A 60,948-nucleotide genomic window follows, 5' to 3' on the forward strand; every position below is an offset into this window, starting at 1 on the left:
ACAGTATTCAGTTCTGGGGACCATAGGATAACTTCTCATCCAGGCCTCTGCCCAATGTCCATTTGTGTGAATGAAAAATTGCAAGCACATTCTTGCACCCACCCTTTAACATACTTGCCAGTGTGCTGTAAAAATGCCAACATTCAGTACAGTAGGTCTGTATGTTTACAGGTGTTACAATTGGCACTTTCAACCCTAACCAGGTTTTTGTGGTTGCAAATTCTGACTCTTGGGCATATGCAGGTGTTAGTCTATTCAAAATTAGTCTTTTAGTGTGCAAATGTGTTTGCTCTGGGCAAGTGAGAACACAAGTATGTTCCAGCATAGTTTTACATGTGCACAAATGAAACTCGGAGTTTGAAAACTTACCCCTTAATAATGATAGCATTGATAAATATGACTGAGAGTGGACAGGCTAGCTATCCTCTAGTATTTTAAGGATGTAAAATGGGAGAGGAGTTAGTTAGGATGGTACTAAGCATGGGGGTATAACTGAGTCATGCTTACATGTTGCATTTGTTACTGTTTTTATTTTTTTTGCTTCCAGATATTCAAATGTGGGCAGATTTCAGACTACTTGTGTCTCTAGCTACCTGATTTGCCCTTGAATTTTAAACTGTGGGGGCAATATTTGCCAGAAATTCAAATGCAGCTACCAGTTGTACTAGCCAGCAGGTAGACTGGAACATTTGGCCCTAAACATGCGTAAACATACTTGAACATTGAAATCATTTTCAGCAACTAGACAATTAATTTCCTGGAAGGATGGTTAGTTTGTTAGTTTTTCCCCAAGATTGACAATATTGTTTTAGAAATGGTGTCGCCTATTGGAAGCTGGTCTTTACTGCAGGTTTCAATCAATAATAAATACTTGTTACTATCTCCATAATAAGGAGTAGTGTAAATTATCTCTCAATAACACTTTTACTGAGATGTTTTGGCAGGAGGCCAAATCTCATCATTGAAAGTATGGCCCAGGGAATGCAGTTTCAATTTGAATATCTGAGTAAATGGAATACGTTCAAAATTGTTGTGAATTTAGTTCTGTAGGATTTTGTTTAATTTAAAAATGCTATAGGTATTTCTAAATTAGCATTTACCTTACAATTCTGTAAGTCTTCTGTCTTGTAATGTAATCATTACATTATGTCTTAGCCTACTCTTCAGATGAAAGTTTCCCTTTGGTGTTTAATTATTTATTATTTCTATTTAAAATAGTTGAACTCTGACTTGTTCTTATAGTGATTACAATTAGCTGAAGTGATACCAATATCATATTACCCTACAGTTTTCCTTCAACATGTGTTATATGTAAGGCCCTTTTATTTTCAGTTTTTATTTTGTTTAAATTTATCAGTGTATATTACAAAAATTTTAAAAATGTGTGAAATCAGTGCAAAAAATTAATTTGAGTTTTCTAGGTAAATATCACTCTTCTGTTTTTTTTTTTAAATATTTAAAAAAAACATTCTGAAATGTAGTCACATACAGTTTTTCACGTTTGACCCATTTTAGCTTGAAAAGTAGTTCACTAACTTATTTGCTTTGAGTCAGTATCTGTAAAGCTGGTAATGTGTATGTGGTAGCATGGGATTGACAACAGTATGTACACCAATACAATTCAAACACTTCTGACACGGTTCCCCACTCCAAAAGGAGAGAAAGCATCTTGGTACTCTAGACAACCCAGGTTACTGGCCACCACCTCTCCTTTTGGAGAGGGGAGCTGGGTCTGGAGAGTTCTGCACTTCCAAAATGTGGGTGAAAATTGGTAAAAAAAAAAACAAACAAATAAAGGATTTTATAAAACGAGGGATATTTTTGGTAAAAACTGAAAATGAAGGGCCAAAGTTGTATCAGATTTACTCATTGCCAAATACCAATGTTTGGATCAAATTATTAACTTCTACTGATATTTCATCTGTCAGTTCATCTGTTTTTGTCAGTGTACTGAGTCTGAGTATTAGGATACTGTGCTATCACAGCCTCGTTCACGTATAATAATGAAAATCATGGGGGGAGAAGAATGCCAGACCACTTCTATCCCCATAATCTACCCCAACATACACCTCTAACAATCTAATAAACTTGTGCTGAAAATATACTTTCAGAGAAATAACCAAGTGCGCCGATAAATGTAACATTCAAACATGGCCAATCTTACCAAGTTTCACAATGAATCGTAAATGGGAACTGAAAAAAAATAAAGCTGTTGCCCATTGTTACCGTAAATGTAAAGGAAAAGAAACACTGTAGGTGGGGATAGTCGTTCTGAGCCTTTCCTTTGGTATCTTACATATAACTGTCCCAAAAACCCCAACCGGGCTTCACTGTCGGAAATCTCCCATTCTGTAGACTTCTTGCCATGTTAGCCACAACTCCTAACCAGCTCTGACGACAGAATAAGAATATAATTTGACGCATTTCACTTTTCCATGTCTGTTTACCAGATTTTCATTTCCCTGTCTGCGGTCACTTACTCTTGATCCAGTCATACAGGTGAAAAGCAGTGACATGTCTGCAGCTTTTTCTCTCTCTCTTTGTGTTGAGACATAAAGGTCTAATGTTGCCAAAAGGGTCAGAGATGGCCTCACAGTATATCAACATTGCGATTGAAGGAACGATGGCAGCTTGAGTAGACACAGCCTTAATCTAAAAATAGCAGTGAAGCCAAACCACTGTGGGCTTCAACAGGGGCTAAGAACATGAATACATACCTAAGGTACATAAGAGGGCTTGTAGAGTGTGCTGAAGGCTGTGCCGCTGCAGCTTCACTGCTATTTTTAGCCATGCTAGACAGCTGAAAGCAAGTGCGGATATATCTACCTGAGCTGCAATCACACTTTCAATTGCAGAATAGACACAACTTAGAGACCCAGAATCTAAAATTTGCCACTTTTCAAAATGATGTGTTGAATGGAGTCTAATTATGATGGTGTTTTCAACCATTCGCAAGTTGTTTGTCTTACCTGGTCGCCATTCAAAGAGTTGGTTGTTGGGTTTTCCTAAGGCTGAGGGACTTAATGAAGGGAGGCTGTTGGGGAAACACAAAGGCCTTCAACAAGCATCTGAAGTGATAGTAGAAATGACATACGGATGTGTCTGCTGTACGTTCTTGCTTTGTACACTTTTCACTTGCACATACATGTACATTCTCTCTTGCAAAGAAAAATCATAGTGAAGCAAAAAGAAGGGGTCGCATTCTTTCATGTTTTTGATAGCTTCGCCTGATGTTCCCATGACACAAGTTAGCTAGATTGCATGGGACAGCAGCAAATCAGCTTTCTTATTCCTCTCATTTCATATTTACCCAGAATATTATAATGTTTAGGGAACACAGAGTTGTATGGTTTCTCCACATATACAGAGATAGACAATGGTTAAACTGACCACTGTGTTCTCATTTGGTCACCACAACATTCAATGTGGCCTTGTTGGCCTTTGTAAGCAGTGATGGAAAGTTGTTTGCTATGTTTCAGGTCTGATAGTAAGATTTTTGTCCAGTATTTTAAGAGATGAGTCAATGGGTGCTGCTCGGCACTCAGGTGCCTAAGTGACTGGTTTTTGAAAGTAATAAGCGTCATGTGTAGCATGTCTCACTTTAGAGAGACAGTTTTGAAAATGTCAGCCTTTGTCCTTAGTGATCTTTTGATAAGATCAGTTACATGTATAATGCCACAAGTAATTCAAACAGGGATAGGAGAATTCTCATTTTTTAGAGGTGGGATGAACTCCTTTAAGCAGTACTACTAAATCCATAGATGTACAGGGACTTATGGGAAAGCTGACTACTTTTGTTTACTCTTGACACGTTATTTATCAAGGGCCATTCTCTAAGATGCTCTGTGTAATTAATGGAAGAACAGCACAAAGTCAATTGCAAGAATTGCAAAAGTGGCAATAGACCTTTCAGAATTTGATTGCACTGATTGACCAATGATGTGGCATTAGTGTCAATGCTCTTAAGTTGTTTGGTGAGGGTGATGGAAGTCACATAGTGCTGCATCAGCAAAAGGAATGAGCTGGGGTAAGAGCATAAGGAGTTTATGGCGAACTAAAGTATGGTGGGAGTGACTCATGTTCATAGATCATAGAATATCAGGGTTGGAAGGGACCTCAGAAGGTCATCTAGTCCAACCCCCGGCTCAAAGCAGGGCCAATCCCCAATTTTTGCCCCAGATCTCAAATGGCCCCCTCAAGGATTGAACTCACAACCCTGGGTTTAGCAGGCCAATGCTCAAACCTCATGTTGAGCAACAAATGTTCTTTAAAGTTGTATTTACTTTAATCTTTTATTTTGTTCTTTCAATCTTTGCAACATTTGCTTTTCATTCAAAGAAACAACTGTCAATTTATTTTTGGTTTTACTTCAGAAGTACCTGACTAGCATTCTCAGCTCCAGCTGGAGAAACATGCAGGAGTTCAGGTTATGTTTCCTGTTTAAAGTATAGGAGCACATATATTCAATATGAGAGATGATCAACACAGTGGTTCACTGAAGCTCAGAGTGACCAGTGCTATGTGAAGTCACCTAGTGACTTCAAATGGGTTCTGGCTGTCCACAATATTACCCTTTCTCTAGGTTATTGTTCAGCGAGTCCAGCTACATATTTATATCAACCAGGAATTTGGATCTTTAGTCATAAAGTTATTCTATAGAAACTGCCATTATGTTTTACTGCTGAAACAAATTCTAGCCCATAGCAAATAACAATGATCACATTGCTATTATCATTACTATGGTATCATAGTGTGCACAGCAATTTACAGCTACACGATTTACAGATACAGAGGATATTGCAATATAAGGCCTGTCTTCACATAGGAGTAGTGATGGGGAATGTGGTGTTAACGCAAGATAACCAAGTTGAGGTAAAATCTTAGTGATAACAAGGCAGGCTGTAGTTTTCACATGAGTTAGCAGGTTAAGTAAAGAACAGACTCCGAATATAGTCTTTAACTCTACCTGCTAACTTCTGTGAAAATTTCAACCTGCCTTCTCATCACTAGAATTTTACCTCAAACTAGCTAACGTGAGTTGAGAACACACCTTTTCCCCCATTTGAGACCAGGCCAAAGGGTGTGCATCTACAGCCCTTACTACATGAATAGTCTTTTTGATTATAATAGGTCTAATCACATGAGTAAGAGCTGCAAAACTTTTAGCTGAAGGACAACCAAAGTTGACAGACAAAAGAAGCTCATCCGAAAACTATCCTTAGCTGGGTCTTGTTTCCAGGGAATTTCCCTTCTCAAATATAATCCCTGACCACTTTATTTATTGGTCATTTGAATAATGTAACATTGTTTGAATAATGGGGGGAAACAGGTTTGTTTATAATACATTAGAGGCGCTGGTATTTGTAAATAACTTAATTCTGCCCCTCTTTAAATATTACATCTGTGTCTGTACATTTTTTTCTAATCCCAGACAAAGATGTGGAATGTCAGATAAGATTCATTTATGAAGGGGGCTATTTATCGTTGCTAAAGAACCTTCTTCCCCTCCCTGAACAATCTCTTTGAGGAAGAGATGTTTACTGGAACCTATTGTGTGTATCTATCTTTTAAAGGACTACTGGGGGATAATATGACACACACAGATGGGTGATGTCTGGAACGATAAACTCTAGAAACCTTTCTGGATATCCAAGGGGATGACCTGGATCTAGGGATTTGATAAGCAAGTCTATAGGAAATGGAAGAGGGGATCTTGGGGACAATATGGCAAAGGCTGACCAGAGTGGTCAGAGGTGGAAACACAGCTTTAAAGAGAGAGACAGTTTTCTATTCATTCTACTATAATTAACCTGAGAAGATCATATATAGCTTAATTTATGAGAAGTGTAAATCATAGAGTTATGAAGACACCCCCAAAATCCCAGTCAATGGGCCTGGGAAAGAGGTTTTCTCCCACTGATGTGTGTTACCTGGGGTTGCAGTCAGACCAAAGGAGAAAGATCTTGGAGTTGTCTGAAAGTGAAAAAACTTTATCCAAATTACTACGTTAAAAAGAAAAACAAGGAAACTAGATAACAGCTCAACAGACAATATTTGTTAAACACAAAATACGTAGCAAGTACTTCAACAGTTCTTCAGTTTCTTTTTTAAAAAGAAACTGATGTGGGTGGGTTTGTTTGTGGAGAGGTAGAAAACGTTTTACATTTAAAAAAACTAAGTGTTTTTAAAGTTACCTGGAGGAACCACCCTATGGATGAAAAATGGTAATCCATTTTCTGTGCCTGTGTTATCCTTAGCCTCTCTGCTGAGATTGCAGACTAGGGATAAGTAGTTTGAAAAGCCTTAACCAGGAAAACAGAGCTAGTTTTATGCAAATTTGGTAAAGAGCAGCTATGGAATGGAATGATCCTGTCTTTATTTAACAAAATACTGCAACATCTTAGAATCTGCAGAAGAAACTTTGACTTGCAATGGAGTCTGAAATCTTCCTAAAACAAACCCCACTCTCCTGACCTTGCCTCTGCAGCATAGAATGTTTCTCCAAGTTACTCAGCCTTAAAAGTTTGTATGTCAGTACAGAAGCGACATGCACACTCTTGAAAAGACAATAGTAAATAAAACTATTTGTTTATTGTTTAAAGAGAAAAGAACATGCATGTAGTGATGTACTTTTTGACGCAGTAAGCAATGGGATTACAAAGGAATCTTAAAACGTACGTTATTTGACCAAGTGCAGGTCTTACCTAATGTGTAGTACATCTGGTGGCTTGTTGTGGGGGCGCCTCTCTCTCTCTCTCTCTCTCTCTCTGAAAATGGACTGTGACTGACTAACACACACTCTCCTGTAGCACTACACATGTGATCAAACATATTTCACCCTTGCAAAAAAAGCTAAAATTAGAAAAAAGAGAGCCGTTCATCCATCATGCTAAGAACATAATTTTTAAAGATGATTTACAGTGAAATAAAAAACTTGTGTGGTTGGAACTTGCCATAGTCAATCACGAGTAGGGTTTTGCAGAATCAGGGCTATATTCTGCTTTTTCAACAGGATGATCCTGTATCCAAATTGCACTTTCATGGTGTTTTTGAAGAATTAGTAAGGAGTCCGGGGTACTCCCAGAGGAATTTTACTAAAATTCCTGTCCCTTTATTCAATGAGGTGCATTCCAAAAGGAAAAATGTTTGCTCTTCAGAAGATTTGTTATGAACATGAATTATAGGTCATGCAGGTAGTGATGCCTACAGTTGAAGTTGCCTGGCACTTTCCATTATAAGACCCTGTTTTCAGTTGCTTATAACTCTATCAAATTTTACTCGTTCTAGCAGAAGTTTACCATGCTGGGTGTCCGGCTCAGGCTATTGTGTTTATTGTTCTTTTTAAAGCTTCAGGTAGAATGGTTCTGCTGTTTCTGAGAATTAGATTAGGGGAAAATATATTGTTCTGACCATGTTTTTAAAGGGGAAAAAGAATTTATAACCACTTTTGCTGAGGCGCTCTAGTGCCTCCGTGCTCCAGAGAAGGAACATGAAATTTGGCAGGGGTTCACCAGGATCTCAGCAATGTGGCTTTAGCTGTCCCTATAAATTTTTTTCCAAATTTGGCTGTGTCATAAGTAAGACCCAGCAAAAAATGTTACTTTTATTTAATTAATGGTAGCATCATGGGTAAGTGTTGGAACTTCCATGGGATATGCATGGCTGCTGAGTCTACCCCGTTTCCTCAAAACTGCTGAGATTTTTCCAACCACAAGGAGGCAGAAGCACGGATAAGGCCATGGTTGCTCATAGGTGAGGGTGAGGAGATGGGATAGACCCGCACACATGCTCACGCTCCAAACAGTGGATCTGAGTCTTAGCTCCTCACTAGCTGGTACTGTGGTGTCTCCAGGTGCCATTGTGGGGCAGGCCAGGCCACAGATCCTAATTGCCACACTTTGTCAGAGCCACCCTCTCCCTTCTGGCTAGCCAAGAAGCAGCAGTAGTAGTCTGGGCCGGGGCTAAGCATGGAGTGAGCTGGGCCTTGATCCCTACCTCTGGGCTGGGCTGCGTGGTGAGATACCCCCTGTCCTGACATGCCCCCTCGTTTCCTGGGGTAGGACCAGCCTGCCATTTCCCTGTTCCACTACGGGATGGAAATGACCCACTAGCAGACAAATTATGCCTCCCCGCTGTTGGAAAAATCATGGTATTGGTCTAATTTCAGGATTTCCATGCAATCTGTGAAACTATAATTTACACAGGGCCCTAGTTACAAGTCTCTTAAAAATCTCAGTTCACACCTGCTCAAAAGACCTATTAGAGTTTGGCAGTTGAATTCTCAGATGAGTCCATCTGCAGCAAGCATGCTCTGTCCCAGGACTGCATGGGCTGAGCAGGACCTTCCCTGCAATTGCTCCTCCTGGCACTGGGCCTGCTGTGGCACCAGAGCTGAGAACAGTGAGATTCTCTGTCCTGTGCTCTCCATGCTTCCTTGAGGAAGCTGTCTCACTAGAAAGCAGAGGAATGAGGAGAAAAGAGGGGTACATCAGGAAAGAGTTGCAAGGCAAGGGAACTTGGGTAGAAGTTGGGGAGGGGACAGAGAAGGGAGGGAGTATAGGAGCCTGGCATGGAGGGGGTTAGTCACAGGAGTTGGGGACTGGAGAGGATAGGAGCTAAAGGGTGGGAGTTGGAAAGCAGGGACCAGCACTGGTGTGGGGTGAAGGATAAGAGCAGAGAGGCTATGGGGCAGGGGAAGAAGGATCTGTAGCCACTGGAGAACATTCCCCTATAGAGCTTGGAATTAAATCCATTATTCCAGAGTCAAAACATTCCTTTGCTGTCAGAAAATAGTTCTGAAACCCACTGGCAAAGTGTGCATCTCTGTCTCCTAATAGTGGCAACTCTACATAGGGGAAACAGCATTCTAGGGCCACCAGTTAATTTGTGAGCTCAAGTGATTTGTGTTAGCTTAGAGGATTCGTAATTTGTGCTGTGGACCTACACAGCCCAACTCAGCTGATGACCAGGTGGAGATGTGGTGAGAGAACTTTTAACAAGGAGCTCTCTTCTTTGGGACAAAAATGATCTTACTTGAAACCTATAAAGGTAAGCCATAACACAGTGAAATCTGTCACATCTGGGATAATTTGTATATTATTAAAGTTCTACTATCTTCTCCTAAGCCCTTAGAAGGAGGTCTGTCCCAAAGCCTCAAAATTCTTTCAATACTCCCCCCCCTTTTTAATTTTACTATTTCCACTCAAGACTCCATATCATGCCAACTCTCATTGTCGAGGGTGGCTGCATATTGCTTCCCACAGGTCTCATTAATGCCACTCTTCAGATGGTCAGTGGTCGTTACAAAGTAACATAAGGCAACATGTTGCCTCCCCAATACTCCCAGCCCTGCTAGCTGAAGAGCAAAATCCACCATACTATCTCAGCCACTGGTCCCCTGCATAGCAAAAGACCAAGATACTATTTTGCTGGTCATCCTGTTGTATGCTAAATAACAGAAGAAATCAGTATGAGCCCCTGTTAAAACAACTGTGATAGGCGTGGGTGATTCATGAATAATATCACAATGGCCTCAAGTCCTTTCAAACGGCAACTATTAAAGCAAAACTTCTAGAAATATCACCCCTTATTGATATAAAGGAATCTTAGTCTTAAAAATGAGTTAAGCTGAATCTATTCACACAAATATTGAAGATACTCTGTGTGGTAGTATGAATTTTCTTTATGTTCCTTCCATTGTATAAGAGTTAACAGGAATGGTGGCATATTCACATGCCTGTGTATATTTTGTATACACACATGCTCTTTTATTCCACTTAGCCTTCCACTGCTAATCTCCATTTGGCTACAGTCTCCTCCTTCTTTCATACCTGACCAAATATTATTTCTAAAAGTTAGGGATTGACAAGGTACACATGAAATAAACAATTCCATTATTTTATCGTTGAAACTTTCCTGCTTCTAATCCTCATTCTGCTATCCTCAGTACTTGCAGCGTTATGGCTAATTTGGCACCAGAGCGCCTTTGGTCCAGGATCTTGTCTTCCTACAAGTCTTTGAATCATCTGCAAAAATACGTTCTCGAGCTACATATTACTATTTAAAGTAAAATAACATATCACCACCAGAATGACATTTCTTAAAACGCTTTACTACAGCAACAAACCTCTCAATGAAAAGAACATCCGCTTTCAGATTATATTTGTTTTCAATGAGCCCTAACCGTTCAAGTGTTACAAGTTCTAAAATCATATATTCAAGGCTCAAATTCCTCCTTAATGTCACTCTGTTGCCTTCAGTGGAGTGACGCCAGGAATAAATTTGATCCAAAAATGTTATAAGTTTTTATCCAGAATTTAAAAAAATGTACAGAGCAGTGTGCAGTTTCAGCCAATAAATGTCAACAAATGTTCACTGGAAAATTATACAGAAAATTTGTACAGAAATAAACAAAGGAATATGAATATAAATAAGGTCACAGGAATGGCATGGTATGCATGCTATTAGCTCCAAGGTTTTTTTGTTTTAATTAATTACAACATACCTCCTTTATTCTGCTGGTGAAGATTTTATCAAGGGCCTCCATCTTTTGTTCATTAATAATATATGACAAAACAAAGGAAGTAAAGCACATGCATGGAAAATTTAAACTCAAAACCACATTATCCTGTGTGCCTGCAAACTTTACAAGATATCCAATGAGCTTCTGAGTCGGTAATGCCACAGATGTCACTTGCCTGGCTTAAAAAGGACTGAGGCTGCATGTCAGTATTTAAAAGGTCAAATGGAAAGCTTAAGAATTGAAATTCGTTTATCGTGTAAATCTGCACTGGTGGTCTGAATGAATAAACCAGATAATCACGCACAGCCCCCTATAGAGACTTCTAATTACACCAAGTTGAAAGGTGCATGATACAATACTAGTCTATTTTTTTAATACAGTATTATAAAATATATATTTACTCAAGCTGGGAATCACACCTCCCAGCTTCTGCATAGACATACCCTAAGGTTTAGTCTACACCACAAAGTTTTGTCAGAACAGCTGTGTCCAGAAGTATGGGGGGGGGGGAAATCACACCCCTTATCTGACAAAGTTATGCTGGCAAAAGCCCCAGTGTAAATGCAACTATGCCAACAGAAAAGTGCTTCTGTTGGCTTAGCTCATGTCATTTAGGGAGATGGGTTATCTAAGCTAGCAGGAAAACTCCTGTCAGCTTATTCTGTACCCACACTAGGGAGCTCTGCTGGCATAGCTGTACTGATAAAGAATTTGAGGGACATTTTCAAAAGCACCTAAGAGATTTATCAGTACCTCATCAGAGGTGTTTGTTTTGGGTCTGTGCCTATCGAGTGAACCAGTTGTGAGTGCGAGGGATGTGCTTAAATTTATAATGCCTTTTTTCCAAAGTGCATTTGTGTCATTGTATTGTTATGATTGGGGTTAAACCTCTTTGCAATTGCGGGTGTAACTGACGCTCTTAAATTAAGGCAGTTATAGGCAGCCAGTTCCTTCATGTAACTAGGTAGCTGAAACAATAGCAGCCACTGGCACATGTCACTGCCTTAAAAAAAGGCACATATGGGTAGCAGGCTTTTGCTGGATATTGTTTTGTGAAGGTTTGTGTGTCTGTAGCTATGTCCACGCTACAGGTGTTACAGTAGCGTAGCTCTGCTGTAATCCATAGTGTTGACCCAGCCTTGAGTGACAGAAGAGGTTTTTCCATCACTGCAGGAATTCCACCTCACCTAGTAATGGCAGTTAGGTCAATGGAAGCATTCTTTCTTTGACCTAGCTGCATCTACACTGGGAGTTAAGCTGTCATAGCTCAGGGGGGTGGATTTTTCATGTACCTGAGCTCTGTCATTTTAAGTGTAGACAAGGCCTGTGTGAGAAATAACAGGAGAATCTGAGAGAGAGAGAGAGAGAGAGAAGGTAGAAAGCCAAGGACACAGCCTGGACAAGCTCTGGGAGTGTGACCCTGGGGAAAAAAGCCTAGTGAGAGCTTTTGGGGCAGAGTACTGCTTCAAAGAGGCTTGGAGCAAAGAAACTCTCTCTTGTTGTTTTAATTCCTCATGTGCTCAGGGAAACAGGTTAAAACTGCACACAGTTAATTCCTTCTTTCAGAAACTCAACTAAAGCACCACTGTCCAGTCACCAAACAGTGTCTTTCTCTTGGACTCTCCTGCTCAGCACATGCTTCTCTTTTATTGCCTTAGTCCCTGGGCATTTCACCTTGAGAAGGGAATCCGTTAACACAAAACTGCTCATCTAGAGGACCATATGGTCTTGAAAGGTGTGCCTGTGCATTAATTCCCTTCTATAACAGCTGTTATGCAAGACAAAGGAACCTCAAAAAAGGTTTGATTGTCCATCCAGACAAAGGAGAGTGCTTTTACCCACATGTTGCTTTAATGTGTGTCTCAGTATGGTTCCTGCATGAACCTTTTCTTTTCTAACTTTTTCTATGGAAAGTTTCATACTGAGTGCTTATACATTGATGACTCATAACATGTATGACCTTAGCATCTTTTGCTATAATAATATAGATATACTTGCACACAGTGAGACAAAAGAGTAACAGATATACAGTCACTCCTCTTCCAGCACAGCTTATCTGACAGACACAGGCATGAGTACAGATTGCACATAAGGGCAAATCTCATAGACTTTAAAGCCAGAAGGGACCATTGTGTTCACCTAGTCTGACCTCCTGCACATTGTAGGCCACATAACCTCATCCACCCACTCTTGTAATAGACTCTGAACCTTTGTTCCTGTGTTTGCTTGGGAAGCAAAGAAACATTGTTGGGCCTTGCTTACACACAGAAATTATGCTGTTTTAACAAAACTATTTCATTAAACCAGCAGAAACCCCTGTGTGGACACTTCAGCATCAACTTAATACTGATTGTATCTATTGAGCTTGCACCCGTGCCTGTACTGACACAAACTAAACAGCTATAAACCAAGCTTAAAACAAATTGAGTGTTCATACAGGGCTTTGCATTAATTTAACTGACTCTGTCTAAAATAACACCTTTCATTAAACTGGTATAAATCTGTGTTTAGCAAAGAGGATGTGAAGGTGCAAAGAGAGTGGGAGGAGATGTAGGATGAGATGAAAGAAAAGTTGTGCAGATCAAGACTTGACTAGAGATTTGAATACAAAGTTATGCAAAGCCGGGGGACAAGCCAGCTTCAGAATTGGAATTTGGCCAGGATACCAAGATTTAACAGCTCAGAAGGTACTGTGGAATCCTTAGTGACCACAAGCAGGCAGGCTCTCTGACTTGTCCAATTGAAAATATTGCTATATTGACTACTACAGAAAGAAATTAATATAAACAATGTCATTCCAAAGGTGATAAGAAAATGAAGGTTGGAATTTTATTTCAGTAAACAGAGAGATGGGATAAGAATGGTCTAGTTCCAGAGGAGAAAAGATTTAGAAAACAAATATTTATATTCTTGAATAAAGCAACAGTAAAGTGTAGCCAATATATGATTTTGCTGTTGCTTTGTTCAATAATATAAATATTTGTTTACTGTTTACACAGTAAGGGAAGCAAACTGGCAGAGACCTGGGGAGGGAGCAGAGGGAAGAAGCTGGTCTATTTCATCCTCCCCACTGCTGTAAGAGACACACATAAAAACAAAACAAACAAACAAATCCCCCCCACACACACACACACGCACAACCAACTGGTGATAACAATGCTTCTCTGTAGTTGGCTAAAATGTTGTTCCACAGATCTGATTGCATGTTTTGTAGCAACTTATTGTAGCTGTATTTCAAAGCTTTTCTTCATGTTTGTATTTTGCTTTGACTCTCTTCATCATGCAAGGGGGCATCTCTTCCCAATACAAGATAGTTATGTTAGGAAGTTGGTATCCTAACTGGTAGTTGGTATAATGATTAAGAAGTATTTACAAGTTTTCATGACTGCTGTGTGACGTATCCGGTTAGACAGAGTTCTGTGGTTCATTGCGTTGTGCCATTACAAACCTGGTTGGTGAGGTACAAGAGGTACAGTAGAGTATATGACACAATGCAAAGTAGTAGTTTGTTTTCAATGTTATATTGTATCCATCCAAAATATTCAATAGATCAATTGTAGTTCAAGTACTCTCTAAAAGACTGGTTAATATTTATACATGATAGTTCAAATCCAAGGATAATTAAATAACGAGGTATCTCCTTGTGGATGTTTAGCTGTCAACTCAATCTCAACATTGCCAAAACAAAGCTCTTAATCAACTTTCCCCTACTTACTTTCTCAACATATTGCCAGACACTCAGACTCAAACTAGGTTCAAATTGAACAGGACACCTTTCTCTAGTCTTCACATCCAGGCTGAGTTTAAATCTTGCTGATTTGTTTTTTCCTGCACATCTGTAAGATAAGAGGATTTATCTGTCTACAAAACTAAAACTGTTGTCCAGAGTCTCATCTCAATTACTGCAATATCTTTTCCTCTGGCCTGACAAAAGCTATCTTGCCCCACTTATATCCATTCAGAATGCTGTTGCAAAGATCGTTCTTCTAGGCCATCACTTTGACCATGACAGCCCTCGCTTTTCATCCCTCCACTGGCTTTCCATTCTCTATTGCATCAAATATGAGCTACTTGTCTTCACTTTACAGGTCCTTCATGACCTATCCTCCCCCCACCTATCGTCTGTCCTTCACAATCAAGCAGTAGACTTCTGCCTCCACTTGACCAATGAATGGTGGGTTCTTCTATAGCCCACTTGTTAAATTTGTAAACAAGACCTTTGTGCTTCCCCCATGCTGACCCTCAAGTTTGGGAGGTGCTCCTCATAAATCTACAAAGCTACCTCCTTATCCACATTCAAAACTCTCCTTTTCATTGATGCCTACAAAATAACTTTACAACTATTAGGCCACTGGTGTGCCAAGACTAGAGCCTGTCACGCCGACCAATATTGTTTCCTTGTACTCCCCTATCTAGATGCAAATGTTGTCTCTTTTCTTGTATTTGGATGGTAAGGACTTTGGGGCAGTGGACCATCTTTTGGTTCAGTTTTTGTACAGCACTTCATCCTGGTCCATGACTAGGGCTCCTAGGTGCTGTGGCAATACTTAAATAAATAAATACATCTCTAGCCACACAATAAACATCATAACTTAAAGTTAGTGCGGAGAAAGTAGTCAGTTTTTTAAAGAGACAAATTACTGTGAACAAACCAAATGTGTCAGTGGAAACTGCTGAAATCATAACTAGTATGAAAAGATTTCATGTTTTGTCAAAACTTATGCAAAAGTTCAAAGTGGCTCCTATTTTCTTGCTGCCAGTACTGTCACAAGTGTCCTAGAAATTATTTTCCATTAAACAGATTGAAACTGAATCTATCACTGCTTCCATTCTTTCAAAAACATTTTGTTTTTGGAGCAGCTCCACAGAGGGCCAGCTATAAGCAGTGTGTGTGTGTGTGTGTGTACACAGAGCACATGAAAAGTTCTCAACAGTTGACAAGAGAGGGTGAATATCAAGAGAGGGAAAATTATTTTTGTAGTGACCCATCCACTCCCAGTCTTTATTCACGCCTAATCTGATGGTGTCCAGTTTCCAAATTAATTCCAGTTCTGCAGTTTCTTGTTGAAGTCTGTTTTTGAAGTTTTGGCTCCCTACAAAAAGTAATTTTCCCTCTGCTGATACTCAGACCTTCTTGTCAACTCTTGGAAATAGTGGACGTCCACTTTGATTGCATTGACCTCATTAGCACTACAAAAGTAATTTTCCCTCTCTTGATATTCACTCCCTCTTATCAACTGTTGAGAATAGGCAACTTCCACCTTAATTGAATTGGCCTCATTAGCACTGACCTCCCACTTGGTAAGGAAACTCCCATCTTTTCATGTGCACACACACACACTGCTTACTGTATTTTTCACTCCATGCATCTGATGAAGTGGGTTTTAGCCCATGAAAGCTTATACCCAAATAAATTTGATAGTCTCTAAGGTGCCACAAGGACTCCTTGTTGTTTTTGCTGATACAGACTAACATGGCTACCACTCTGAAATCTTTTCTTTTTGTTTAATCATTATAGTGTGTTCTTGCTTTCTGTCCTTCCTAGGAAAAGGACAAATAGGTAAACACATATCTTTGTGTAAAAGTCAGAGTTGTTGGCGGCCAGGCTCGTAATGAGAGGAAGAACCAGATCAATTAAACCCTGCTGGAGGCACAAGTGCAGCAGGTTAGCAAATAGGAATTAGATGCACTGAAGCAGGGCAAAAGCCAGAAACTTCAAGAGAAAAGTCGGGATAGCTAGGAAAGTTGTGTTTCAGAATTGGCTGGGAGTCTTTTTTGAGCCAAGTGTCATATACCATTCTTATATCCTTTGTTTTGGTTCTTTTCCCTGTAGTGAAGAGGACTAATAAATTCTATTTTTACCCTGACTATTTTGGAGCATCGTTCTCTGTAAAAGCTGACCAGGCCACTTGGCCTCTGAGACAGCCCTCAAAAAGCCAAGAGATACCAACCTCGCAGTGTTTCTGCAGCACTTCTGCAGTCTCTGGAGTGTGATGTTCCAATGGCTCCCTTCCCTCCCTCCTATAACTTTAGATTGTTAATTAGCCTTTCTACTCCTCCTCCTCCTCCCTTGCACAGTAGGGGGCTTTTTGGAGGCGATAAGAGGGACCTATAAGCTCTCTGGCAATGTCTTCAGTTACCTTCCCAGCTCAGAGCATGTACTTGTATATTTGCCATTTACATTACCTTGTAAAACATTGCAAACCTAAAGCGTTCAGATGTCATGAGCCAGGCACCAAATTATTAAATTGACTTAAAAATCACGATTTAAACAAATAAATCTGAACCTATAGAGTGCACTCCACATTTTAAAGCTTGTCTCTACAACCATGAGGGCTGCTGCTTCTTTTCTTTTTTACAACATATATAATGAATGTGGAGATTATCATGCAATTTCTTGATTTCAGGACCTCGGGCTTTAAGAAATACACTAAAAATCATCACACATGATAAAATTGTGAGACCTGGCAATACTGTGCTGTGTCTTCCAGTATCAAATCGTCAAAACTGTCATGTTACAAGTATTAGATCATAGTTTTAGCAATTTGAATATTAGTTGTTGAATTCATTACCTGATGAATTTACTTACCACCCTGCCCCTTTTTTAAATATAATTCAATTAATCAATTTGACCAGTTCTCATTATAGACCAGTTATTCAGGACATGGGGTTATTTTTTCCCCGCTGTACATAATATGAGTTTATAGTGAAATATAAAAGGTCACTTTCAGCACTGGAATATCTGTAGTCAAATCTACTCAAGCAGTTTGTAAAAAGTAATACCTCATTGAAACCTTAGAAATAAGCTTTATTTAGATAAATGTATAATTACAGCTCATACTTAATATGGGTATCTGCAGCAAAAGAGTAAATCTGTTTGTTCAGAGGAGGAATAATCTGCATGAGTAAAGTCCTAAATTTATCATAATCCTTCCCAGAGCAACAAATTGTGATGTCAAAAATAGTGTGGGGGGGTGATTCTCATCTCATTTAGGCTCAGATCCTGCAAAGGCTAATGTATGTGTTTAACTTTACGTGCTGTGAGTAAACTCATTTATTTCATCAATATCTTTTATTGGACTAGCTTCTGGTGATAGAGACAAGCTTTCAAACAACAGAGAACTTTTTTCTTCAGGGCTGGGGTCCTGCACCACAAGAAGCGTTGTGTGTAGCTCAAAAGCTTGTCTCTTTCACCAACAGAAGCTGGTCCAGTAACAGATACCGCCTCACCCACCTTCTCTCTCTTATATACTATGTTTATAATGTTAAGAATAGACCCCAGACAATAACAATCAGGCCCCAGATCCAAGTATTAGGTGTAGCACATGTAACTCTCAGGCTCAAATATCTGTCTTTAAAAAGTGCCCCTCAGACCTCTGTTGACAGCTGTTCAATTTAATAAAGGTACTCTTGCTGAACTCCCTCTGCGATGTTAGAACCCCTAGTGGGATGTACACTAGGAGTCTAGAACTGCTTGGATCTGGAAGATGGAAGCAGTACACTCTTATAAGTGGAAAGGTGCATAGACCTGGACTGAAGTATAGTTTTATGTTAATCCTACTACTTCATTCATTTTCTGAAAGAATCCTACGTACGCTGGCGGCAGGACTTGTGTGTGTGTGTAAATGAAATCACCCTTCAAGAAGCTTTAAAGTGCAGTACCTCTCTGAATGGTGATTAAAAGTGGCATCATGAGGCTCCATGTTTGTTATGTCTCAATGACTTTTAAATTGTGTTTGTGTTCAGTTTGCAAGTTAAAAAGAATTTTCCCCCGCTTTACTGTCAGCCCTGTAAACTAAACCTCAGATCTGCAAGGCAAATTGGGTGCTTTCCTTCTCTTGCCTCATTGCTGCAAAGGTTCTGCAGTCCTCGGTAGGCCACCAGAGACTCCTCTCCCATCCCTTTGCCTTCAATGGATTGCACAGATGTAACTGATTGAAACTAGTAAACAATTCTCTTGCTGCCATTTTTTAAAAAGGGAATAGTATCTAGCTAGCACAGTCAAGTGTGTTGGCTCTGCAAGACTAACAAGAATAAAAAGCAGTAAGCACTTTGTCACCAAAGTCATCAAGATATAACTATTTATACACAAAGGGCCTAGTTCTTCATTAATTCCCACCATTTTTACGCTGGTGTAGCTCCACTGACAGAAAGCGAAGGTCAGACAGAACTCCAACTTGTAATATAGCAATCTTCCTTTTAAGAAGACAAGGCTACCATCAGACTGCTGACCTCCATGCTCCATTGACTGCAATGGAATTACTCCTTATTTACGCCAGTCTGAGCAGAATCAGGCCCACGGTGCAGATATGTTAGTGCCATTTTTACGTTCTCCGTTTACAAAGTAGATGCATACCCTACCAGGTACAATCAACAATTCTTGAACAATCTGGCACGTTTTTTTCCTCCACCTTTGCTTCTAGCAAACGTAGTATATGGTCACTATCAGGAAGCTTCTATTTTCTTCTAACTTCTATAATATTTAGAGTTCTCCATTGTGCCTCCTACACTACAGTCTCTCAGTGTAGAGGGAAAAATTCAATTTAAAAAATATAGGTATTGTTTGAAAGGTTGACGGTCACTGTTGCTTCCCCTCCAAAACATACATTGTTAATTTATTCTCTAGAGTAGATTTGACACACTACTTCTCACCATGGCTTTGTCTACCAGCATTTGCAAATTTTCACTTATAACCTGGCAGTGATGGCCACCACTCCATTTTCTATTCCTAGTTGTAAGATGTAATGAACTTCCTAGCTGTTAGGCCTAGGACGTGTGAAAAGCCACAAGATCAGAAGATGTGAAAACTGGGATTCTGACTTGTTTGTTGGTGTTCACAGCATAACACTGTAAGTGAGCTAACTCCTCCATATGTGAATCAGACCAACCCCCAATAAGTTTTTTAAAATCTTTTTATCAACTTTTTTGTTTTGGTCTTAATTTTATCACAAATAAAGGAATAAACTAATCTTACTAGCGGGAGATACCCTTATTTGTTTGGAGAAACAAAAACATGATATTTTTGTATTAAAAAAATCTTTTATTCCTTTCAATATAGTCATTTCTGCAGAAACACAGTCAGAAATTTCTGTGTAGGAGTATGGATTTCTGGTAACAAGGCCACCTACACAAATTCACTGCAGGAAGTAGGAAGCCTATAAAGCTTCACTCACTAAGGACACAATTTTGCAAAAGACTAAGTACCCTCTACACCCGTTTAAGTCAATGATAACAGAAGGTACTGAGCCTTTAGCAGTAGGTGATCAGGATTGGACCACCCTAAATTTTGACTTGATGAGTTGCAGAGCTGCATATATTTGTGTTTCTCAATAAAATTCAAGTATCTACACAACCTCTCCCCAATCCCACCAGAATAAACAGGATCTTGTTTAATACATCTATAAAAGTTGTTTTGGTATTAGAAGGAATAATTTGTATTTAATTGTTTTATTTTTCTCCTAGAATAAGGGTGGGCAAACTTTTTGGCCCGAGGGCCACATCGGGGCGTGAAACTGTATGGAGGGCCGGCCGGGTAGGGAAGGCTGTGCCCCCCAAACAGCCTGGCCCGCACCCCCTCCCACTTCCTGCACCCTGACTGTCCCCCTCAGAACCCCTGACCCACCCAACCCCCCTGGTCCTTGTCCCCTGACCGTCCCCTCCTGGGACCCCCCCCGCCTCAACCCCTCCCCCACCCCCCCGGGATCCTACCTCCTATCCACCCCCGTCCCCTGACTGCCCTAACTTATACACACCCCCGCCCCCTGACAGGCCCCCCCGGGACTCCCATGCCCTATCCAACCCCTCCCTGTTCCCCGACCCCTGACCACCCCAGAACCTCCGCTCTATCCGACTGCCCCCCGGAACCCCCTACCCAACCCCCCTCACCACCACACGTGTGCCGCTGCCACCCCCTTACCATGCCGCACAGAGTGGCAAGAGCTCACAGACCTGCTGCCCGCAAGGCGGTGTGGCTGTGTGGGAGGGGCCGGGGGCGAACCTCCCAGACCAGGAGCTCTGGGGCCGGGCAAGACGGTCCCGCAGGCTGTAGTTTGCCCACCTCTGTCCTTGAAGCTGTTTCATTTCTGGGGAAGGTTCAATTAATAACTAGATAGGGAAAGATTTCTCAATTTATATTTTCTCTTCAAATTTTAATTTTACAAGTCAGACTATACTATCAGCAAATCTTATTGTAAGTAGTACCCAAGAGAGCACTTTGTCTTTGCAGCAATCCAGTGCAACATATATCAAGATGAGATTTCATAAAGAATATTTACCTTCTACACACCATTTTTTAACAGAGGAGTGTTGTTCAAAACTGTCAGCAATTTTGATAAATGTTCAGTTTAGTGGTTGTATGAAGGTGGAAGGAAAAAAGTTACCACTGAAAGCATATATTGAACTGAAAGATTTGACTACCATTTTTCTGCTAAAGAACTGCACACAGCCAGAAAATATTGTCAGTTTGTATCTTATTTGCTTTGGTTTCAAATACATTTTGAAAATAAAACTGTATGTTAATCAAAACTAGAATGTACCCAAGGTTAAAGGTACACTGTCAATTGGAAAAATCTCACTTCTGAATATTGTATCTACAATAATACCTTAGATTATTATAACTGAGAAGTTATTGGTCTTTCAGTTTGTTTACTTTGGTCATTTGGCAGAATTTTGTGCATAACTAGTTAACAATGGAGAAACTCACTAACTGAACAGAGCCTTACAAATGTCAACTGGTGAGGCGAAAAGCACTTAATTTTTTCAAGGAAATTAATTTAAATTTAATGATAAATTATATATGCTATTCAATCAGGGTCCTATCAGAAACTGGAGAGAGTCCAGGAGCAACACAAATGATGCAAAGTCTAGAAAAGCTGACTATGAGGCAAGGTTAAAAACTAGGTATGTTTAGTCTTGAGAAAAGTCTGAGAGGGAACCTGATAACAGTATTCAAATATGTTAAGGGCTTTTATAAAGAGGACAGTGATCAGTTGTTCATGTCCACTGAAGGTAGGCCAAGAAGTAATGGACTTAATCAGCAGCAAGGGAGATTTAAGTTAAATATGAGGGAACACGTTCTAACTATAAAGGTAGAAACTATAGGCTTCCAAGATAGGTTGTAGAATCCCCATCATTAGACGTTTTTAAGAACAGATTGGATAAATACTTGTCAGTGATGGTCTCCTGCCTAAATGCAAGGAGCTGGACTTGAGGACCGCTTGAGGTCCCTTCCAGCCCTACATTTCCGTGATTCTATGACTTTCATATAATTCCTCCCTCCGAAGGGGATGTTCTGTGTGCAAATAAAACTGTCTTTTCAAGAGACACCATCAGGTGGTCTAGGTCCAGCACTATAGGCTTAGCTTGAACAAAGAAAAAAAATCAGTTAAAAAAAACTTAATAGAATGGTTCTGATGAAATGTTTTTTGAAGTCAGTGAAAACTTTGGATCGAAACAGCCCAATGCAGTGTTTACAAGTCAGCTTTATTAGATCTGTACTGGTAATTTTGCCTGGTTTTAAATAACCATGATGATTAGTTCTTGCATAGCACTTTTCAGAGAGGAGATCGTTATCTTCAATTTATGGATGAGGAAATCAGGGAAAAGAGAGGTGAAGAGGAAAGCATACTGGAAAAGGTCCATATAAAAGACTAAACACCTAGAAATTTTATTGGTGATTAGGCCAATAAAGGGAAGATTTCACTTTCTCCAGTATTAACTGACTAAGCTTCTGACCGCCTCACCATCAGAAGCTCTGATGTAAGATGATATGGGGCATTCCTTTACCAAAGCATGTTTTGTTTACCAAGGAAGCCTATATTCTTATCTAATGTTTTTAAAAATCAGGATTTATTTTATTAACAGCTTGTGCTTCTTGTGTTTCAGCGCTGTGCAATGGGGATCTCTGCACAGGAAGAATCCCTCAATCTATAGAGCTGCTCAATGCTTGCTACTCTATCCCTGAGGCTGCAGGATCTCCCCAGTCTCTTGAACATCCACTCTGTGGGGACAATGGCTAGAATATCTGTGTAACAGTAGATTCGCCAGTCCCATCCCTGATGTGATTATCATAGCAACAAATCCCCCTGCAACAAGCTAAATTAATAAAAGTGCAGTCTCAATATTTCACATCTATGCTTTTGAGTTTTTGCATATGTACATGCCACTTGGATAATTAGGTGTTTCCTCGATTTTCATGTACAAGTAGCTTGTGTGCACAAGTCAGAAAAAAAGTAGTAACTGTATGTGTAACTATTAAATTTGTGCCAAGAATCTCACACATTTACAGGTAGCTTTTGAAAATTTGATCCCTGAAGTCTTAACTCACCAGTGACAACCTTGTTATATTTTCTCCTGTGTACTTAATTCAGATGAGCAACAAATGACTTGAATATTTACAGGTTCAGTACTTAGTGAGAAACTAACTATTGATTTAATGTTCTCAGTTGGAGATCTGTAAGAAATTTTTAATCTCTTTATCTGATCTCTTAATTCAAACCTCAAACAAGCAAGCTACTTTTTCAAGCTAATTCATTTTAACCTACTTTCACTAGTCATTAAAAGCCACTGGGGAGGGAAAGTAGTATCACTCATCTTTAACCGTAGTAACCTGGATGCCCTCTAGTGAGACTGTCAAGTTCTTTTTTCTATCAATTCTTTATCCTCTTACAGAAATAAATGGGAGGGGTTGTACATCACTCCTTTAATGTGAAAACCGGGGAACAAGTCTGACAACTGATCTTGTTGTAGAATCCACAGTGAATTCCAAGAGTTTGGTGGGGAAATGAGTGAACAGAGATAAAGTAATTGCCTTCTGTTCGTAGTAAGACCATATGTTTACTTCTGATAGATGACCTCCAATTCTCTCTAAATTCCGGTATGCAGTAAGTACCTTTCTGCCTTGACTATCAGCTCCGGCTGCACCGTAAGCACTTAAAAAACTGAAGTTGTCCTCAAGTTTCCTACCATTATTGCCTGACCTTAAAGCTATTCACTAAGCAGGAAAGTGAAGCTAAGAGGGCAGGCAACTCAACAACTTTATATTGTGGGATATCCTCCTAATGGTTAAGTCAGAGTTTACCCTTTACCACAAAATGGATAGTATGTTTGGTTGCCTATGCCAGAAGGCATCATAAGATGCCTGCTGATTAATTTATACAGGAATGTGTTTGTGGGTATTTGTCATGTCCTCAACTATTTGGTTCCATGTTTTTAAGTGCATGAGTTTTGTAAACATGATAGGCAACTATGGCTTGTTTTTGTTAACGCCCTTTATTCGCTTTTGAAACTGTTTATGAAATTTCTTGGGTTTGTATTTTTACATCTTTTGTGTGTGTGTAGTTAAATAAACCTTTAAAAAATTAAATACAAAATAATCTAGTGATTTTCTCCATATTAAGTTGAGTGAGAAGAACTGCCCATGCTGCTAGCTGGAAACGAAAGTCAGCATTCCTCTGGTAGTTTTAAAATTGCTGGGTTTTTGTGAGGGAGCGGGGGGGAGAATGTCAGCAAAAATGCACTATCAGTGAGCAATATCTCACTCCAGTATGTTTGCAAAGATTGAGAACAGCAGTAGTTGATTAGGTGATTGTACACTAATAATACATTACCCCACCATCTTTGCTTTAATCATGGAACAATTTCATTCAAGACATATTTTCATTGAAGAAAATACATTTGACCAGTTTTTTCCATTTCTCCATCAGTTTCAGTGATGGAGAATTGTGTCTAATTATCAGATGGCGGCAGTTTCTTAAACATGTTACTATTTCTGCCCTTGAACCTTGCCGGTTGCATGAGCCAATGTCAAAAAAAAAATTTACCTGTTGACATTTCCTGTACATGAATTAAACAGTGAGGCTGCCTGGAAGTAGCCAGTGAATTGTACTCATGTTTCAAATATTATTATGTAATGTGGTTTCACTCGAAAGATTGAGGGATAAAGTTAGCTTACAAAAAATTAAATAAGCTATTTATATATTTTAATAGCAAGTGTCCAGTCAATTTATTCCAAGTTTTTAAGATCAAATTCTAGTTGTCAGTAATACTCTGTTCTAAAAATTTGAACGCATGTAATTTTTTTTTCTGCCCACCCCTACCTGCTTTTAGAATGACAAAGATGACTAAAATTAGCCTTAACTAAGGAGAGGCTATTATCTCTCCAGACTAAACTGCATACCTGCAATGTCATAAATAGAACCTGCTCCCACAATTCTAAGAGCACAGATCGTTGCTCTAGTTCAACTAAAGCAACTGATACTGAAGGACCCTCGTGCTTTTGAGGCTATGGATGAGTCAACAGAAGACAACATGCTCAAACATTTATATAGGACTTGATCCTCCACTCCATGCATCTTCTGTAGGCATAGCCAACTGAAATGTAACAACAAAAAGGGTGTCAAACATTACGTGTTGAGAATGCAAGCCTTTTACACCCACTTTGTACAGGGGTAGATAACTACAGAAGGTGAAGGTGAAGGCCAGTAAAGAATCAGGCTTGCTTCTGCTCCTACTACAGCTGATCGCAAAACTCCCATTGACACCAACAGGAGCATGATTAGATTCAATAGTGTCCAAAACAAACTTAATCACTGTGCTTAAAGAGCCATATAATATTATTAATCCCTTTTCTCTAAATACAGTTGATGCAGAACTTGATAAGGAGATTTAACCACCTAGAAAGCCTGAAGGAATAGTAACCCATTTTACATTTCCCAAGTTAGAGGGAGACAATTAGGCAAAAGTCAATTTCAAAGCAAGCTAAACTTTAAATGGCTTGAAACTTATTTTGTACAAAATTGTCTCTCCTCTTCCCCTAAAGGTAGGCTAGACATTTTTCTGTGACAAATCAATGTTCAAAACTAAAACAGCTGGAAGCTATTTGCAATCTAAAGTATGAAGAGGCTGTTGCCTCTCAATAGCACTTTACATTTGACAGATATCTAGATATTAATCAAATAGTTTCTTTTTTAAAAATGAATTCCTGACATGTACATTATCCAAACACAAATACTCAGTGAAAACCTGATCCCACTGAAGTCCATGGGAGTTTTGCCACTGACTTCAGTGTGGCCAGAATTTCTTTAAAATCATACAGAAATGCAAGTTAAAGAAGAACTCCGTAATACATTGAAAGTATTTCAGGCAGAACCACAATACTACAGTGTCATTTGCTGCTATAGATGCTGAAGGATTAGTCACGGTCAAACAACATAGTTGACCATGAGTGTAGAATGTCCCTGAAGTAGAGTTGCAATTTGTATTGTAGTGAAAGAACATAAGACTCTTGTTCTATTAGTTGCCAACCTATTGTGGAGAGCTTTAAATTAGTTTAAAAGGAGGGAAGTGACCTTAACCAAGGGTTAGAGGTTGGGGGTAGGGGGAGACAAGGAAAATTACAACAGAGTCATAGGAGCAACTAGAGGAAAATCAGTGGAGGAATCTGCTCAACATCTTTGATGTCTACACACAAATGCAAGGAGTATGGGGAATAAACAGGAAGGACGGGGCATAAGCTAAATTATGACTTAATTGGCATTACAGAATTACTCCTGGGGGAATTTTGCACCATTGCGCATGCGCAGAATTAATGTCCCCCTCAGATTTCTTTACTCCCCCACAGAAAAATGACTTTCTGACAGGGAAGCAAAGGGAAGCTGTAAGAGCAGTCACGCACCACTCCCTAGCAGCGCAGGCACATTGTTTCAGGCACCCGGAGAAACCAGCAGAGAAGTAAATCACCACGGGGCTAGGAACACCCCAGCCAATAGCTCCACCCTGAGCCAGGATCTGCTGCTAGTCCTGGCTGGGCTAGAGGCAGGAGAAGACGGGACTTCCTCTTCCCCTGCAAAGAGTTGCTGGGGCTATCTCAGACCCACCCCCCAGAAACCTCCCCCAAAGCTCAGCATCCTCCCGTTTCCTGCCCCTGTCACTCCTCAGCTGTGGGGGGATGGGTCACTGTACAGGAAACTGCTCCCTGCATCCACCCAACCCCGTGCATCCAGACCTTCCATACCAAGATACCCCTGCCAAGCTTCACATGGTACATCCAGAACGCCCCCTAACCCTCCATACCCAAACCCCACCCCACTGAACCTCAACCCCTGCACCTGGAGCCCCCACCTGCACCCCATCTCTGCGCCCAGACCACCCCCTACTGAGCTTCCTGCACTCAAACCACCACCCTGAGCCCCCACATCCTGACCCTCATGCTACTGACGCCCAACTAGCTTCACCCAGACCCCCACCAAGCCCCACTTCCCCCAGCACTCAACACCCCTGCTGAGACCCCCACACCCAGACCCCTCCGCTGAGCCCCAACCATCTTTACCTGGAAGCCCCTGCAGAGTCCCATTGCCCCTGCACCTGGCACCTCCCCAATGAGCCTGTGCTGCCAGATCCCCCACCCCACCTAAACCTCCCCCTCAAGCTGCCTTCACCCTGATTATTCCACATAGACTTCACTCACCCCACATCTAGCTTCCCCCACACTGAGCCCCACCACACATGGATCCTGCCTGCCCCGCATCTGGTGTGCCTGGAGCAGAGGGGCAGGCCCAGGCCTTGTGCTGCAGCAGGGTCAGCCTCACTGCTGAGTCCCTATCTTGGGGTGGGGGGGGCAGAATGGGGTGCTGCAGAGTGATCTCTCGCCTTCATGCAGGCAGTGGCCTGTGCTCCCCACTGCCATGCTGGAGCCTCTGCATTTATTTATTGAGAAATGAAACCTGCAGCATTTTGCAGAATTTTAAAATATTGTGCACAGAATTTTTAATTTTTTCATGCAGAATGCCCATAGGAGTACAGAATGTGTGTTATGACTAGAATGTTGGTATAGCAGGTTCAGAAAGGTCAAGCACGGTTAAAAAGGGAGGAGGTGTTGCATTATACATCAAGAATATATACACTTGTTCTGAGATCCAGGACATTGGAGCAGACAAGCTAAAAAGAGTCTCTAGATAAAGGTAAAAGGGGCAAAAACCAGGGGTGACATCATGGTAGGGGGTGTACTAGAGCCCACCAAATCAGGATGGGAAGGTGGATGAGGCATTTCTAGAACAAAACAACAGAACTCTCCAAAACACGAGAGCTGGTAGTTGTACAGATCTGTAGGCCTAGAACCCAGGTCTGCAGAGCGTGGGACAGCTGATCTATGTTGCCATTGTGATGTCATACAGATTAGGCACAGGAACGGCTGCCCAAAGGATCCAGAAAGACAGCAACTTACAGCCTTCTTATTGGCTCATGCTCACTATTTAACCGTGGAGGATCTCCAAGAAGTTGTCTAGGCAATCATGCAGATTTTTGGCTTGCTATGACTCCAGACCTCACCTTGCTTTCTGATCTCCAGTCTCCCATTTCAGCTGCCTCTGACCTTGAGTCTTGCCTCCTGATTCCAGACTGGTAATTACCTCTGATCACTGATCCCAGCTGACTCTGACTCCTGCCTATTGATCCTGTTTATAGTGATTACTCTGATTTCTGCTTATTGACTGCAGCCTTGTGACTTGTGGACACCAACTTAGCTGTGACTGTTAGGCCAGATCACCTAAGCCCTGGTCCCTTATGGTAAGTAATGGGGGACTTTAACTGCCCAGACAAGTGTTGGAAATGTAATATGGCAAAATACAAAATTTCCAGTAAGTTCTTGGAATGTACTGGGAACAACTTAATTGTTCCAGAACCTGGAAGATGTAAGCAGGGAGCCAGTCATTTTAGACTTGATTCTGACTAACGGAGAGGAATTGGTGGTGATTCTGAAGGCGGAAGACAATTTGAGCAAAAGTGATTGTGAAATGATAAATTTAGTAATTCCTAAGAAAAAGGAGTGAGAGCAGAATAATAAAGACAATTAACTTCAAAAAAGGAGACTTTAACAAACTCAGAGAGCTGGTAGGTAAGGGTCCCATGGGAAGAAAATCCACAGGAAAAAGGAGTTCTGGAAAGCAGGCAATTTCTCAAATAGACAATATTAAAGGCACAACTGCAATCTGTCCTGAAGCAAAGGAAAGAAAGGAACAGTAGTATGAGGCCAATATGGTTCCAGTAGGTGCTCTTTAATGGCCTGAAAATCAAAAATTAATGCTAGAAAAAGTGGAAACGTGTACAAATTGCTAAGGAAGGGTACAAAAGAATAGCAAAAGCATGTAGGAACAAAATCAGAAAGGCTAAGGCACAAAATGAGTTACCGCTAGCAAGGTACATTAAAGGCAATAAATGTATTAGGAGCAAGAAAAATAAGGAAAGTGTAGGTTCTCTACTTGGTGGGGAAGGAGAGCTAATAACTGATGAAATCAAGAAAAATGATGTGTTTATTGCCTATTTTGCTTCAGTCTTCACTAAAAAGGTGAATGGTGACCACCCTTAACACAATTAATATTAACAACAAGGGGGAACACAAGCCAAAATAGGGAAAAAACAGATAAATGTATTCAAGTCAGCAAGGCCTGATGAAATTTATCCTAGGGTACTTAAAGAACTAGCTGAACCAATTTTGGAACTATTACCAGTCATCGCTGAGAACTCCTAGAGGATGGGTGAGGTTCTAGCAGACTGGAGAAGGGCAAACATAACTTATCTTCAAAAAGAGGAACAAAGAGGATCTGGGGAATTAAAAACTAGTCAGCCTAACTTTAATATCTGGAAAGCTCCTGGAACGTAAGTACCTGGAAAATAATAGTCCATACTCAAAGAGTAGTTATCAGTAGCTTCTGTCAGACTGGGAGGGTATATGTACTGGGGTCCTGCAGGAATCACTTCTGGATCTGGTACTATTGAATATTTTTGTTAATAACTTGGATAATGCAGTGGAAGTATACTTATAAAATTTGCAGATGACTCTAAGGTGAGAAGGGTTGCAAACACTTTGGAGGATAGGATTAGAGTTCAAAATGACCTTGACAAACTGGAGAATTGGTCTGAATTCAACAAGATGAAATTCAATAAAAACAAAAGCGAAGTAATTCCTTTAGGAAGGAAAAATCAAATTCAAAACTACAAAATGGGGAACGACTGGTGGTACTGCTGAAAAGGATCTGGGGTTATAATGGATCACGAATTGAATACGAGTCAATGTGATGCAGCTGCAAAAAAGGCTACTGTCATTCTGGGGTGTATTAACAGGGATGTCGTATGTAAGACATGGAGTTAATTGTCCTGCTCTACTCAGCACTGGCAAGGCCTCAGCTGGAGTACTGTGTCCAGTTCTAGGCTCCACATTTAAGGAAAGATGGGGAAAAATTGGAAAGAGTCCAGAAGAGAGCAACAAAAATGACAAGTTTTAGAAAACCTGACATATTGGGAAAGGTTACAAATCTGGACATATTTGGCTTTGAGAAAAGACTGAAGTGGGACATAACAGTCTGCAGATATGTTAAGGGCTACTATAAATAGGACCGCAATCAATTGTTCTCCATGTTCTACTGCAGCAAGAGTGATTTAAGTTAGAAATTAGGAAAAACTTTCTAATTCTAAGTTCTCGCCTAGGCTTCCATGGTGGTTGTGGAATCCCCATAATTGGAGGTTTTTAAGAACAGGCTGGATGAACATCTGTTAGGGAGGGTTTAGGTTTACTTGGTCCTGGCCACAATGCAGGAGCTGGATTTGATGATGTCTTGAGGACCGTTCTAGCCCTACATTCACTAGAGGTAAGATCTACTCCAATTCAAAAAACTGTCCAAAACTTCAGATTGCCCACATGCTCAGGGTTCAACTGACAGCCATATTTGGGGTCGGGAAGGAATTTTCCTCCAGGGCAAATTGGAAGAGGCCCTGGGGGATTTTCGCCTTCCGCTGTAGCATGGGGCACGGGTCACTTGCTGGAGGATTCTCTGCACCTTGAAGTCTTTAAACCATGATTTGAGGACTTCAATAGCTCAGACATAGATGAGAAGTTTTTTGCAGGAGTGGGTGGGTGAGATTCTGTGGCCTGCATTGTGCAGGAGGTCAGACTAGATTATCATAAGGGTCCCTTCTGACCTTAATATCTATGAGTCTATGAGACTGAAGAGGTTAGTTAACAAGCTCATCACTTTAGCCAAGCTACAAGGTTTCAGCATGAATAAGTAAATCTATATATGTTTTTCCTAGCTTCAGAATCAATCTATGTTTCACTGTGAGTAATGTGATTAGGGCAGGAAGAAACTAAATGCATCATAGGTAAACAAGAGTCATTACCCTTTTCCTGTTGCAACATTCAAAAACTGTACAGTCACTCGAACAAGTTCTGGGATTCCCCCAGTCTTCTAGAGGCTGAAATTTCCCTTTTTGAAGAGAACTGCTTAGTGTAAGAAACTTTTAATCAGCATGCCAGGGAAAAAAGTTTTATTTGACAGAATATTTAGAGGCTATGCATTTCTCTTTTGGAAAGTGTTATAAAATACAGAATTAAAAGCTTGTCCAGAATTGCTGTACACACAAATCAAAACAGTGATATTTTGATAGTACATTCAATTTCCTGAACTCAACTCCACAAGTAGTATACTTGCAAAACTGTTTTATTTCACTTTATACAAAGTTGAACCATGTATTTTAAAAAAATCTTACAGTGCCATAGATCACATCTACTGCAGTAGAAAAAGTTAACATTGACTTGATAAAAATTAAATGGTCTAGTTCATATAGGCTCAGTTCAATACGTAGGGCCATCCAGGGATTTGAGCCCACCTCTATATAAGCTAACTGTGACTTAGCTTATACAGAGGAAGATCAGTACAGAGCCCGAAGCCAGAATGATTCTAACAAAACATATCAGCTCTGCATCTGCAAATCAAGAGTTCAAATAAACTAACTCTCCCCACTTCCTTAGCTGGGACTAGCTCTCCCCTGCTGGGGCCTTGCAGCTGAAAAGCAACTGCAAGTGTTACACTCCCCCTTCTGAACTCCATTTAGGAGCTGTAATCAAGAGACACAGTTTAGGTTGTATGGCTTCCTTACAACTTTTCATTTGGTTGTCTGACAGTGAATCAAGGATGATAATTCCCTCTGGATTATGTCCTTAGATAACATGTTAAGCCTCGCTGCCATATGCTTGTGTGCAGAAAGGAAATGTTGAGAAGCACCAGTTAGGCTGAAATTGGCAATACCTGGACATTCTCAAAATGAGGCCGCCTATAAAATAAAAATTAAAAAGCAGCTCCCATATGCATAGAAACCTCTTTATTTGCTAGTTCTTGACATCTGTATAGTATAACAAATTATTTCTGTACTGTCAAGGTGCTATCAGATTGTATGAAGGAGTTGTAAAGTTACTCTTGTGTATACAGCCTGGCCTTCAGTGGTGCCTACAGATGAATTTCACTCCAAGTACTTAAAAGAACAGTAGAAACTCAGTAATGCTTCAGACATCAGTACCTGGGAACAAGACAATGATTATATAGTACAACTTTGATAATCTAAACAAAATGAGAGAAACCAAGTTCAGACAAGCCAGATTTCAGACAATCATTGGACTGTGAAATGAAACAACATCTAGAGATAGCAAGGCATTTGGGATAACAGGAGTTGTACTGTACATGGCTATCTGCTACTACACATACCTGCCACAGGGTCCCAACGCAACCAGCCACAGGAACAATAAAGATGGATATGCAACAGATTTTAGATTCCTTAATGGAAAAAAACATGATAGCCACCAAACCTGAAAAGCTTACAAGAACAAAAATATTGGCCTTGTGCCTTTGTTTCTTTTGGAAGTATAAACTCAACCTATAATTTAATTTTAATGCATTAGAAATATCAAAGAAGTCAACTCAGTTCATCTCTAGGTTTGCTGGAGAACATGTTGTATTATCGGCTCTCACATCTTAAATGAAGGGGCCTGGGTGTTTCCAACAATGTCCTTTCTCTAAAGTGTTAGTCACTGAACTTACATACATTTAAAAACAAAAACAAAAAACTGAGTAAGAGTTTGACTAACTCTACTTCTCAGCTTTCACTCCTGGGATGTCTCATTTCACTAGCTCTTCTGTCACCCACAGTCATCTAGGCTATATAGACCCTGCATTTTTATCATAAAAAACACTATCCAAAAAAGAAAAGAAACAAAAATACATCCCCTTTTAGGCCTTCTTTATATATTATGAAACATCAAAAAAGGGTGAAAGCTAATATTTTTTTAAAGTCTTTTCCAAGTCATCTTTTAAAACAACCCTAAGTGAAGGCAATAGCAAACATTAATATAGGCTTGTCTTCTTCATGATTCTCAAAAACTCTTGCTCATTTACTTCTCCATCTCCATCTCGATCAGCTTCATCAATCATTTCCTGTAAAGAACATTTAAGACTAACAACCAGACTCAATATACAAGACCTTTTATTTACTTTAAAGTAGGGCTGTCAAGCAATTAAAAAAAATTAATCGTGATTAATTGTATGATTAAAAAAATTAATCACGCGATTAAACAATAGAGTAACATTTAAATATTTTGGATGTTTTCTACATTTTGAAAAATATATTGATTTCAATTACAAACCAGAATACAAAGTGGACAGTGCTCACTTTATATTTATTTTTATTACAAATATTTGCACTGTAAAAAACAAAAGAAATCGTATTTTTCAATTAACCTAATCAAGTATTGTAGTACAATCTCTTTATCATGGAAGTTGAACTTAAAAATGTAGAATTATGTACAAAAAATAACTGCATTCAAAGATAAAACTACGTAAAACTTTAGCGCCTACAAGTCCACTCAGTCCTACTTCTTGTTCAGCCAATCACTCAGACAAACAAGTTTGTTTACATTTTCAGGAGATAATGCTGCCTGCTTCTTGTTCACAATGTCACCTGAAAGTGAGAACCGACATGGCACTGTTGCAACTGGCGTCCCAAGATAGATATTTACATACCAGATGCGCTAAAGATTCATATGTCCCGTTATGCTTTATCCACCATTCCAGAGGATGTGTCCATACTAACGACAGGTTCCGCTCGATATCCAAAGCAATGCAGACCGATGTGTGTTCATTTTCATAATCTGAGTCAGATGCCACCAGCAGAAGGCTGATTTTCTTTTTTGGTGGTTCAGATTCTGTAGTTTCTGCAACGGAGTGTTGCTCTTTTAAGACTTCTGAAAGCATGCTCCACACCTCATCCCTCTCAGCTATAGCACTTAACCCAAGGTTTAAGAATCTTTTGAAATGCCTTCCAAAATCTATGTTTAGAAATCCCACATTGTTACCTGCTTTGCATTTTGTCAAATATGCAGCAAAAGTGTTCTTAAAATGAACATGTGCTGAGTCATCTGAGACTACTATAGCATGAAATATATTGCAGAATGTGGGTAAAACAGAGCTGGAGACATACAATTCTCCCCCAAAGAGTTCGGTCACAAATTTAATTAATGCATTGTTTTTTTTAAATGAGCGTCATCAGTACGGAAGCATGTCCTCTGGAATGGTGGCCAAAGCACGAAGGGGCATACGAATGTTAGGCATATCTGGAACATAAATACCTTGCAATGCCGGCTATAAAAGTCCCATGCAAACGCCTGTTCTCACTTTCTGGTGACAATGTAAATAAGAAGTGGGCAGCATTATCTCCTGTAAATGTAAACAAACTTGCTTGTCTTAGCGATTGGCTGAACAAGAAGTAGGACTGAGTGGCTTGTAGGCTCTAAAGTTTTGCATTGACTTGTTTGAGTGCAGTTATGTAACAAAAAAAAAAATCTACATTTGTAAGTTGCGTTTTCATGATAAAGAGATTGCACTACAATACTTGTATGAGGTGAACTGAAAAGTTTTTTATAGTGCAAATATTTGTAATAAAAATAATATAAAGTGAGCAGTGTATACTTCGTAATCTGTGTTGTAATTGAAATCAATATATTTGAAAATGTAGAAAAATACTGCATTTTGCACTCAACTGTCAACATGTGAATGTCAAGGCTGAACCATGTTATAGACGTTAAGAGATGAAGGAGGATTTAGGAGTGTGGGAACAGTTTCTGATGCATTGTAATAGGAGGTTCTTTTTGGAGGGAGGAATGGATGATAGAGGCAGTTTTAAAGATTCACTTAAATGCACTGGGAGGAGAATAGGTTTTGGGGTATTTCACTAAGGCAGCTGGTGTGCTCAGAAGTAGCCCTGGTTGGATACAAAAATGGATAGTAAAGGATGTAGGCTTCCTGAAATTTTTTTCCATTTTAGTGGAAGAGACTATTTGGGGAATGAATTTCGCAAACAAAAAAGAGTGCATTTCTGGAGTGACAGCATGTTGGTGTTACATGTTAGTAAGCACCAGTCCTCCAGATTGCCCAGGGTTATAAGGTTGACTAGAGCATTCATCCTGCAGTGTTTCAACTTTAACATCTGTTTTTCTGCCAAAGATGTTCCCAGGATGCATAATGGAATAGACAATGCATTGTCTTGATTTCAAGTGGATGGATTTTGGGAGCTGGTGCCAGGAGCCAATAAGGAAACCAAACAGATGATGGTGGTCCCATGGGACCTTGTCTCATGATGGCTCTTGGGGCAGTACACCGATTGGTAGAGACACTAACATTCAGGGCTTATGACAGAAGCTTTAATAATTTTGTGTAATTTCAAGGAGGGACGGCCTCCCTGTGATATGGCCTATTCCAGAGGACCAGATACTTCACTACATGTTTTTTCTGGCAACATGGGCTGACATTCTCTACCAGCTCCAGTTGCCTATCGGGCTTTACATTTGCTAGTAGGGCAACGGGTACCCAGATCCTTGTACTAGAATCTTAGTCTGGAGGTTTGTAATGAGATGGTTTTGAGACACAGGCCCTAGGCAGGATCCTTGTTGTCCCATCACTGTTCAGATGCTTAGGGATTTGGTGAAAGTTCTCCAGCAAATATGCAAACATGCATAGGAGGTGGCCTTGTTCAAGGCTGCGTTCCTGGTAGCATTTCTTGGAGCTTTTAGAGTCAGTGAACCAGTGACTGGGTTGGTAAGGGATAACTCAGGAAGAGCTTCTGAGTACAGTGAGAAGAGAGATCAGAGGATGTTGAAAACAGATTGGGAGAGAGAAGGCAACATAAGTCTTTCATGCTACAGGAGGGGGATGAGGTAAGGATTTGTCCGGTAGGGTCATTAAGGACTTACGTAGCCTTGAGACAGGTGGGGGGGAGCCCCTCTTTATGTATGATGATGGAAGATCCCTCACATCCACCAATTTGTTACCATTTTAAGAAAATGGCTTATAATGTCCCTTACAAAAGGGACACAGTTATCAGATAAAATGGATTAGAAGGGAATTTAGAGGAAAGTTGGGGAAGTGGGGTTTGGGGAACCTAACATCTGGTATAGCAGGGAGCTAACACCTGTTTCTTTTCAGCCCCCTTCAACTTTATACGAGGTGAGGGCTGGGGGGTCCCAGCAACTGGCTGGCTGGGACTAGGTTGGATGGAGAAGGGCTTGACGGCAGCCGCCAAAATAAGGGGAAACAATTACGAAAATAATGACCCGCACTGTGTGATTTATTGCTCAGATATTTTAGGTGAATGAAGTTGTGGCCTAATTAAAACATATCTATTGCCTCCTGTCTTTCTTTCAGAGTAACCTGACATTGTGTCTGACAGAGCTAAAGGACTGGCCCAAAGCTTGTTGGGAAATTATTGGTAAGGTCAGAATTTACCTGCAATTCTTCATCTGTTAAATTCTCTCCTAGCTCCTTGGCAACTCTCTTCAAATTTTTGAAAGAAATCTTTCCTGTCCCATCATCATCAAATAATCTGAAGGCTTTCAAGATTTCTTCTTTTGAATCTTTCTCATTCTAAAATGAAATCAAGAAAAAATAAAAACCCATTGTTTAAATGTCCTCATTCGTTTATCGCATTTGATTTTTCAGACGAAGTAGATGATTACCATTTTTTGGGTCATCATGGCCAAAAAGTCTTCAAATTCAATGGTGCCACTTCCTTCTTTGTCGATATCTGTGATCATTTTTTTAACTTCTTCTTTCTTTGGCTCAAAGCCTAGTGCACGCATTGCTACCTGTAACAAAGAGCAATTCGGTTAACATACGTATACAACTAGAATTATACCTAAACCATTTGCATTAAGCAGTGTTTCAGTTCTTTTCCTCAAACTGCAACTATAACTTAAAGCATATAAATCACAAAGAAATTCTTATCTACATTTCTCATCCTTTTGGTAATGGCATTTTTCTTCTGGAGTTGAGTAGTTTTTTGTGACTGTAACACTCACCGCTCTAACAAAAACAACATAAATTTCTTATCTTGAAAATCAATATGTAAGTTATTTTACAGATGATCTGAATTGTTGAACTGGGACTTCCGTGAGAACAGGAGACCTGCAGAGACTTGATCCTACTCCTATTGAACTGTACAGCAAAACCCTCACTAATGTCAAGGTAAGCTACTATTCTACTTATTGATATATAAACAGTTAAAAGGAATCCCCATTCCTAGCTCTAGGGACTTTTGATATTTATTTAAAGAGAAAAAACAAACAAAGCCAGAAATGTAACAACAATTAGGTATTTAAGGTCCTTTAAAATCAGTCAGTGTGACAGTCAGAAAACAAAATCCCCGCCATTTACAGGCCACAAACAAAATACAAAACATAACTTTACAAACGTGATATTTAGACTGTCATAGATGGAGCGAACATGAAGGTATTTTTAAGATTAAATTTTGTACCTGCAGTCTTTCAGCACCTTAGAACTATGCTTGCTGCTTCTCAAAATTATTTATATAGCATCATCAGCATACTAGGTGCCTGAAGCAAATTTAATTTAGAAAGATTACGTTCAGTTTCAAAAATACTTGGATTGGAGTGGATTTTGGGTATAAACACTCATTCTTTCTGAGGTTCAGGTAAAGGAAATAATTAGAGCTGGTTGGACATTCTGACAGAATGTCCTTCCATCAGAAAATGCCAGTTAACCAAAAGGTAAAACATTCTGTGGAAAAATGTTGCCTCTGATGAAAATTTGTTTTGAAATGAAAATTGAAAAAAGCATTTAAATAAGGTTGAGACGTACCATTGCAACCTTTTCCAAACAGAACATTTCTGATTTTCAATTTTAAAATTATTTTGTTTTAAAACGTTTTTATCTTGTATACCAAAATATAAAAGGAATGTTGAAACTGGAATGAAGCATTTAAGTTTTGTGAAAATGAAATGTTTCCTGGATTTCTGATCAAGGAAAATTCGTATTACTTTTTCTTTCCATTTCAGAATGGAAGACGTTTCAGAGTCATGAAACTCCTCCCAAACAGCTCTAGAAATCATGAATGCATGTGATGTATTGAATTATTTTACCTAAGAAACATATTGCAAATTTCTGTTCTCTTAGAAGCTGTTAAATTTATTGGTTCTAAAATTAACTTTTACATATTATCAATATATTAATTAGACCAGCCAGACTGTGCTGACAAGGATTAGTGTTTAAAGTCACTGAAGTCAACAGGAGCTGAGAGTAACTCAGCACATCTGAAAATCCAGCCTGAGATTTCTCCAGTTAGGCACCAGTGCTGGATTAATGCAAGGGTTGTAGGGGCTACAGCCCAGGCCCTCAGGCAAAGGGGGACCCCACAAAAATAAATCCATAATTGTATACAATTCAGTGGTCACCTACCTGTCGATCACGATCAACTGATTGATCCTGGAGCCTCTCCCAGTCGATCGCGATCTCCGGGCCGCTAAAAGTCCAGCTGCACAGCAGGGCTCAGGCAGGTTGCCTGCCTGCATGCCATGGCCCCATGCCGCTCCCAGAAGCGGCCAGCTGCTGGCACATCTCTGCGGCCCCTGGAGGGCGGGGGAGAGGCACCTCTGCGTGCTGTCCCTGCCCACAGCACTGTCCCTGCAGCTCCCATTGGCTGGTTCCTGTCCAATAGGAGCTGCCAGGGGGGCACTTGCGGGCAGCGCATGGAGACACGCTGTCCCCTTCCCCCCAAGGGCACGCAGAGATGTGACAGCAGCCGGCCGCTTCTGGGAGCTGCGTGGGGCCACAGCATGCATTCAGGCAGCCTGCCCAAACCCTGCTGCACCACTGGCTGGTAGCCCCCTGTGGTAAGCGCCTCCCTGCCGGAGCCTGCACCTCACACCCTCTCGGGCACCCCAATCCCCTGCCCCAGGTTAGAATCCCCTCCTGCACCAACCTCTCTCCCAGAGCCCGCATCCCTCACCCTCTCCTGCACCCCAACACTCTGCCCCAGCCTGGAGTTCCCTCTTGCACCCAAACTCCTTCCCAGAAAGAAACTAATATAACAGCTGTTCTAAGGTAAGAAGTAGGCTATTTTGAATTAACTTAACTGTGTTCTACATGTTAAGACTGAAATGTAACCACAGAACAGCTTTGTTAATTAAAAGGCAAGTTTAGTATAGCGTTAATAGCCTCGATGCCATAATTGTGATCATTTTGTTTTAAATTAGAGAGAGACTTGTATACAGGCACCCCAAAAAATCTAATAGCCCTTGGCCTCAGGAGAGTTAATCCAGCCCTGTTGGGCACCCAAGCATTGGTTTACATTTTGTAAAATTTAGCTCTCCGAAAACAAGCCATTTCATATATTATTTGGGACTGACAATGCCAGCCTACAATTGAGTTTGGACACTGGTGAATAGAGCAGGTCAACAGCTACAACTTTGAAAATAAACATAGAAAAAATTAAAACCTTCAGTTCTTTTACATCAATGCTTCCAGATCCATCAGTATCAAACAAATCAAAAGCTTCTCTGATCTCCTGCTTTTGTTCTTCAGTTAGTTCTGGTTTCAATCCACTTTTCTTCCGCTGGGAAGCACCCACGCCAGCTTTTCTGTAGTTAGATGCCTTCAATAAATGGATGAAAGACAAAAGTTGGTAAAGACCCATTTCAAAAAAACAAACCAAAAAATACTCCGCAATAGTAGAACAAAGAGCACATCTGTTGCTGCAACTAGTAGATGTTGGCTCAGTTCTGGCCAGCACCCAGAATCCTTTTGCTCAGACTATCAGGAACCACCCCAAAGAGAAAGTGTTGAGCTTTAGGCAGCTTGGGATAAACACACTAGCTAGCTGTTTCTGCCAGAATAATCACCAATTAAATAATTAACACTGTTTACACAAACTGTCATCTTTCAGTGGCAGTGTTAACACACCACTTAGATGACTGAGGATTTTACATTTCTTGACTACTGCTTCAGTCTGTCTGCAGACAGCACGGCATATATTTAACCTTGAAAACATTAAGAGAAATCTATCTTCACAACCATAATTGCTAGCACTATAGGCTTCAACTCTGAGCATGACTCAAGAGTACCTCAATACTTGTGTTCAGCACAGAAATGGGAGTGCTCATTCTGGGATTATCTGGGGCTCTCCCTTGCCCCTGATTAAATTAGAGCAGCTTCTGAGCTGCTATAACTTGTACTCTGCTTTAATTGGCACCCTGGGCCACAGAAACCAGAAAATGGCAAGTATAGTGCCTAGCTCTAATACACTCCTAAGTCACTGACAGTCAGAGAGAGGAAAGGGGACTGGCTATGTAGGAGCCACTTATGCAGGGTGTATTCCCCAAGTCCCTATTACATTGCCAGAGTAGTGTAAAGGGGACATATTTCAATGGAGAATTGCATTCCTTCCCCCTCCCTTTTTTTTTTTTTTTTAAATTTAAAGCCTAGAATCTGGAGTACAATTCTGCAACAGGAATGGCAACTTCCACCGCATCTCTGAACACAAGAGGCTTCAGACTGTCTTCAGTGCTGGTTCTTGACTCTGCCTGGGTTCACATGAAAACAGTATTCTTCAAAAGTTCAAACTTTATGGGCGAGAAAAGTGAATAAAAAGTTATTACAAGGGAAGTCTAATTTTGCACTTAATAGGAAAAGTTTCTTACCTATAGTAAGAAATTAGACTTTTCAGGCCCTGTCCTAACTTTTTGCCAGTAGGAATGCCACTAAGGTAACTAACTTTTTTTTTTTTTAGATTCTATTTTGGGTTGGAATTTTATTTTTAACATGACTCGTCCATGCCAGGTTAGCTTAGGATCCCATTACTCCAGCAAATCTCTCTCACATTTCATTCCATTAACATGGCTGCTCCAGATTTTTAATATTTAAAAAGCCCTAAGATATATCACATTTAAGTAACAGAGGGACTCACAGGGAGACTCTCTGATGGAAAAGGAAGGATAAATTGTTATACAGCAGAGGCCCAAACCTTGTGTCTTTCAAACTCTCCATACATCCAGTTGATCAAATGTACACTGCTTATCGTTCTTTCCACACATTTAAAATTTTAACACTGCACAAATTCTTCAGTGCAAATATTTCATTTACATTCTTTTCTTGCCCACACACTTGGTGTATGTGCTAAGTGACAGTCAGACACCAGAACAGGCTAAACTAATTCAGAGAGTTCATTTACCCAGTGTGAGCGGCACTGTGTGTGTTCCCTGCATGTTATCACTCCCAAAATTCAAACTGCAGATTTGCCATGTTTGGTATTTTATCTCTATTAGACAAAAGAGTGACATCACTATGTCACCCTGAAAAAAGGAATTTTTACCTGTCCTACTCGAATTAAATTTGGGTAGGTTTATTTTAGCATCCTGCAATCTAGTCAAAATCAATAATGCCCCATAACATAAAAAATAAGTGGAAGAGGTGGAAAACCTGAACAGACTAGTTTTCCAGGGGCCGCGTAGCAGCCTTCAAGGTGAGCTCAAGTGTCTTAGCCTCTCGGTGTAGCTCGGAGAAACAACAGAGCTGATTCAGACAGGTGCTTACCAAGGACCCCAGGCCAAGGGAAGTGTCTATGGATGAGTCGTCACATGAGGATAAGCCACTCTAGGGCATATACAAGCAAATACAGGATACCCTGTAAAGTTGCTGATTTGGGGTGTCCCTATAACAACAAAAACAAAAAGCAGCACCACACCCACTCCTTGAATCAGCAACACCACAGGCCCAGAATCCTATGCACGCAGCCAGAATCGAGCAGCCTGTCTGCCCAGAGCTGAAGAGGGCTCCTATATTAACCCCTTGGCAGGATGTCCACGATTTGATGGTAACGGCTTTAAAAACAAGAGAGCCACTGCTTAGAGCGAACACCACCCGCATGGGGCCGCTCGCCTGGAACTAGCCCTGCGCCTTCCCCCGCCATCGCAGCTTTGCCAAGAGGGCCCAGCACTGGTTGCTGCAGCAGGGCTGGGATCCCACCTAGTCTTCACACAGGGCGCTGAACCTCGCCGCTGTGGGGCGGGGCGGGCCGTGCCCCGCTGCCCAGGCCCGGGGGTTGGCAGCTTGTCTCGCTGGGGAAGGGGTCCCGGCGCGCTCGGATGGCGGGGGCGGATTTACCGCTACCAGGCCAGCCCTGCTAGGGGAGGGGCGCGTGCACACTCACCATCCGGCTCGCGGGGCACTCGGTGCAAACCGGCTCCCCCCCCGCCGCGGGCTGAGACGGGGCGTCAATTGTTCTGCCACCTGCACGCACCGAGCGCCTCTCCTGGGCCCGGCAGCGCGGCCCGTCCAATGACCAGCGGGAATGCCACCGAAGCCCCGCCCACACCCGGGACCAGTCAGGTGCGACGGGCATTGTGAGGTCACACCGAACGCCATGTTGCCCGTTGGCTTGGATACACACTACAAACACAGGCGTCGTTGTCCCGGCAACAATTCCCCGTTTTCGCGGCTCCCGGGAGCTTGGGCGCATGCGCCTGCCTGGAACGACGGAAATCCCGAGCTGCGCGCGCGCCACGTCTCGAACGGGAGTGACCCTCCCCCGCAGGCGGCCCAGGCCCTCCCCTGCGCGCGGCGGAGAGCGGTCAGTAGTGCGGGCTGGGCCGGGCCGGGCGAGGTCCAGCGGCTGCGGGGGGTGGCTGTCCCTGCCTCCGTTGAGGGCCCAAGCAGCGGAACCCGGCTTTCAGCCGCTGTGGCGAGCGGGTTGCGCCCATTTCCCAGCCGGGGGTAGCGCGAGAAACTCCCGCGGGCATCCGCGCGCTGCTGCAGCCCTCTCTCACCCCGCGTCTGGGACAGCACCTGCGGGGGGCGTGGCTGGCGGGGTGCCTGCACGGTGGGGCCAGCGGCTGGGCTGGGCTGCCAGGAGAGCCTCCCCGCTGAGACACCTTAACAGTGGTGCCAAGGGGCTGGTCTAGGAGGAGGCATTCCTGGGAGAGAAACTGGCCGGGGGGCGGATGTAGTTTCCTCATTGAGACTTGAGTACGATACAGTAACTCCTCGCTCAACATTGTAGTTACGTTCCTGAAAAATCCAACTTTAAGCGAAACGCTGTTAAACAAATCCAATTTCCCCATAAGAATTAATGTAAATGTGGGGGTTAAGTTCCAGGGACATTTCTTTCACCAGACAAAAGACTATTATATAGACATACACACACACAGTATAAGTTTTAAACAAACAATTTAATCCTATACACAGCAATGCTGATTGTGAAGCTTGGTTGAGGTGGTGGTGGTGGTGGTGGAGGAGGGTGGGATATTTCCCAGGGAATACTAAATGATGAACTAGCAATCAGCTGAGCCCTCAAGGGTTAACACGTTGTTAATATAGCCTCATCCTCTACAAGGCAGCACAAATGGAGAGAGGGGAGACAGAGATACATACCATGTGAGAGAGATGCATTGCCTCTTTAAGGTTTCAGAGTAACAGCCCTGTTAGTCTGTATTCGCAAAAAGAAAAGGAGTACTTGTGGCACCTTAGAGACTAACCTATTTATTTGAGCATAAGCTTTTGTGAGCTACAGCTCACTTCATCGGATGCATACCGTGGAAACTGCAGCAGACTTTATATACACACACAGATCATGAAACAATACCTCCTCCCACCCCACTCTCCTGCTGGTAATAGCTTATCTAAAGTGATCATCAAGTTGGGCCATTTCCAGCACAAATCCAGGTTTTCTCACCCTCCACCCCCCTACACACAAACTCACTCTCCTGCTGGTAATAGCCCATCCAAAGTGACAACTCTCTACACAATGTGCATGATAATCAAGGTGGGCCATTTCCTGCACAAATCCAGGTTCTCTCACCCCCTCACCCCCCTCCAAAAACCACACACACAAACTCACTCTCCTGCTGGTAAAAGCTCATCCAAAGTGACCACTCTCCCTACAATGTGCATGATAATCAAGGTGGGCCATTTCCAGCACAAATCCAGGTTTTCTCACCCCCCCCCCACCCCCATACACACACAAACTCACTCTCCTGCTGGTAATAGCTCATCCAAAGTGACCACTCTCCCTACAATGCACATGGTAATCAAGGTGGGCCATGTCCAGCACAAATCCAGGCTCTCTCACCCCCCCGCCCTTTCCACTCTAAGTACATTGCCTTTTTAACAGGTTTCAGAGTAGCCGCCCTGTTAGTCTGTATCTGCAAAAAGAAAAGGAGTACTTGTGGCACCTTAGAGACTAACAAATTTATTTGAGCATAAGCTTTCGTGCGTGCATCCGATAAAGTGAGCTGTAGCTCACGAAAGCTTATGTTCAAATAAATTTGTTAGTCTCTAAGGTGCCACAAGTACTCCTTTTCTTATTGCCTTTTTAAGTAGATCAGCAAGTTGAGACAGCAGCTGCTGCAAGCAAGCTCCCTCTGTCCTGAACCCTGTCATGTTCCCTCCTCCCCCCCCCCGCTCTACATGGAAAAGGGGTAAGTGGGGTACAGGAACAGGGCAGAGGGGAACACCCTGACAGCCCCCTCAATTCTTCCCCCCCCAAAGCAAGTAGAAGGCTCCTGGGAGCAGCTCCAGGGCAGAGGGCAGGAGTAGCACATGGCAATGGGGTGAGGGATAGCTGAACTGCCAGCAGTTGATAGCACAGGGAACTTAGGGGAGCGGGGAGGTGATGCGGGGCCGCCAGTCCACCCTGGTTCCAAGCCCCCACCAGCTAGCTGCTACGGGCTGCTCTTTCTGCAAGCAGTGTACAGAGCGGGCAGCTGCCAAACAAGGTTATAAGGGAGCATTGCAGAACTTTAAATGATGATCTCTAATTGATCAGCAATGAAACAACGTTAACTGGGAAGACTTTAAGTGAGGAGTTATTGTACTTGTACTTAGTTGTGTACTAGTTATTGTAGTTATTTAAGTGAGGAGATAGGCCATGCGCTTGGCAAGACTAGATTGGGGGAGGCCTCTGCTAATGAGCAAAGTCTGTTCTAGTGCCTAATCACCTTCAGCCAATTTGCTCCTTCACTGTCTTTCATTTTTTAAAACTGATACAATGTACACAGTTGTTTCCCTGTGTGTTTAACAGAGCTGCAGACTCTTCTTTAGGGAAAAGGAATGCAGGCTTCTGAGACTTGGTTACTGGCCACAACAATTTATGAGAGGCTGTCACATGCCCTGCAGATTGAGCTTGTGAAGAATACCTTCCTTACCGGCAAACAGGCAAAGTCAGGAATGCAGCTCTCAAGGCAGTCTGATGTCTATGCACCTAGTCAGGGCACAGTGTGTTCTGAGATAGGGTGACCAGATGTCCTGCTATTACTGGGACCCTCCCGCTATTAGGGGCTTTATATGTCGTCCCCGTCCCCCCAAAAAGGTGTCCTGATTTTTCACACTTGCCGTCTAGTCACCCTAGTTCTGAGATGCTGTGGAATTTACCATGTAGTAGGGTAGGTCTACACAACTGCTGGGAGCGTGCTTCCCAGAGTGACTAGATAGACCTATGCTAACTACGCCCTAACAAGATGCTAAAAATAGCAGGGTGGCTGTGGTGGCATGGGTGGTATCTTGGGCTAGCCACCCAAGTGCATAGCTGCCGAGCCCCCCAAGTATGTATTAGAGTGAAAAAGGAATGCAGTCTTTTAAGATTCGGGCTTGGTCTACACTGCCAGCTTATGACTAAATAATAACTACATAGTTGAGCAACGCAGTTATACCAACCTAATTCCAAGTGTAGACTGTGTTATGGGAGGTGGAGGACTCACACTGACCGGAGTCAGTGTAGGCAGCATCTTCCCTAAGCACTGCACAGCTGTGCCACTGCAGTACAGTTAGTATAGACAAGCCCCCTGTCTCTAGCCAGAAAATTTTTTGAGAGACTGTCAGTCTCCAAATAGCAATATGCTTGAGGTAGATGGGATAAGGAATTGCTGTTACTCTGCATGGCTCATAGTAAACTAAAACATTTTTCAGCTACCTGTTTTCCAGTAACTATGCTGCTGCACCAGGGCTAGCAATGGGGTGTGTGGGTGGGTATGTGCACTTATGTACAGACAATTCAGCAGTTTTTACTATCACTTCATGATAATATACTAAGAGCTGGCAAATTGATTCAAAATTTTATAGTGAAGACCCTTAAAGATGAAGATGCTACTGGGGAAAGCAAAGTAATACAAACATACAGTCTCTCTCTCTCTCTCTCTCTCTCTACTTCAGACTGTAAAAATAAACTGCACATTTTAGGCCAAGAAAGATGATGCAGTGAAACATACTCTTTCTCTTGAAAAGAGTTTTATTCTGCTCAGCTGTTTACAGAGGATAGGCTTTCCAGTGGAGTTGGTCCTGTAAGTCAGTGTGCAGGTTGGTTTGGTAGAAACCCATTAAGGCAGTCAAAGGGTCTCAGGCTAGTTAAAACATCACACCTACGAGGTGACATAGGTATGCCGGAAGAACCCCCAGTATAGATGCAGATGTGCTGACAGAAGAGTGCTTCTGTCAGTGTAGCTGATATCACTCGGAGTTGGCTTTCTGTTGGCATATACCAGGGGTTCTCAAATTGGGGGTCAGGACCCCTCTGGGGGTCACGAGGTTATTACATGGGGGGTCATGAGCCTCCACCCCAAACCCCGCTTTACCGCCAGCATTTCTAATGGTGTTAAATATATAAAAAATGTTTTTAATTTATAAGCGGGGGTCGCACTCAGAGGTGTGCTATGTGAAAGGGGTCACCACTACAAAAGTTTGAGAACCACAGGCATATGCTGTGTCTACACTACGGGTCTTTGCCAGCATAGCTATACCAACATAGCTATGCTGGCAAAGCATTTTCAGTGTAGACAAGGCCTTTCTTTATCTTACAGGGTCTTCTTCCTCCTCTTCTTCACTCTTCCCTGGCCTTTTCTGCTGTAGGTAACTTGAAAATATAACCCCAACTAACTTTTTGTTTTTGTTTTGGATGAGTGAAGAAAGAAGTATGAAATGACAAAATTCTAAATGCAATGTCTTGTACTACATGTTAATTTCCTGTGTTACAGTCACTTGTATGTTATGGTTATTACCAATATACATGTACGCATGATGGAAAAGAAAAAAGTTACAAGCTTTTACAGCTCAAAAATGCAAATCATTGGATCTTTTACATAAAATGTCTCAAGCAAAAGATACCCAAATTGCTTTATGAACTGATATACAAGTTATACGTAGCACTGTAGGGATTACTTCACATCTCTAGTATATCCCATAGGCTGAACTGAAGCATCTGTTTTACAGCAGCAGTCCAGATTTAGGACAGGAAGTGAGGATTACCTTTTTCAGTTGAAATATCAGGGGAAACTTTAGGTGAACAGCCTGTAATTGACAGTGTTGGAATTGACCATAGTGCTGGTGTGAATGTCTCTGTTTTACAGAAGGTGCCACAGTATCTTTTATCACAAATCACAGAGCTTTGGTTTTTCATCTCATCTGATAGACAGCACCATAGTACCTCATAGTGCAGAAGCATGGGTTCAGTACTAATTCACAGCTTCCTCAACAGGTAGAAAACTTGATGGGACTGCTGGTTATTGGGTCAGTCCCAGTAGAAACAGAGAGAAGAACACTCCTGGAGAGGTTGCAGGGGTGGCCCTTCCCCCTCTAGAGGCTTTATCTACTCTTTGGCCAACTAGAGAGGAAGGAGCTGATTGGTTTCTTGGTTTCTCCTTTCATAGTTTAAACCCTAGCTTTGCCCATATGGAGCCTCTTTTTGCTCAGCAGCTCCACCCTATTACCTGTAAGTATATTTTCACAGCTGTGTCTTGCAGATGCTGTAGGTCTGACCAGTAGCCTGTCTGGGGATCAGGAAGGGGTTTTTCTTCTATTGGGGCCAAATTCTCATAGTTCTGACAGTTTTTTTTTCCTTCCTCTCAGCATCCTGGAGGTGCACTTAGGTTAAATAGGATTGAGGCCAGGTCTACACTAAAATGTTGCTCAGAGGTGTAAAAAAGCCAACCTAACCCCAGGTGTAGTCAGTGCTAGGTTAATGGAAGAATTCTTCCATCAACCTAGCTACTGCCTCTCGGGGAGGTGGATTAACTACAGCGACAGGAGAACCCCTCCCTTCACTGTAGTGAGCATTTATTGCTGAAGTGCTGCAGCAGTTTAAGTGTAGACATAGCCTTGGTAGTTGATAGGGATGTTAGTTTGTTGCACCTTGCAGCCACTTTCCAGTGCATTTAAAAGGCTAAAATTAACAATTCCCAGAAGTAGAAGACCTTATGGCCTTCACGGGCTGACGTCTCCCACCATTTAGTAACGTCTGTCCCCTCATGGGTCTTGGGGGTACTGATAGGATTCAGAAGAGTGAGCTGAATCCAAGGGATAAGATGAGATGGTCTGCTCTAAGTTATTGGTTCATATGGTAGGAGACTTGTAACTCCTGCACTGAAACCATTTAAAATGAGGGTATGGGTATGTGAGGGTATCGGTGACAGGACAGCAAGTGCCCCACAAGTTTAATGAAGTTTCAGTCTGTTGCTTAAAATTCATCCTTGTGTCTGTCTTCATTCACCACTGTGTCTGGATAAATAAAGAAATAATTGCGAAACTGGCAAGTAAAATTGTTAAGGATTCCACTAATGAAAAAGGAGGATTGTTTGTGAAAAATACTGATATATAGCTTGACAAGCTTAGATTATTACCACAAGAGGCTGCCAAGAAGAGTTCTTTTTTTGGGTGCACATTCCCCTTCCCATCCCTCTTCAGTACAGTTTCAGAAGTTAATATGAGTTGCTTATTTAAAATCCTACTTTAAAAATAATCACAATGATTATAGACGTGGAATAAAATTATTCTGAGTGTGTGATTCTCTTGGAACTGACTTAAGTTTTACTGACTTTGTCTTACTAAATAAATTAAAAGAAAGTTCTGTGTTCAATTCAAACTTCAGTGGTTCCTTTAAGCCTTAGTTCAGGCCTACAAAGACATTGCATGGAACAAATATATAATAAATGAACCTGTAAAAATGTTGCTGTCTTACATGCAGGACTTGAAAAATTTTACTAGGCAGCCTTGTTAATAGAATGGAAGGGGGACAGGGGATGTCATGAAAAGGGACAAGGATGAATAAATGGTAAAGGCAAAGTTATGTGGGGACAAGAAGCTTGATCTTGACTGTGGGACAGGAGGGTAAGTCATTGGAGGAATTCAAAGACAGGGCGACACGGTCAGAACAACAAACAAGGCAGATGATTTTAGCAGTGGCATTTTCTATAGTCTGGAGAGGGGATTATGTGGGTGTCAGAGAGGCCAAAGAGTAGAAGGTAATAGATTAGGATAGGAGGGGTTGGACAAGAACGAATTTTAGCTAGAGGATCAGTGGGAAAAGTTTGGATCTTGGGGCATGTCTACATAGGGACACTCAGAAAAGTTCAGATAAATTAACTAAACTTGTGACTTTAAATTGCATTAGTGTAGGCATAGTAAACCCCTGTGATGATGCTCTTGGTCAGAAGTAAAGTGGCCTTCGTTTGCTTTGGTTTAATTTACTGTGAATTAACTTGCCCGAGTGTTCAGTGTAGACATGCCTTTAGAAATAGTGTGATGGGAGAAGCAGTATAATTTGTACATGGCCTGAACGTTTGGGGCAAGGAAGAAGGAGGAGTCAAAGATGACTACCAGTTTATGGGCCTGAGTGATAGGACTGGAAGGGACTTCAAGAGGTCATCTAGTCCAGTGCCCGGTTTCAACACTGAAAGAGGTTGTGGAGTGGAGAGGTTATATAGGGAAAGAGAAGGCATTCAGTTTTGACATGTTAAAGAAAGTGTTTTAAAATTAAGTTCATTTCTCTGAGCAGTGCCATTGAAGTCCAAGCTGTAAAATCTTTGTATTTTATTCATGAGGCATAAAAAAGTGTGGCTTTAGACCGTTTTTTCATGACTATGTTAGGAGAGCCTGCCACTGAGTGGGAATGAAATATCTTCATGGTCAATATGGTAGTTGGTCCCTTTCCAGCTCTGTTTGAAGTCAGTGGTATCACTAAGGGTAGTAAAACCTATGCCTACTAGTGTTTGCAGACAAGATATGTTTCCAGCCCTAACAACATGCATTCTGAATCAGACAAACAAATGCAAGATTTGACATAAGAAAAGAAGTCGGAAGAGGAATGGTTTGGGTATGGTCCTAAGGAGTGGTGGTCTTTTTTATTATTAAATCTGATCTGCTTTATTAAATCAAATATATTTGATTTATGGGGTAAAATTAAAATACCTTTTAATTTTGGGAAAAAATCTTCTGTAATGTCTTAGCAGTGCAATATTTCAACAACTGCATGCGTCAGACATGAACAACATCTTATAATACAATATTATGCAGTGTAAAGTTACTTCACCCAATCTGTATTCAGTTAATTTTTGTTAATTATATACTGTGTACTGTTACATTTTTGTCAAGAATGAAGTCTTGCGCAATAAAGACAGAAGCAATAAACTTGTATTTTGTTTCCAGATATTGACAGCTGATCATGGCTTTCAGAAATGTGAACAGAAGACGTCACATTGGACTTCAGCAGCTTTCATCTTTAGCGTCAATAGGAAGAACACTTTTAGGGCCAGTAAAATCATATAAATTTATTGTAGATGTAAGCACCAGTGAGAGTGTTTTGACTTGTTCTGCAGTTAGACTTCTTGAAAGTTTGGATTTAACTAGTGCAGTGGGACAGCTTCTTAATGAAACAATTCAGGCACAGAACAAAGAATATAAAACTGGGATGACTACCCTGTTGTTTCTTGTTGGTGCATGGAGCAGTGCTGTACTTGAATGCCTTCAGCAGAATGTTCCTTTTTCAATAATAGTATCTGTGATGTCTGAAGGATTGAACTCTTGCAGTGAAAAAGTCCAGTGTCTTCAGCTATCAGTACATGATTTATATAAAGGGCCCGATTCTGTTCCCATTCACTTCAGTTCTAGCTGTCTGGGGCCCCAAATTATTGAAAATAAAACTTCTAGTATTGGATCTAACAGTTTTTTAAACCCTCTTGTGCATATTCCTAAAGAGGTTCCTGTATCTAAAGAAAGTATTCCAGAAGGCCTTCATTCTCATCAAGCAAGCTCTTGCGATCCTCATAACAGATGTTTGAATTCACACCTATGCACTACAGACTATATAACACCCTTATTGGATGAACCAGTGGGCAATAAAACTATGCCTGCAGTTCCTGGAAGCAGCTTGATTACATCCAGCTGTAACAAAAGAACAAGATTAACTCATAGTAGATACTTTAACATTCCAGGAAAAAGCCATTGTTCACTCCAAGTAGACAATTTTGGGGGTCCTCCCACTGGGCCTGCAGCATGTCCTTATGAATTTAATGATTTTGGACAATTGGCAATGGCTCTTAGCCATGGGAATCAGTCTAGCATGAAATTGGTACAGGATATTGTCAGATGCCAGCAACAAGTAGCTGATCACACAGGTTCTTCTCAATTTAATATTGCAGAAGTTGTGACGTGCTGTTTACCAGGATTGTCTGAACATTATTCTTGTGTGTGTCCGGGGTATATCACTTTAGTATCACCAGAGAAAGTCGCTGTTACCAAGCAACTTCAGGATAGACCGCTTCAGATTCTTCTTGTAGATGGTGATCTAACGGAAAAGTATCGTCACTTGGGATTTAATAGACCATCAAATGTCAGAATAATATCAGAAAATGTAGGTTTGCAAGAAAGTAGCTCAGAAAGTTTATGGATAAATTGTGCGTTAGATGTTTTAATACAAGCAAAAGTAAATTTAGTTTTGGTAAAAGGAAATGTGTGTGAAAGTTTAATGGAAAGATGCATCCTGAATAACATATTGATAATCAATCCAGTAACGCACAATGTGCTACATGCTTTTGGGAAGGGCACAGGAGTGCAGCTGGTGACATACCTTTCCCAGGTAAATAGTCATTGTGTGGGTAGCGGTGTCTGGGTGGATTTCTGGAGAACTGGTGACTTGAGCACAATGGAATTGGATAACAAAGTGCCAATCAGTATCAAAGCTGAAGGAATACATCTGGTAACAGCTGTGCTTAGTAGCACAGTAACTGCAAAGATGCAAGTCACTGAAGATCATTTCTGGACTTGTGCTTATCGCCTGCATCATGCTCTAACTGACCAGAAAGTTTTTCCTGGAGGTGGTGCTGTTGAACTGTTGTGTCTCAGTCATCTTAAAAAGCTTGAAGAACAATCTTTAAAGCAAGCAGATAAAAAACTTTCAGGAGATTTTTACATGTCTTCTTGTTGGCTGACAAAATCATTCACACAGTATAAACCAGTTGTGCTTAAAGCTCTGGCAAGTGGTTGGCATCAGTACCTTTCAAGACTCATGTGTAACACTGCTCATTATGCATCAGAGTTTGAAGTAAGCACTTCCATCGAGCATCATCTCAAAAAAGCAGCAGACTGTGGTTCTCCTTCAGCATATATTCTGAAAGAGTTCAATAAAGGAGATAAGGTCATGGTGGATTTTGGTCTTTCAACTAAACCTGAGGAGGCTGTAAAGATATATGACAATGTTACACCCAAGGTGGAAGCATGGCGCAGAGCTCTAGACTTGGTGCTATTAGTGCTTCAAACAGATGCTGAAATTATCACAGGTCCTAAGAGAAATCAGTTATTAAATTCACATGTATCTAGTGAGTTCATATTTTTATAGGACTCGGTAGGTTTTATGTATGACTCTAACTCAGTGGGTGGAAAATTTGCAGGTACACGGAAATGTTTATACAGCTATAAAGCAAACTTTTAAGGAGTTATGCCAGTGATATTTACAAATAAAATTCAGCACATGGATGTAGAGACAAACTAGATAGTGCTGTAGCTTTTAATTTCTAGAAATGGAAATTTGAGTATCCACCCAATCTACACTGAGACGAGGTCAAACTGATGCATGAGAGAAGTATGAAGCTACTAGGTGGAGTGGGATACTAATGGAAATGAGCTCACTGTCTCTAAGCAACAATACTGCCTGTTTGTTTCCATGCTCTCTCCATTAACCGCCTCCCTACCTCTTATACTACGTTGCATAGGAAGCAAAAAATACAGCTCCAGACTCCTCAGATGGAGAGAAAAGGCTGAAATTTGGTCTGGGTTTCTGGCGTGTTTGTGCTTTGCAAAACAATGGGCTGGGGTGGGGGGTGGGAAAGCTGAGGGCTTCATCCACAGATTTCCCTTTACTACAAAGTCAGTTCTTGTCCTTATTCACCTGCTACTAAAGAGGAGTAGCACCCTCCTGTCTCAACTGCTGTTTTTGTGGGTGTTCTGTAATTTTAAGGGGGCTTTGCTTTGTCTGTCTCTAACTACCTTTTGATGGGGGTGGACCTACTAAATTCTTGTTTCTTCTCCATGACTGAACTCACTGACAGAGTTGTCACCTCAAGAGCATTCTCCTAAATCAGTGATTTTCAGCTTGTGTTCCATGGACCCTGGGGGTCCACAGTCTATGCCTAAGATTTCCAAAGGGGTCCACACCTCCATTTGAAATTTTTTAAGGGTTTTTCACAGATGAAAACCACTGTCCTTAATCAACAAACTCTCTTTAAAGGCAACCTACAAGGGTGGGGAAAACAGTATGTGCTCCCCCTTTCTATCCTTTGTCTTACGGTTTATAAAGAAGGCCTGGAAGATTTTTACAATTCTTATTTCTAGTGGGGGTTTTTTCACATAAGAAACTTCAGGTCTTGTCTGCGCTATTCCTGGAAGAGTGTAGAGGACTCAAAAATTAGTGAGATTGACATCACAAGTAACAAATGTTTTTTGCCTTTTTTTTTTTTTTGATGACCACCCTTTCCCCAAATGCCTGATGCTGTTGAGAGGGACGATTCAACACTTCACCCCTTTAGTTAAGGATTAAGACAGCTCCTTCTCTGCTTCTCTGGACTTTTATGAAGAGCTCAACCAAAAACAGGGAAGAGAAGTCTTTATGCACAAAGTACAGTGAGGAAAACCCCACATTTGTGCCTTCTGTGTGGATGAGGAAATGGGCACTCTTTCTTTGCAGGTCCCATTCCAAGTGCTTCAGAGACTAGCTATTGTCAGTTGCGGGGAAATCTGCTCTTCGTTTGAAAATCCGAGAAGGTGAGAAGTATTAAGCATACTTCACTGAATATTATTCCATGTAGTGAATACCCAGGATCAGCTCCTCAGCTGGCCTGAATCAATGTTGTGATGTTAACTTCAGTAGGTTCATGCCAGCAGAGGATCAGGCAGCAGATTTGCTACCAAGAAGTGCTCAGGTGACCATATAAGACATTATACAATTATGTTAGAGGGGTAGCTACTCCCTTGGAGGAGGGAGCTTCCCTATGCCTCTAGAGAAGGTGCTGAGAGGTCCTGCTAGAAGAAATAGAGGTCATGGAGGTATCTGTAGCCAGAGTAGCTATGTTAAAAGTGGAATCACAAGTGTTACTAGTTAAGATTGAGGTACACTGGAAAGAGCTGACTGAGAAAGCTCGAACTGAGCCTGGCTCAAGCCATTGCCATTACCTTCCTTTTCCTAAGCGTTAAAATTCACTTAAATTTGTAGAAAAAATAAAAAATGTTTTGTCTCTGGTGAGAAGGGAGAATAGCTTTCATATTATATAATATTACCCCCCAAAAGGTTATATTTCCATCTTTTACTAAACAGGAACCTGCCTCGGGCCTATATTATAGTCTTGGGCATGACAATTTACCTCTGTGCCTCATTTTCCACATTTTAAAAGGGGGATGATAGTATAGACCAGTGGTGGGCAACCTGTAGCCCATCAGGGTAATCTGATTGCAGGCCGCGAGATATTTTGTTGACATTGACTGTCTGCAGGCACTGCACCTGCAGTTCCCAGTAGCCATGGTTCTCTGTTCCCGGCCAATGGGAGCTGTGGGAAGCGGCGCTTGCAGGTGAAGGGGCCAGAGGGATATACTGGCCGTCACTTCCCACAGCTCCTATTGACCAGAACAGAACTGTGGTGTGCCTGTGGACGGTCAACGTCAGCAAAATGTCTTGTGGCCCGCAATCAGAGTACCTTGATAGGCAACCTGTGGCCCGCATGCAGCCCATCACTGCTATAGACCTTATTTATAAAGTGCTTAAAGAGCTACTGATGAAATATAGCAAAAGACAAATATTTAGATTTACACATCCTTTATAACCCTTTTCATTTTTGTACCAATTACTTTGTGAAAGTACATTACCAGTGATTCATAAAAAACTATTTGAAAATATCATCTATATTTTGAACCTGTACTGACAGTATAATGTGTGTGATTTGGCGCACTACAAAAAGCTTCTGTATTTTTAATGTTCTTTAATGCTAAGAGAAGAAAGGGAAGTAGGAATCATTCATCCATTTTAAATGTGTATATAAAATGAGAATGTGTATCTGGATATGCCTTTCAGTATACTGCTAAGTCAATTTGTACATGCTGCAAATTCAAATTCAGTACTCTAGCCTGCAGTAGATTATATTCATGAATAGTACTACATTTGGTGCTGCTTGCAGGAAGAGACCATAATTTTGTGTTTATAAATAGGGCATAAATTTCTCAGTGTAAGAAATGTATACTACACAGGTTGTCAAATCTTGGAAAACGTCTCACTTGAAACACTGCTTTTGACAATATTTCCCCCCTCTAAATAAAATAAAATGACAGTCTTAACTGGTTTCCTTTGGGTTCTTTTGGTTATCCCTTTTCAACAAAACAAGGGATGACGCTTTACAGACAGCGTTCTGTAGTGCTTTCGTTGTGGCAAAAGACCAAATCTGAGTCTGGATAATTTAGTCAAGTCATTTTACCATCTAGCAGCATTTAAATAGTAAGCTGAGCCCAGATGGAATTGGTATTGGTATTAGTTGTAACAGAAAAGCATATAACTGTGGAGATGAGTTTCTCACACTAATACTTTGAGTAAACCTCATGGTGAGTGTCTCATACTTTGGGTGAAAACAAAATAGAAAAAAGACTGTAAATGGTGGTACTAAAACTAATTCCTGCTCTTGAGCATTTTTGTATCATCACTGTAATGGCTGACACCATTTGGATTAAATATGATTAGATTTACTCATCATAACCACTGCTGCTGTTTGTAATCTGATTCTATACATTTCTTTTGGGGCGGGGTGTGGGCATGATATTGGAGGCCAAGAATTTTCTAGGGAAAAAAAGCTGTTTTACTGTAAGTCCTGGCTCAGTAAAAGGGCAGTCAGAAATCAGAGCAGTTACTTAAAAATACTGTAAATGTGGTGGCCCTTTGTCACTTCCTATGTATTGTTCTGGCTGGATGTCTCCCTTTTCCTCTAGGCTCCTCGTCCCCTGTGTGTGTCTCTCTCTAGAGAAGGTATTGTGGAGCAGAGGGATGAGCTGGCTCAAGTATCTCTGTCCAACTACAGCCTTCCCACTTACTCTAATGGCTGCTTAACCCCTTTATTCATTCTGCAGCCTTCCTGCTTCCTGTCATAGACAGCACCATACCCAGGTGCCTTGCAGCCTTCTGAAGCTCCTCTGAGGGCCCATCCCCTCAGGGGCCTCAATTAGTTTTGTCAGCTCCTGATGACTATAGATAGCTAATGCTTGTGGGATAAGAAGTCTGTTAATGGGCTCCAAGTGTATGGCACCAGACCTTATCTAAACCTTGGGCCCTTCATACTAGCTCATCTCCCTACCTTTCCTTATCTCCCATGTATTTTGCCTCTCCCACCACCCTTTTCCCACCCACAATTCCAAAACACTTCACTTGTCTCTTGCCCTGGTAAAAAATCCCACTTCCTTATTTCCACCTGAAATAGCCCCTGGCTCCCACAAATTACCAGCCATTCTTCTGCAATAACCCCATTTTCTCCCTTTAACAACACAGTTGGTATTGTTGTGTCCCCACAGCCTACGAATACTTCAAGGACTCCCACAGCAAGCCAGATAGCCAACTCAGGCCCTAAACAAACCTTAGGCATGGGTTGAAGATAGGGGTCCCTGAGGAGTTTCTCCTGGTCTTCAGCTGCCCAGAGGACCATTGTCACTACTCACATGACATGGCTCCACCAAATGTCCTTTATGCCCTCTGCATAATTTGGATGAAACGGATCCTCAGTTTATGTAAATTGATGTAGCTCCTTTGACTACATTGGAGTTATACGGCTTTACTCTAGCAGAATATCTGGTCCAATGTGAGGTATACAGAGAGGAATTATAAGACTAATAACATTTTCATAGATAATATCTATTATAGGAAATGCTGCTCATAGTTATGTTGTTAACGATCATATTGAGAGTCCATATAGCCATGAAATACAATCTATGACACACACATTCCACTAACATAATTGAATGAAGCTGCTATTATGATTTTTTTTGTGATTAAAGGAGCAGATTTTGTTGTTGATTTTTCAAAAATGTCAAATAAAAACTTTAAATGGCAGCCCTAAACGTAAGTCTACTTTGAAAAGTTAAAAAAAAATCTCCACATTTATTTGGCTTTCTCTAACATACAATTGTCTATAAAATTCAGAATTTAGGAACAGGTAAATTTTGGAACACTCTCATGCCTAGTATAGGTTTTTAGAATTTTAGTTTGGAAACAAGTTAGTAACACTCTTCAGCAGAATCAAGCAGATCTCCTTCAGCTGCTTAGTGATTAAATCTTTAATCATCCAGAGATTCCTTTTTACTTGACTGTGCAATTAGCACTTACCAAGTTATTAACTACATTCCAGAATATTAGGCGGTTGGAAGGGAAGAGCTGAGTGATTCAGGGGGCACATAGGGAACTGTGAACCCTGTGAACACTGCACATAAATGTAAACAAAACCACCCACCAAAGTGTTTGTAATTGCGTAGTCAAGTTTGGCACTATTTTTTTTCCTCTTGTTTTTGGTATTGCATAACCCCAATCCTCAGAAGAGATCCAGTTACAATTGATTTGAATAATAGGCCTCAGAGGATTGTGGAAAAAGCTGTGTAAGATAATTGTGTTCAAAGTGTCCAAATGTCTATTGACAGAGCTCTTAGATGCTGAAAAGAATTACACACTAACTACTGATAGAATCCAAAATGATGTAAAATTTCTAATAGTGCTTTTACAGGCGTATAATGGTGCATTTAAATGCTGTAATGTAGATCTCTTCTGAAAAGGTTTCAGACATCATTTGCAAAAAGAAAAGGAGTACTTGTGGCAACTTAAAGTAAGGTGCCACAAGTACTCCTTTTTTTTTGTGGATACAGACTAACACGGCTGCTACTCTGAAACCAGACATCATTTGGTAATTAAACATTTGCTTTTTCATAGGCTAGGCAAATAGAGATACAGTACTCTATATTAGCTGTAGATAGCGTATCCTATATCATTGACGTGCTCTTGATGCTACCTGCCCAATGATCCCCTCTCTGCCCCTAGCCTATTGATCCATTGTACTTGTAATCACTGATACTGATTAATGTTGACATTAAAAAACCCAGGAATATTTGCTCACAAAAAACATTAATGCACAATTACAGTTGCTCAAATCATTTTCTGTCAATGTAATCACTAAAACTATAATCCATTATTTGTATATTAATTGGTATGATGTCAGAGTTAAGGTTGTACATTTGGGGGAAGAGGATGTTTCATGAGGGAGAGACACAACATACATTGGTGGGAAGCTGGGCAGCGGGGCTTATCACTGACTCCCTGGCCCTACTGTACTTGTGTCATGAGCCCCACATTAGAGCCCAATTGCCTGGCCCCAGTGGGCACCCTAGTTTCATGATCCCCCAAAACACCCGCTCCTAATCCTTGTTCTTACGTTGTTTTTTGATTCTGCTGATTTGTATTAATTTTATGAATAAAAGTAAATGCTAATAAAACTGAATGTAAACCAACATAAGTGGAAAAAGAAGGAAGAGCTTCATTTTGGATTGAGGGTTAGGTGAGACAACAGAGGCATTGGGCCAGAGAACTTGGCTTTGCAGTGGGAGTGATGACAGGCATACAAGTGGGTTGGGGAGTCACTCAGGAGCATCACAGACCATCCCTGTACCCTCTGCCAACAGTTATGCCTCCCTGCCCATCTGTACCTCTCTGTGATACATTAAGCATGGCAGTAGGAGTCCCAGTTCAATAGCCCTACTGATATCTATCACAACAAGCAGATCCTTGTCACAGAGTGTGCTGTAATTTTAAGGACTGCCTCAGGTAGTATATCCCAACTTCAAGTTCTTTAAGGAACAGTATTGTGGTGATTAGAGTCTCCAGAAGGTCATCTGCTTGTGAGCTGTTGCAAGGCATGCTGGGGAGGAGTATCAGTGAATATAAGATGCAGCTGTCTGCTGGGCAGCTGTAGTTTCAGTACTAAGGAAACATTAAGTGGCAGAGGAGCTGTGCTAAAGTAGTTATTATAGGGTAAGATTGTGGGGGGGGACTAATGAAGGGAAAGTCCTGTAATACTGAGATACAGGTAGGGGTTTCAGATTGTCTGTTAGCACTTGTCCTTGTTTAAGGGGCTTCCAGATAGGGTTAGAAGAGACTGCATTTTCCTTTTTCCAAAGCATATCCTTAGAAGAAGACTACTGAGTGAATGCAGCTGAAAGATTGATTGTTTTTCCTGAGAAGAGAGGCTTGATTTGATCGGAGAGCTAAATCACCCTGTCAGCTCAGGGAAGAGAATCTGTGAGGATGGCCAGTCTGAAGAGGTATGATATCTGTAACAGTTCTCCAAGGGGCAAAACTACCTACATAGTGGCTCTCCTAACCGTTTAGGTTCTTGTTATGGCTTTAAGTGAACTAAGCACTATATGGAGCTCATGGGACGCTTCCATTTATATATCTTGATGCATGCATATTAGTGTGTCATCTTGGGAAAACGCTGCTTTTATGTTCCCTTGCAGAGCATAAGATGTAATAGATGTCAACAACAAAAGGGGTTAAAGAAGTATATAAATAGCATTTGTGTATGTACACATTCATGTTCTCGGAACAGAAGAAAACCTTGTCCACAAAGATGGTATTGTACCTGAATAGCTGTAGCTGTTATCAGTCCCTGCGGTTTGTCAACTTTGCTGATTTTTTCACATCTAACATAGGCGCTGTTGCTATAATGAGCAACAGCGAGACTGGTTTCAAGGTGGCTCCATATGGCCCCAGGAGTCTACCTACGTTTGCTTTGAAGCAACAGTGGGACTTTAGATTATAGGCTGTTTGTGACAGAGGCATATTTTTTGTCTTCTATTACCTAGTGTACTTTAGGTGCTATTAAAATGGTAATATTTTATTATTAGTACCTTCTGTGCATGATGCATGTGAATTCAATTGGTGGATTGATGACCCTTTCCCTCTGGCTCTGTTCCCTAAAGGATTAAGTGAATGCAATATATTAAGGAGGCATAGTTATCAACATTCCTTGGTGCATACTGTAGGTTTGCCATGTCTTTGTGTATTGTAAAGAGCAGCTATTATCTGGTGGTAATACAGTGGCTAACACAAATGCCCAGTTATGCTTGTTTTCATAGTTTATATTAAAATATTTAAGAATTATTAAAATAAAATAACCTGTTATATAGGATAATCAGGATAATATGTCTGATTCTGCCACCAGCTCTAATAAGAGCATGCTAACCTCAAGATGGTAACTTCAAAATAACTAAGGCAAAGCAAGTTCTTCATAATGCTGTACATCAGCTTCAAAAACTCCCATGAAAATCTGCTAGCATAGGCCTAGAATCTACTTACTGTCCTTCTCCTGTGGTGAGTAATACCTTGTCAGGTAAATAGTGACACGTGTTCTGGAGGAAGTTGCAAAGAGTGGACAGTCACAAAGTCCTGTGTTCTAACGTCAGCTCTGCCACTGACTCAGTGTGGCCTTGAGCAAACCATTTCATCTGTCTAAATTTTACCACATGCAGAAATGGGAATAATGACAGATCCCTACTTCACAGGGTTGTGAAGATTAGTCAGTTTGCATAGTGCTTTGAATGTGTAAAGCACAATGTAAGTTCGTGGTGGTGGTGTACTCTACATATTTTAGCCAGCAGATGGCAATCTTCAATTCCATTTAAGGGAAAATTCTTCTGTCAGAGCATACTAAAATTAACATTTAAGAATACTTTTTTATTTTGTTGATCCCTTAGTAAGCCAAACAGTAACATACAGACTAAAGAGAGAGATGAATATCTTCATCAAATGGTGAACAAACAAAACCAATCTAACCCAACCAACAAAAGCATACATAGCTTGCCTGTATGAGACAGCAAATACTGCCTTGAAATACTCATGGGAACTAGACCAAAAAATACAGATAGATCGGACCATACCTCTGAATTATGCCAAACTTAACACTAAATACTCTTTCCTATTTCTTTCGTGAGGGTAGAGAA

At 41.1% G+C, this 60,948-nt stretch overlaps 2 protein-coding genes across 3 annotated transcripts; one reads left to right on the plus strand and one right to left on the minus strand.

Annotated features, from left to right (window-relative positions):
* Nucleotides 1–30,995: 30,995 nt before the first annotated feature.
* LOC311519443 lies at nt 30,996–42,188 on the minus strand. 2 transcript variants are annotated; one of them, XM_084625937.1, is made up of 5 exons: nt 41,837–42,188; nt 39,128–39,283; nt 36,351–36,479; nt 36,121–36,258; nt 30,996–31,867 (listed from the first exon to the last, which is right to left on the minus strand). In XM_084625937.1, exons 1-5 carry the CDS (start codon nt 42,143–42,145, stop codon nt 31,811–31,813), a joined length of 789 nt encoding a protein of 262 aa, XP_084482063.1. In that variant the 5' UTR covers nt 42,146–42,188; the 3' UTR covers nt 30,996–31,810. The 2 variants fall into 2 exon arrangements, with proteins under 2 accessions (XP_084482063.1, XP_084482062.1); XM_084625936.1 differs by having other exon boundaries at nt 30,996–32,778; nt 41,837–42,174.
* Nucleotides 42,169–55,263, plus strand: BBS12 (Bardet-Biedl syndrome 12). The gene is made up of 2 exons (XM_084625933.1): nt 42,169–42,256; nt 50,095–55,263. Exon 2 carries the CDS (start codon nt 50,111–50,113, stop codon nt 52,280–52,282), a length of 2,172 nt encoding a protein of 723 aa, XP_084482059.1. The 5' UTR covers nt 42,169–42,256; nt 50,095–50,110; the 3' UTR covers nt 52,283–55,263.
* Nucleotides 55,264–60,948: the final 5,685 nt, after the last annotated feature.

This window comes from Lepidochelys olivacea, assembly GCF_965140295.1.
Source record: "Lepidochelys olivacea isolate rLepOli2 genome assembly, chromosome: 4".
NCBI lineage: Eukaryota > Metazoa > Chordata > Testudines > Cheloniidae > Lepidochelys > Lepidochelys olivacea.

Coding starts and splice junctions, on each gene's coding strand:
- BBS12 (XM_084625933.1), top strand. CDS start 50,111: ATGGCTTTCAGAAATGTGAACAGAAGACGTCACATTGGACTTCAGCAG.
- LOC311519443 (XM_084625936.1), bottom strand. CDS start 42,145: ATGCGCCCAAGCTCCCGGGAGCCGCGAAAACGGGGAATTGTTGCCGGG. Junction 36,480..39,127: donor TTGATGTAAAAGAACTGAAG/GTTTTAATTTTT, acceptor TCTTTGTTACAG/GTAGCAATGCGTGCACTAGG. Junction 32,779..36,120: donor TAACAGATGAAGAATTGCAG/GTAAATTCTGAC, acceptor TGTTCTTTACAG/GAAATGATTGATGAAGCTGA.